This window comes from Gorilla gorilla, chromosome 22 (assembly GCF_029281585.2).
Source record: "Gorilla gorilla gorilla isolate KB3781 chromosome 22, NHGRI_mGorGor1-v2.1_pri, whole genome shotgun sequence".
Lineage (NCBI taxonomy): Eukaryota > Metazoa > Chordata > Mammalia > Primates > Hominidae > Gorilla > Gorilla gorilla.
In genome coordinates this window covers 45,254,744-45,315,691 of record NC_073246.2, presented here as the reverse complement: position 1 = coordinate 45,315,691, position 60,948 = coordinate 45,254,744, and the positions used below count along the sequence as shown (strand labels likewise).

Here is a 60,948-nt window from a genome sequence, read left to right as displayed (position 1 = left end):
CGTTCCTGTGCCCCCTTCAACAGTCTGCGCAGCCTCCCAGTGACGCAGCCTCCCGGTGACGCAGCCTCCCCGTGACTCGGCCTCCTGGTGACACGGCCTTGCTAGCCGCCATCCTGTACCGGGCCCAGGTGACACCGTGGGACGTCTGTTATTTACGTGCCCCTGGCCCCTGCCACGGGGTTTCCCACTTTGGGGGCCTTGCATCTGTGTGGCTTCTTCCTTGCTCTCAGTGGTCACCTGGTTGTCGGTGGCCCGCGTCCGTCAGCCCATCATCATTCCGACTTGCTGTTTTGATCGTCGGCCGGAAAGCCAGACAGCTGGCCTTGCTGGACCATGTCTGCAATGGGAATTTCGAGGCCGAGAGGGAGGGCTTCAGGGGCCCCTGGGCGTGCAACACGTAAATGGGGGCTTGCACACGGGGTCGGGTGGGGGGCTCTTGCTCCGATGTTCTGGGGTCTTTTTTGCCCCTTGTAGACCCACAGGTGTGTGTGCAGGAGCCCTGAGGAGGCCAGAGGAGGCCAGAGAAGGGTGAGCAGGGGGCCGAGGGCACTGCGTTGAGGCCAGGCTGCAGAGGGAGCTGGGGCTCGAGCTCAGGAGCTGGTCTTCCCTGCTGGGGCCGCGACGCCTGCCGCTTTCCTGCCGGCTCTCTGGGTCAAGGCCTGGAAAGGCTTTCTTCTCAGGCTTCTCATCAGCTTATCGGCCCATTTAGGTAATGGCACTTCCTGTCCATTAACCTCAGCCACACTGAGATCAGCTCTCCACACTCACTTGGCAGGAGGCTTGCAGGAGCCTTCCTATTTGGAGAGTAAAAAGAGCATGGCCTCTGCAGCAGCCAGGAAGTGGAAATCCCTGGCTTCCTGGTTCCAGAGAACAAACAGGGGATGCGGCTCCCAGATGCAGCCAAAAGTGCTCTGGGGACCGGGACAGTCGGCCGGGGCCTGTCGCAAGCGGCTGCCCTGTTGCACGGATGTCCTGGCCCCTGAGAACACATCAGTAGGGCCTGGCCGGACCCTGGGCCGATGCCACTCTTAGGGGTGAGATGGGGAGCCTGGCCCAGGCGGAGACCCCCACCCTCCACCCAAAACGTGTCCGGGCCTCCAGGCCGTGCAGAGCACACTGGAGGCTCAAGACGGCACCTCTTCTGTGGGACTGGGCCACAGCCTGTCTGATGCCTCACTTCTCTGACTCTTGGAGGCATGGTGCTGGCCCGTCTGTGAGCCCCAGACCCCCTCGCAGAGCTCGCTCCAGGGCCAGGCCCAGCCCCCTCAACGCCTCTCAGCCAGGCTCAGCTAGTGGCCGGCTCTGCCACGGGGAAGCCTGGTGTCTCTCTCTCTCTGCCTCTCCCAGGCTGCTGCGGCATGGCCCCAAGCCTGGGCGCCAGTAACAGCCTCTGTCCCTCCAGCCTGTACAATGGCTCAGCGCTACCTGGGGACCTCCCTCCAGCCAGGCCAGACATGCTGGGCAGTCAGGGTCCCTGGGAGCCCCTTGACAGCAACTGACGGCAGGTGGGGGATAAGTAGTCAAGTGTCTCCTGCCGGCAGGGGCAACTCTGCAGGTGTCTCTGCAGCCTCCCCAGTCCCCCATGGGTGCCTGCCCCCCCCCCCCTGCGTCCCCCAGGGGGCACCTGCCCCTTTGTCCTGACCCCTGCTCCTTCCCTCTCTTCTCCTGGGGTGGCCAGGGGTCACATGCCATGTAACCCTGAATCCTGTCCCAGCCTCTGCCCCTGGGGAACCCGCCCAGCAAGCCATCTACCCTCACTAAAGTCCAGGCCGTCTTCCATGGTCCCCTCACCACCTTGTTCTTTCTGGCCCCAGAGGCCATCATCATCCAGGGCACAAGGGGGCCTGCCCCTTGGCCAGGTGGCTGCCTGTCCTCTGACCCTGGGTTGTCGACGGGAGGGGAGAGCTGGAAACCGGGGTCAGAAGGATGCCAGCAGGTCCGTCACTCCCTGCCTGGATCCGGCCAAGTGCGGGGGACCTTGGCCAGCATCCTAGAGAGCTGGCGCACCTCCTGGGCCTGACGCGGGCTTCCTGGATTGCATAAAGGCTCCTTCTCCTTACATAGCCAGGGCAAAGGTGCATGACAACTCTGAGCAAGTCAAAACAACCATCAGCAGCGGGAAACCTCGATGAACAAACACCGGGAGAGTGGTGAGTAGCTGCCAGGAAAGCCCCAGCCTCCGGCAGGAAAGGGACTCTGGGCGGGGCGGCCCCAGAGAGAAAGTGGTTAGATGTACGGACAGAGGGATGACAGGGCCAGCCAGGCAGTGCTGCCTGCAGGCTGTGCAGTTGGCCTGGGGGTCTGGAGCCTCCGGGACCCACAGATGCGCCCGCACCCTCATCCCTGGCTTCTTTCGGCCCCACAGTGGGGCAGCAGCACTGCTGTCCTAGCCATGCCAGTCGCCAGTGTGGCCTGGTAAAGGCCTCGTGCATTCTATCCTGCTGGTGGGGGAGGCTGGCCTCTCATGCGCTTGTCCTTAGAGGGCCTCATGAAGGTGCCGCGCCCCACCGGGGAGACGAGGGAAGTGGACCCCTCATGAGATCCAGGCCGCATGAGGCAGGGGCTGCCATGACAGGATACTGCATGCGGGGGGCCTCATGCAGCAGAAATGGACTCTCTCAGAGTCCTGGGGCCAGACTTCAAAATCAAGGTGTCGGCAGGGCCACCTCCTGCTGAAGGCTCCAGGAGAAAACCCTTCCTGCCGCTCCTAGCTTCCGGTGGCCCAGGCAGTCCTTGGCTTGTGTCCGCATCGCTCCAGTTCTCTGCCTCCGTCTCACGTGACTGTGTGTCTGCACCTTTCCCCCTTCTCTTCTAAGAACGTGTCCTTGGATCTCAAGTCCACCCTCATCCAGGAGGCTTTCCTCTCAAAATCCTTAACTTAATCCCATCTATCTGCAAAGACCCCTTTTCTAAATCAGGTCCCATTCTCCAGTTCCTCGGGTTAGGACCTGGACAAATCTTTTGGGGGTGTCGTTCATCATCCAACTGCACTTGGTATGGGAAGGCCCCCCTCCTGCCCCCTGGATCTGCCTGTGAGCACAGGGGGCCCCTGGGGGTGTCCAGAGTGAGAACAAATTCCGTCTGGGACAGAGCTGGCAGAGGCCCCGGACGCTGGCCTCCCGAGCGGGGTTGTGATGTTGGACCCTGTTCTCAACACCAGGCCCACGCCACCAATTCGTGCTTCTGTCTGGGCCAGGCTTCCCAGTCTCAGGAGGGTGTCTGCAGGTTTGTCTCCCTGGGGGACGGAGCCACGTTTGGGTTCCACTTCATTCTCCAACTGCTCTGGTGCTGGACAGAAGCTGAGCCTGCCCGCCTCCATATGTGGGGTTGGAGAGCCTGGGGTACCCTGGCCTCAGAGGCAGTGATGATGGGGGAGGGAGAGAGATGGGAGAGGGGCCTGGGATGCCATTGGAATCTCTCAGGGCTTCATCTGAGCTGTCTCTGCCCCCTTCTAGCATTCCCAGGTGAGTTCCAGGAGGCCCATGGCCCTTCCTATACAGCCCTCCACTGCCCAGAGCCTTCCAGCGCCATGTCTTCCCCTTGGAGCATCTGGAGGCCCCAGACAGCACCCGCCTAACGTTCAGCAGAGGGGGAGACCGAGGCCTGCAGCAGAGTGTTTTGTCAGATGCTGCTCCCTGACCGGGAGTGAGAGGGAACCCACCTAGAGGTGCCGGATGGGGTGCCTGGGCAGCGTGGCCTGCAGGCCCCTCAGCTCCTCACAGCCCCTGCCCCCAGCCTTCCTGGGCCTAGAGATCCCCTTGTTACCCTAGTCCAGGGACAGAGGCTCAGATGTCATGCTTGACCCCACAGGTACAGGATTAGGGGTGAAGGTGGCTGTCTGTTCATGTCTTCACCATGGCTTCTCTGCCTTCCTCCTGCTCCTGGTGGCTTATGTCCTGCCGCTCCTGACTGTGGTCTGTCCTGGGATGGTTATGATGCATATGTGCTATTGTTGTGAACTGTAACATTGAGGTCTGGCCTTATGGTTGGTTTTGATTGTCCCTTCTGCTCCCTTTTCTTATTTTAATATTTTACGATTTTGCATTTTAATGTATCTGTTGTCTTTTTTTGGCTAAATCTCTTTTCAGTTTTATTTTACTGTATATCTTTTCTAAGTGATTGCTTAGAGATTACAATATACCTATAAACCTAGCCTTTCACAGTTTCTGCAGATCCTGCTTTGTGACTTCGAGTGAAGTGTGGAAGCGCTGGAAGCACTTAGACCCTGCCTGTGAGTTGTCATGTATCATGTCTGCAAACGTTAAAAATCTCACCAGATGATGGGGTGTGTGTGTGTGTGTGTCTGTGTGTGTGTGTGTATGTGTCTGTGTGTGTATTTTTTTTTAGACAGAGTCTTGCTCTGTCACCCAGGCTGGAGTGCAATGGCGCACACTCGGCTCACTGCAACCTCCGCCTCCCGGGTTCAAGCGATTCTCCTGCCTCAGCCTCCTGAGTAGCTGGGATTACAGGCACGCGTCACGACGCCCAGCTAATTTTTGTAATTTTAGTAGAGAGGGGGTCTCACCATGTTGGCCAGGCTGGTCTCGAGCTCCTGAGCTCAAGTGACCTGCCCGCCTCAGCCTCCCAAAGTGCTGGGATTACAGGCATGAGCCACCACACCTGGCCAAGATGATGGTATATTTTTGCTTTCAATAGTCATACATATTTTAAAGGACTTAAAAGAAAAAATAGTTTAAAAACTATTTACCCAGGTATCCGCTATTTCTGTTTCTCTTTCTTCATTCTAGAAGTGCTGTGTTTCCCCCTGGGGTCCTTTCCCTTGCTGGTGACAATTCTCTTCTAGTTCCTTTACTTGAGAATGTCTTTATTTTGCTTCTATTCCTGAAGGCTGTCTCCACTGGATGTAGGATTCTGTGGTGACTTCTTCTCCTTTCATTCTTCGTGCAGCACACCAGCATGGCGCATGTGTACATATGTAGCAAACCTGCACGTTCTGCACAAGTACCCTAGAACTTAAAGTATAATTAAAAAAAAAAAAAGAAAAAAAAAGGTATTGTTCCACCGTCTTCTGGCCTCCCTGTTTTGTTTAAGCAGTTTTGTTTGTTTGTTTGTTTTTAAAATTTCTATGCTAGTGGGGTGCAGTGGCTCATGCCTGTAATCCCAGAACTTCGGGAGGCTGAGGCGGGTGGATCACTTGAGGTCAGGAGTTCGAGACCAGCCTGGCCGACATGGTGAGAACCCATCTCTACTAAAAATACAACAATTAGCCAGGTGTGGTGGCTCACACCTATAATCCCAGCTACTCGGAAGGCTGAGCCAGGAGAATCGCTTGAACCTGGGATGCAGAGGTTGCGGTGAGCCGAGATGACGCCACTGCACTCCAGCCTAGGCGACAGAGCAAGACCCTATCTCAAAAAACAAAACAAAACAAAAGTTCTCTGCTTATTTTGCACCTAATTTTTGTTTAGTTAGTAGAGTTTTAAGGAGTAGATTTAGGTTTGCAGAAAAACTGAGCAGAAAGTACAGAGAATTCCCACACCCGCCTCCCCCACACTGTCCACAGCTTCCTTCCCTGTTATGAGCACAGCCATGCCATGGGACATGGGTCACAGCTGATGAGCCAGTATCCATACATTGTTACTGCCTACGTCCATCTTTTACAACAGGGATCACTCTGTGTGTTGTACATTCTGGGCTTGGGGCAAATATATAATGACATGTATAATGACATCATTATAACATCATACGGAATAGTTTCACTGCCCTAAAAATCCTCCATGCTCTGCCAATTCATCCCTCCCTCCTCCCAACCCCTGGCAGCCACTGACCTTTTTCCTGTCTCCATGGTTTTGCCTGTTCCCGAGTGTTGTATAGCTGGAGTTGTATAGTTGTGTAGCCTTTCCCAGGCTGGCTGTTTTCACTTAGCTGCATGCGTTCAAGCCTCCACTGTGTATTTTCATGGCCTCTGTGGTTTTTGATGAGAAATCCTGGGTCATTTGAATTCCTGCTCCCTCTGTGTGTGTAATCTATCATTTTTCTCTAGCTACATTCAAGATTTTTCTCTTTGTTTTTATGTTTTAGCAGTTTTTAATGTGTGTAGACATGGTTTTATTTGAGTCTAGTCTGTTTGGGATTTGCTGAGCTCATTAAAACTGTAAATTGATATGTTCCTCCAAATTTGGGAAGTTTTCTGCTTTTATTTCTTCAAATATTTTTCTGCACCATTTTCTTCTCTCCTCTGGGCCTCTAAGGATGTGAATGTTAGACCTTTTGATATCATTCCACAGGTCCCTGGACTCTGCTCATTTTTTTTCAGTCTTTTTCTTTTTTCTTTTTTGAGATGGAGTCTTGCTTTGCCACCTAGGCTGGAGTGCAGTGGCGTGATCTCGGCTCACTGCAGCCTTCGCCTCCCAGGTTCAAGTGATTCTCCCACCTCAGCCTCCCGAGTAGCTGGGATCAAGGCACCCACCATCATGCCCAGCTAATTTTTGTATTTTTAGTAGAGACAGGGTTTCACCATGTTGGCCAGGCTGGTCTCGAACTCCTGACCTCAGGTGATCCACCCACCTCGGCCTCCCAAAGTGCTGGGATTACAGGCGTGAGCCGCCGTGCCCCGCCTTCAGTCTTACTTTTCTTTCTGTTGTCTAGATTGGAAATTTTCTACTGATCCATGTATAAGTTCACAGATTCTTTCCTCTGTCATTGCCATTCTGCTATCAGGTCTGTCCATTAAAAAAACAATTTCTCAGGTATCATATCTTTGAGTTCTGAAATTTCTATTTAGTTCTTTTTTGTAGTTTCCATTTACCTACTGAGAATTTCTGTCCTTCCATCTGCTTCACTCATGGTTTCTTTTACCATGTGGAGCACAGTTGTGACAGGTGCTGCCCAGTCTTGACCTAATTCCAGCACCTAGAGCATCTGTTGACCCTCTCTCTCTTGAGAATTTTGTGGCTCTTTGTATGTCAAGTAATTTTTTTTTTTTTTTCTGAGACGGAGTCTTGCTCTGTCACCCAGGCTGAAGGGCAGTGGCAGGATCTCGGCTCACTGCAACCTCCGCCTCCCAGGTTCAAGCGATTCTCCTGCCTCAACCTCCCGAGTAGCTGGGATTACAGGCACTCGCCACCACACCTGGCTAATTTTTGTATTTTTAGTAGAGACAGGGTTTCACCATGTTGGCCAGGCTGGTCTTGAACTCCTGACCTCATCATCTGCCCACCTCGGCCTCCCAAAGTGCTGGGATTACAGGCATGAGCCACCATGCTCGGCCCGTCAAGTAATTTTGAATTGTATTGTGGACATCTTGAATACTGTGTAGTGTAGATTCTTGTTAAAATCTGCTGGAAAATGTTGATTTCTGTTCATTGTTTTGGTGGCAGTCAATTCAGTCAGAGCCAGATCTCAAGTTTTGTCTTCTCTCCTGGGGGCTGTGGTCTCCATCTCATTGTGCTCTCAAGGCTTTTCCTGGGTGGCTGTGGGTGCGTCCCGAAGCCAGTGTTGTCTCTGTAGGGTGCTCTCTGCCCCTCCCCAAGTACCATGAAGTGAGAGAGCAGTGAGCGGGCTAGGCGCCACTCCTGGAGGACAGCCACGATGCTCACCTGGACCTGGGCCCCACACACCTCTCATGGTACAAAGCTGGGGGCCTGCAGGCTTTCTGCTGCCCGCCTCTCCCTGGGGGTTCCAGCCCATACCCCAGGATGGTTGTAGGGTATGGCCAAGTCCATCATTTGCTCCTGGTATTGGGGGGAAGTGCCATGGTGGCCTCTGGCAGCCATCCTTGTGGCCTGCCTGCCCTTGCCACCCTTGATGTGTATATGTTTCAATATAGTTGCATAGTGGTTAAATATTCACTTAGCCACCTTCTGCTCCTGCCTTGACTTCCCACACAGGAAGATGGCCTGTACCCCAGGAAGATGGCCTGTACTAGTCAGGGTTCTCCAGCGAAGCAGAGCCTATAGGAGATGCAGACACAGAGATGGATATAGATACCTAACAGAAGAGGCATTATTACAGGAATCGGTGCATGCAGTTACAGAGGCTGAGAAATTCCATGAGCTGCCATCTGCAAGTGGGAGAACCAAGAAAGCCTGGGGTATAATTCCATCCATGGCGCAGGTCTGAGAGCTGAGGCCAGTACCTGAGCTCAGCAGGAGATGGTGTCTCAGCTCTGAGAGCCAGCTCTCCCTTCCTCTGCCTGGGGTGTAATTCCATCCACGGCAGCAGGCCTGAGAGCTGAGCGCCGCTGTCTGATCCCAGGAGGAGATGAAGTCTCAGCTCTCAGAGCCAGCTCTCCCTTCCTCTGCCTTTTTTGTTCTAGTCAGGCCCTCATTGGGTTAAATGATTCCACCCACACCAGGAGGGGCGTCTGGCTTCCTGAGGCCAGTTCAAACGCTGATCTCACCCGGAAGCACCCTCACAGATCCCCCAGAAGTAATATCTCCCCAGCTGTCATGCATCCCAGCCCCAGCCAGGAGGAGACAGAGCTAACCATCACAGTGGACCATGGTGAAGTGGCTCTGCTGCTGCCTCACAGGTGTCGCAGACCCCTGGGAGGCACCAACACCCCGGATCGAGAAGCCCGATGGGAAAGAATGTCTGGGAAGGACGTCATGCCGGAGGCTTGCGTGACAGTTTCCACTCACAGTGCGCTCACTCTGAACCTCCCTGCACACAATGGGCCTGCATCTCTTCCCACTATCTGCTAGGAAACACGAGAGTAAGTGATGAGTTTTTAGGGTGGAGATGGTCGGCAGTGGGGCCCCGACTCCCGGTCCAGGGCCGCTTCCGTTGCACCAGTGACCCCCAGTGACCCCTGCACTTGTTTGGGTGCTAGACCCCTTTGAGAATCTGATGCACGACAGGGACCACTTCCCCCGGAAAACACACGTCCCCACCCCTCTTGTATGCAGAATCGTGGGATTTGCCACAGTTTGCACCCAGGCCTGTGCGGATGCCCCCTGACTGCCCGAGATGCTGCACCTGCCACTGCTGGAGGTGTACCTGCCTATGCCCACTCACAGGGGCACCTCCAGGGTAGCTGCCTGGTGCAGGCATTGGCTCTAAGCAGAGCAGCACTATGGGCCCATCTGGGGCTGGCTCTTGCCTGGGCCTGTGAGCACTGTCACAGCCAGCCGATCTGGGAGTATCCAGGGTGTTCTTGTCATTGCGGACACCGAATAGCCGTTGATGGGTGGCGATGGGGGCTCGGAAGCCGAGCATCAGTGGCAATGAGAAGCAGGCCCTGTGGTTTAATTCCAAAGCACATGAACCCACAGAGCCGCCAACAGTTGTTATTCAGCAGGAGGGGGAACAGAGACAGCAGCCTGCGGAGCGTTCCAGGCAGGACAGGGCAGCAAACCTGACATGCGGAGCTGGGGGCAGGGGTAATGGGGCCAGGGGGTAATGGCAGGTGAGGCCATGACCTAGAGGGTCGCCATGCTTGGTGCAGGGGAGGAGAGGCCCAGGTGTGGCTGCAGTGGCAGCAGGAGTCAGTGTGGCTGTGCCCAGTGGGGTGTTGTCAGAGAATGGACCTGGCTGCTGGGAAAGGTGATTGTGTTTGTCTGAGCCACACTGGACTCTTCTCTGACCAGCAGGCACATTCTGGAGATGTGGGGCAGAGACGGGGCCTCCGTGAGAACCTTTGAGGTGTGAGGGCCTTGATCTGGGGTGCAGCCTCCAGCTTTCTGCTTACAGAGCAGGACCTGCAGGAGCTCGCTGACTGCCTGCACAGTGGAAGGAAGACCTGTTTCTTTTACTTTCCTTGAGGAGAAAAAATTAAAGTTCTGAGCAAACGCATGGCAAGGGAGCTCTTGCTTTCCTCTCTTGGAGTTCTAGGCGGCTGGCGCTAGTGGCACGTGGAACTGGTCACGCACACTGGGTCTCGAGGCCGTCTCCTCTTCTGTGAGTTGAAAGGTTGGTGAGAACAGAGGTGTGGTGTGCTCTGACAGTGGCTGGCTGCCTCGTTAGTGCCTGTGCTGCTGGCCTGCCACGCCTCCAGCTCTTTTAGAGGAATGGCCTACCTTTCAAAGAGGAAGTGCCACAGACCAGTCTAGTTCCCTGGAGCCACATTCCCACATGGCGAAGGTGGGAAGCCACTGCGTTATGACTCTGTGCGTTCACCACCATTTCCACCCCGCGTCATCCCTCGTGGCGTACGTCCCTGCCTGGCCTCCCCGGGCACTGGAGCTGGCACTTCTTGTCTAGGTGTCTCAGGCCTGGCGAAGCTCCTCGGCTCCGGCCTGAGCGACGACCTGCAAGCACAGACTGGGCGCTGAGCCCCTGCCTGAGCTGAGTCAGGGCCAGAGAGCCAGCCGAGTGGCATGCTCCCGAGAGCACAGCTGGCTGTGCAGTCAGGGCCTTGGTGGACACGCTGTCCACCTGGCATGGGCATGGGGACACGAGGGGATATGCGGGCACATGCAAGAGCATTCCCAGAACAAATGCATGGTCGTCCCCCAACCCCCTCCCTCGGAGTCCAGCTGCTGCCAAATGTCCCTTAAAACCCCGGGCGGGATGCCAGCAAGAGCCCCGGGAAGCTTGATGATACTCCCAGCCTCGCCTCCCGGCAATCTCCCCCGCCGTGGCAGGCCTGGGCTGGCCCTGGCATCTGTCCAGGCCCCTCGGTGACTCTAACCTTGGCCAGGTTTGGGGACCACAGGGGACTCTGGGGCCCTCTTTGCTTGGTGACTTGGAGTTCTGGCCTGGCACCCCCAAGACAGCAAAGGGCCTAGCCCTTCCGGTGTCATTGCTCTCCTGGGTCCCAAGCTTGCGTGTCCCCGCAGGCCAGGGCAGGGCTGCGTGCCACAGAAGTCACCGTTTCATAGAAGGGAAGACTAGGAAGTCAGCTGCACCCAGGTCAAGTGGGTCTGTGCGAGTGGACGTCCCTCCTCTTGCTGTCTGCGTGGGTCACATTGACCAGAGTTTGTTAAGCCCGGGCCAGAGGAGGCTCACTCCCTAGGCTGGGAATGAGTTTGGTGTGGCTTCACACACACTGCACTCACACACACACCCTCTACTCCACACGGTGATAAGTGAGCGGCTGGAGCAAGCCTCAAGGAGCTTTTGAGCGCACACCAGAGCTGCTTCCGCTACCTCCAGGCCTCTGATGGCTGCGGCTGCAGACACAGCCGGCCTCGCGGCGTGGAAGAGTGGGCAAGGATGACACACGGGCACAGAGAGACCAGGCTGGGCTTCAGGAAGCAGGTCTGCGTGGGATGGAAGTGCTTAGAAAGTCATTTCCAGAAGGCCGACACCAGTCAGCACTCCCTGAGCAAAAGGACTTGGGGACACGTGGATGCACTTCTTGTATCTCCAAGGAAATGCTCCCCGAGGATTTGCGACGTGGAAATGCAACGGGCTGTGGAGTGCTGCACGCCCCGCACCTTGAGCAGTGGTTTAGCTCAGCTCGGGGTTTGTGGCTTCAGGGGGTCATGGTCCACAGGAGTGCCAGGGGGCTGGGCGGGTGGGACAGAGGAGGCCAGAAGTGGTTGCGGACACTCTGCATGAACAGGACACGCACACACCACACATACACACATACCCCACACACATATACACACCACACACCCCATATACACACCACACACCCCATATACGCACCACACACCCCATATACACACAAGTACACACACGAACATACCATACACCACAAGTACACATGAACACACCACACACAATACGGCTCTGCAAGGAAACGTGTGAAGTGTGTGGTGTGTGTGCACTGTGTGAGCTGTGTGGTGTGTGTGTGTGTGAAATGTATGTGTGAGGTATGCAGTGTGTGTGTGAGGTAGTGTGCAATGTATGTGTAGTGTACGTGGTCGTGTGAGGTATGTGGGGTGTGTGAGGAATGTATTGTGTATGTGTGATATATACTGAGTGATTGTGTGTGTGTAAGGGATGTGGAGTTGCGTGTGTGTAAGGTAGGTGTGTATTGTGTATATGTGAGCTGTATAGTGTCTGTGTGGGGGTTGTGAGGTATGTGGTGTATGTTATGTTTGTGTGAGATCTAGCGTGTGTGTATGGTGTGTGGGGGAGGTATGTGGGGGGTGTGGTGTGTGGTGTGTATGAGGTATGTAGTGTGTGATGTCTGTGTGAGGTGTGTGATGTGTAGTGTGTGGTGTGGGGTATGCGGTGTATGTGGTGTGTGATGTGTGTGTGTGTGATATTTGGTGCCGTGTGTGTGGTATATGGTGTGTGGTACGAGGTGTGTAGTGTGATATGTGTGTGGTGTGTGATATGTGGTGTGTGTGATATATGGTGTGTGTGGTGTTATGATGTGTGTTGTGAGGTATGTGGTGTCATATGTGGTGTGTGTGTGTGATATGTGATGTGGGTGTGTGGTGTGTGTGGTGTGGCGTGTGGTGTGTGTGTGATATGTGGTGTGTGTGTGACATGGGGTGGTGTGTGGTGTGTGGTGTGTGTGGTATGTGGTGTTTGGTGTGTATGTGGTGAGTGAGGGGTGTGTGTGTGGTGTGTGTGGTGTGTGTGGTTTGTGGTGTGTGGTGTGTGGTATGTGGTGTGTTGTGTGTGTTGTGTGTGGTTTGTGGTGTGTGTGTGGTATGGTGTGTGTGTGGTGTGATTGTGTGTGGTGTGTGTGGTTTGTGGTGTGTGGTTTGTGGTGTGTGGTGTGTGTGGTGTGTGGTGTGTGGTGTGTGTGTGTGGTGTGGTGTGTGTGGCGTGTGTGGTGTGTGTGTGGTGTGTGTGGTGTTTGGTGTGTGCGTGGTGTGTGTAGTGTGTGGTGTGTGTGTGTGTGGTGTGTGTGGGTGTGGTGTGTGGTGTCTGTGTGGTGTGTGTGTGGCGTGTGTGGTGTGTGTGGTGTGCTGTGTGATGTGTGGTGTGGTGTGGTGTGGTTTGTGGTGTGGTGTGTGGTGTGTGGTTTGTGGTGTGGTGTGTGGTTTGTGGTGTGGTGTGTGTGGATTGTGGCCCCCATCCCCATCCTTGCGGAAGGGCTCAGACCCCAGCCCCTGTGCATTTACTCTCTAGCTTCTGGGTGCCAAGCTCAGGCTAAGGGGATTTCTGACGGGCTGGACGTCTGGGCTTCAGCCCTGAAATAAGAGTTTTGAGAATGAAGAGGGCGGCGCTGGAACCCTCACCCGTCTTTTAATGAAGGGATTTGGCTAAGAAGAAATGCCAAGTACTTCCGCAGGCCATCCTGAGGTCAGGATGTGGTCGGTGTGTCTGGCCCTGAGCAGTCAGACCTGCTGGTGGCTGGAGCTCCGGAAAGCTCAGGACCCCTCTAGTGTCCTAGGCCTTCTGTTTTCCTTCCTGCTCCGGGGGCAGGACTGGCAGATTCAAGGAAGCTTTCAAGAGGGGTTAGAAAGAAGGGGTGTGCTCCAATCTGCCAGCCTGATGTCCTTCACGGGACCACAGGCCAGGAAGTGAGGTTCCCTGCGAGGGGTGGATGCTGTGTTTGTGAGCCTCCCCCACCTTCTTGAAGGCAAGAGCGCCCAGAGGTGTTCGCTTTTGGTGTCGGCCTTTGAGCTGGAGCCTGGAGCTGTTTCTCTGAATTCCTTCTGCTTGTTTCCTTGTGCTCTCGCCTGGGAAGAATGAAATGAAAAGAAAATGCAAAGCCCAGAACCTGGCAGAGATGGGATGCCCCAGGCCAGAGTGGGCAGGGCGGCGCTCTCAGCCCACTCTCAGCACAAACGCTGCCCCGTTCACCTCTCCGCGCTTGCTGCCAGAGCGTGTCAAAGACCCCGAAGAATGAAATGACTTCGGAAGAGGAGGCCACACACCCGTGAAACAAGCCGGATCTGCAGCGGAACATTCTTTACGTGTTTTGGGACATTTCAAAGACTGATGGCGTGCTGCCTTTGTGATGTGTGATCTGAAGATTCCATCAAAGAAAGTGTGTCCTTTGTGTGAAAGTTGTGATTCTTGGCATCTTCGTGGTTTTGAGTCCTGAAAAAATACCACGAGGGCCCTCCCTTGTGGCCTCTGCAACCATAGGAATGCGGGTTTTGGAAGTGGCATTTCAGGCACGGCCAAGTAGGAAATTAGAAGAGGCCCTAGGACTCCGATGTGGGTGGAAGTAACAGCAGGGTGGTCGGGGGGGTGCCTCGTTGGGGACCCTCCAGCACCCCACTGTGGTTTCTCTTGGGGGTCGCTTGGACAGACTGTTGGAGGGCTTTGGTCCCCAACTTTCTATTGGCAGGTCATTTTTGAAAGACAACCCGAAATGCAGCCCTGTGGTTCTGCCTGTTGAGAACCCAGCATTGAGACCCCAGGGTCGACAGACAGTCTGAGAAGACTGTAATTTGCAGAAGAATCTCAGGGTGATGCTGGCAGGGCAGGGGTCAGAGCTAGCTGGGGACCAGGGTTGGCTGGGCACACTGTCGTGGTGGCTGGTGGTTGCAGCTCATGGAAGTCTGCCAGGGCGTGTAGCCTTGGGCCTACAAGGGCAGGGTTCTAGAAGGGTGGTCTCCCAGCTTTTGTGAAAACCCTCCTTTAACAATCAAAAGAGTTTGAGTGCACACTCCCGATACATGTACACACATTGATTTTTTTTTTTTTTTTTTTTTTTTTGAGACGGAGTTTCACTCTGTCACGCAGGCTGGAGTGCAGTGGCGCGATCTTGGCTCACTGCAACCTCTGCCTCCTGGGTTCAAGTGATTCTCCTGTCTCCCTCCTGAGTAGCTGGAGTTACAGGCACACACCACCTTGCCCAGCTAATTGGTGTATTTTTAGTAAAGACGGGTTTCACCATGTTGACCAGGCTGGTCTCAAACTCCTGACCTCAGGTGATCCGCCCGCCTCAGCCTCCCAAAGTGCTGGGATTATAGGTGTGAGCCACCACGCCCAGCCTGATACATTGATTTTTTAACACTTGTCAAATGGACTAGCTAATAGTAAAATATGACATAGATTATAGGCATTTTAAATACTTTTAAAAGATGAGATTTTGAAAGGACAGTATTAATATTTTCCTCCTGCGCCTCCCGGGGGCCTGTGGTCCTCCCTTTGTTTTTGACCCCTGGGCTAGAGTTAGAAGACAGGAAAGAGTTTGGCCTCACTGTAAGGACAGGCTTGTTTTTGTGATTATTGTTAATTTTTGGCCATATACCTTTAACTTTTTATCATACATTTTTTCTAAACATCAAGAAGTTGAGAGGGAGCAGTATCATGGCAGCCCCATCTGACCTATAACCCTTCTTCCCTCCCCCGGCCCACTGTCCCTTACCCCTCCTCTCCCTGGATTCTTTTAAAGCAACCCCTGACCTTATTTCATCAGAGAAATACCTCAGTGCGTCGCTGTACAGAATAGGGACTCTTCCAAAAAAATAACTGTACTACTGTTATCACACCTAAAACACGACCCATGAATTCCTTGTGATAATCTGCTAGCAGTGTTGAAATTTCCCTGGTTGTCTCCTGTCTTTTCAGAGTTGGTTTGTTTGAGTACGAAGTCCAAGGCTCTCTGTGACTCTGAAGTCCCTCTGGAATGCCGAGAGCTTCCGTCCCCCACCCCCCACACATCACTCCTCATTTATCTGTTGAAGAAACCTGGTCCTTTGTCCTGTAGAATTTCCGACACTCTGGGTTCTGCTGGCTGTCTCTGTAGTGTCGTCTACCATGTTCCTCTGTCCCCCAAATCCTGTGGCTCTGACGATGATGGTGAGGTGGTGGAGACGCCCTCGCAGCTGGGCCACCCTCCCATCGGGAGACACATTGTGTCAGTTGCTTCCTCTGGAGTCCTTGTGAGTCAGACTCCTGAGTCAGGACCACCACCGTCAAGGTTGCCACCGCCGCCTCCTGACACGCGCCACCAGGCTCCGCGCTCATGGCCTGGCCTGGCATCTCACCAGGCTTTTCAATGGACTAGAGTATGGGGCTGCTCTGCCTGTGGCAAGGGTTGTCCTGCTGCTGGGCACAGGCCCAGAGAGGAAGTGGCAGAAGCTGGGCATGGGATGCTGGTCCTTCAAGGAGTGTGTGGGGGCCACCGGGTTGAACGCAGCCCGCTGCAGCCCTGTGACCTTGAGTGAGTCCCTTTGTGGCTGGGTGGGAGGACACCAAGGCACAGACTGAGGACAGGCCCTTTCCCGGGCTCTCGGCTGGCCTGGTTATCACCAATAGGACCTCGCAGGCCCTTCCCCTCCATGGGCCCCAAGCCCCATCTGGAAGAAGGGGCAGCCCAACTTGCTTCAATGAATCCAAGAGAAACACTAGTTTTTGTCCTAGAGGAGAGGCCTGGCATGTCCCTTCGCACTAGTGATCTGGGAGGGAGTGGAGCTGACGCCAACACCCCACGAAACTACCTTCTTTCCCTCTGTACCTAGAAAGGGCTTGGCTCCCACCACCCTTGGTGGGAACAGCCATTCAGAGCAGCCATTCAGAGCATTTTGCAAGGCCTCATTCTTTCCTGGAATCCCAGTTGAGAACCAGCTGGCTGAAGGAATGATCTGGAGAAAAGAGTTGTAGGAATGTGTGTGTCTGCCTAGAAAATGAATTGACTCTGAAAAATGGGCCGTAGGCCAGAAATAGCAGCTCTCCTGCCCTGGTCACTGCTGTTAGGAGGACAGTGTGGCATGTCCTTTCACTCTTCGAGCACCTTTGGCTGCTAGGACTGGTGGGGGCCCCCTCTACAGGTCGTCGTCCCTCTGGGCCCACCGCTGGGCACGGAGCTCCCGTGGGCAGATGGAGTGGACATGGTGGCTCTTAGGACTTGGGGTCCTGATCAGCTAGCCGGCAATCCCCTGCGGCAAAGTCCACCCCTCAGTGAAAGCCAAAAGCACTGCTTGATGGGCAGGCCTGGCTACGGGAGCCGTAGTCATCACACACCCAGTAAATCACGCTCCTGGCACCTCCACACAGAGTGGCGATTTGTCAAAGCAAATGCAAGCAAATACCCACCCACTGCCGGCCTGGCAGGCTCCCCAGGAGTCGGATAGCTGGGGAGAGCCTGGACACACTGGCAGCTCTGGGAGCCTGGGGCACAGACTGCTCAGGGCAGGTCGCCCCTACCCCAGGAGGGGGCTGTGTCTGCAGGGGCCCAGAAGGAGACTCAGAGAGGCAGCTGGAAACCCACAAAACTAGACTTGTTCAGAAAATGGCCAAGCCCTTGGCCTAATTATTCTCCTTTTTTCTTTTAAGTTAAAAGACTACTTTTTAGAGCAGTTTTCATTTTACCGATACATCGATCAGAGAGTACGGAGCTTCCCATATTGCCTCCCGCACCCCATAGCAGGCAGAGGCACCAGCCAGGCGCCATCCTTTACAAGCTGTTTCAGCAAAATGTCCCTGGTGAGCGAAGTTCTTCCTGTATAGAAAACATGCGGTCCCTGCAGAGGGGATTGCTGGGGGTTCACACACTGAAGGGGGCGCCCCATCCTTCCCCGTCCATGCAGGCCAGGAGCTGCGTCCCTCCCCGAGACAGGGAGGGTGACGCTCGCCCCCTGACCCCACCGTGGAGTAGCCCCCTGGTGCATGCAGGGCCCACAGGGGCTCTGTTCAGTCGGCCGCCGGGCAAGGCAGGACCGAAGATCTAGCAGGGTCAGCAGGTCCTGAAGGGCAGACAGGGTCTCAGGCCTGGCTGATGCCCCACCCTGCTGCGCACAGCCCTGCCTCCAGAGCAAAGGGAACACCCCGGGAGCAGTGTGAGGCCGAGCCGGAGGTGGAGGTGCCGCAGCCCTGCAGGGCTGAGAATACAAGCATCACTAACCCAGTGTTTTCACAGGCTTCAGCCATCTTTTTTTTTTAGTTTTTTAGTTTTTTTTTTTTTTTTTTTGAGACAGAGTCTTGCTCTGTTGGCTGGGCTGGAGTTCAGTGGTGCGATCTTGGCTCACTGTAACCTCTGCCTCCGGGGTTCAAGTGATTCTCCTGCCTCAGCCTCCCAAGTAGCTGGGATTACAGGCGTCCACAACCATGCCAGGCTAATTTTTATATTTTTAGTAGAGACGGGGTTTCACCATGTTGGCCAGGCTGGTCTCGAACTCCTGACCTTGTGATCTGCCCACCTTTGCCTCCCAAAGTTCTGGGATTACAGGCGCGAGCCACTGCACCCGGCCTTCAGTCATCTTTAAAATGCTTTTTTTCCTCTTTTGATTCAGGGTCTTAATGATTAAGTCCAGGCACTCCAAGGACGATTAAATATTTAAACAGCAGCTTCCCTCTGAAGGTCAGCCCAGAGTGTGGGGTGTGTGAGACGGCCAGGCGCACAGTGTGGGATGCTGTTGCTGGCGGGGGCGCGGGCCCATGGGGGACGGGACAGGTTCGGACGGGGGGAGGGCAAGGGGGCCCAGGAGGGTTCCCACTCTGCAGATGGCTGGCCTGCCTCTCTCTAAGAGCTGGCTCTACACTTGCTTCCACCCCAGGGAAGGAAATGACCGCAGAAGGGAGTGCAGCGTGGGGGCAGGAGGTGCTGCGGCCAGTGGGCAGTGCTGGGAGATGAAACCAACAGCGGCGATTGCCCCAGAAAGAACTTGGCGCTGCTAAGGCAATGGCGGCCCGAAGGAGGCCCCTGACGCCTGAGGAGCGGCCGCCGTCTCCAGCCCCAGGCCTCCCTCCCCTGTGTTTCCCGTAGCCCCCTCTGGAGTCTCTCCCCCGCCCCGCACCTGTAGGGAGATCCTGGGAAAGTGGGCCGGTTATAACTGCAAAAAATAAACCGTCAGTAGCCACAAGATCTTATAAACGTAAAAGTAATCTGAAAACCTACTTCAGTTAGAGAAAGGGCGTTTGAATATTTCCTGTTTAAGACACAGACCCCCTGAGAAGATGTATAAAGGACTTGGGCTGGGTGTGGTGGCTCACACTGCCCACACCATGACCTTGGACCCCCGGCCTCCGGAACTGAGAGGCGCCGAACGCCTGCTGTTCAAGCTGCACCGTGATGGGCACTTGGTTCTGTCTGCCCCAGGAAAATGAGCCCAGCGCTCTCCCCAAACTCCTTTGTCCTGAACTTCTTTCCAGAGCCCTCAGCCCTAATGGGTGGTCCCCTAGGGTCCTCAGCCTTCAGACTCTAAATTCCTGTTGGAAACCCACAGGCAATAGGGCCACGCCCAGGCACTCAGCCGCTGTGCTGCCCCCACGGGGGGCCCAGCAAACAGCCAGAGGCAGGCCCGGGGAGAGTTCCAGGGGGCTGGGAGACGGGTGGGAAACTTGCCGCTGGCGGAGCGGTTGGTGGAGAGGTTGGAGGAGGGGCCGACAGGGAAACGCGGTCCACGCCTCTGTCGGGGGGCTGTCACCTCCAGGGCTTTGAGCCTCACCAGCGTTCCGCCGCATGGCTTGAAAGGTGTTGCTTTTCCTCCAGGGAGCTCAGGCCTCCGCAACATGAGGACCCCGCGACCCGGAAGCACTCTGTGCCGTCTGAGCTGCCCGCGATCCAGTCCCTAAGAGGGACCATCGGCAGGCGGCTTCCTGGCTCTTGGGGTCCGCACAGGCCTGTGGTAGCCCTGTGAGTGTCGGCTTCTGCATAGAACCCTGCCTGACTTCCCAGTAAGAGGGTGCTGCCTCCTGGGGACTCTCAGCCAGGTGGGGACCACTGACTGGGTGGGGTGGCCACGCTGGCCCCATTGCTCCAGCAGGGATGTGGAACGGTGCCAGCACTGCCTGGCCACTTCCTCCAGGAGGCTGGGTGGCTCCCCCACCGCCGTGCTGCTGACCCAGCCCCTCGCTCACCCTCATTCTTCCACAGGGGCGGCCAGGACCAGAGGCCCCGTCTCCAGAGTGGTGGGTGGGAAGGAGGGAGAGGGCCGAGGGTCTGCAGGGTGGGCCTGGGGAGTCGAGCTAGGTGTGCGTGCAGGTGCCTCACCTGCCGGCCCTGCCCTGTCCACAGGAGGAGGCCATGAGAACCGTCAAGAAGTTCATGGACTCAGGAGGACGTCGTCAGCAGTGCTGAGGTCATGGAACGTGGGCTGGGACCTTGTGTTTGGTGACGTCCTGTAAGTACTCGGCTCGCTCAAGCTGACTGCCCGGCTGGGATCACCACTCTAGGAGGACTCGAGTTCAAATGAGTGGCCCAGGGGCCCGTCAGTGCTGTGCACCTCGCCCCCCGTGGGCGGGGGAGGAGCCTGGGGACTTGGCCAGTCCTGGAGGAGCCCTGAGACCAGGCCCTGTGGCAGGCACCACGGCACGGGGAGGTGCCTGGAGGGCTGGAGCCCACTTGGGGGGCCTTGGTCAGTCGGGGCTGCAGAAGCAAAGAAATGTGGGGTGCCCATGCTGGCTGGGACTCGCCCACTGCCCTGCACATGGCGAGTGAGGGAGAGAGGCAAGGCACCTTTCCAGGGGTGCATGGGAGGCTGCGGTCAAAGGTCCTGCACACCCACATGCGTGCTCACATCTGTAGCTGCAGACACTGACCCCCAGAGACCCCTGAGCTCATGTGGGGCTGGTGTAGGAGTGGGGTGGACGCTGGGGCAGTGTGGGCTCCTCCTCCTCCTCCATGCGCGTGACAGGGTGGGGGTGGCCCCTCCCCTTGCCCTGGGAGCTCCGACCCACTCCCTACCCTCCCTGTGGCCCCAGTAGACAGAGCCCTGGCCCCTGCCTCGGGCCAGGTTTGGCAGAGGGGGCCCTGGCTGGAAACTGGAGGCAGATGGAGGGGAGCTGGGGTTGCGGGCTGGCCGTGTCCCCTAACCCCTACACAGCCCAGCTCTGCTCCTGCTCCGCCTGGGTGTTCTGCAGGCTGGGGTGGAGGTGCTCCAGGACTGCCCCACAGACCGGGGCCACACACCCCTGGAGCGATCCCTATCTCTGTCTGCGCCCTGGCCTCCTTCCTGCCAAGACCCTGACTGAGTCAATAGGCTTGACTTTCATAAACTGGCCAACAAGATTGAGACCACACTTGGAGTGGAAGATGGGGCCGTCTTAAGCCCTTGCCCCCTGCACGGGTCAGCCTGTGGCCAACGTCCTGGGCGGAGCCTCCTCCTCTTGCTCCACGCTCTTCCCACCCTGAGAGGGGCCTGGTCTGGGTGGGTCTCCTGGGACCCCCAGTATTCGAACATGACCTGAAAAGCAGAAATGGAGGCTGAAGCCTTGGCGAGGAGGCCAGCACTTCCCAATCTCACCTTCCACAGCTGATGTGCAGGGCCGGGGGAGTGTTGGTAGTCCTCCCAGGACACACGTGTCTGCATTTAAGGGTGTGCCTGACATGAAAGGAAATTTATTCAATGATCTTTGCTAAAGACCGGAAGGGGACTACTCAGGACCAGTGCGGTGGGTGCTGGGACCAGGGCAGTGGGATTTTGCAGTGGTGGAGAGAGATTTAGGCTCCACTCTGAATATGGCTCCAGCGAGTGGGATTTGATAGCCCAGGAGCAGAGTGGGGTCCTCGGATGGAACATCACTAAGAACAAACAGCAGGGGTGGGGGGGTTCTGGCTGAAGGGAGGCGGGGTCATCAATCATAACCTGGGTGCCGGAGGACGAGCAGGCTGCCCTGACGAGGATGATCAGATACGGGGCGGGGCAGTTCTGGCTGAAGTCACTTAGCAGTGTTCTTGCTAAAACCGGATTTTGCAAGGAAGTGTGCAGGTGGCCTAGAAGGTTCAAGGGCCTGATAAAGTTTGGCCAAGCAAAGAATCTTGTCACTGAGAATTAGAATCAAGGGCAGGTGGCTAAACAGTGTCTTGTGGATTCTCTCCAGCTTTTGCGGCCCCTCCCTCCACATCCTGCTCTGGGTAGCCCCTATCCTGCAGCCATGACCCAGATTCCTGAAGAGGGGATGACTATACAGGGGCCTGGATGCTGGGTGCCGGCCTCAGGGGCGGGAGGCACCGGGAGAGGCCTGGCCGGAGAACTGCCGGGACCCAGGTCAGGTCAGGACCCAGTGTGTAGCGGAGCTTGGGCTCATGAGGTCAGAGCTGGAGCCACTGCACATCGTCTCCCAGGGCCGGGGCTCCCAGAGGACATGCAGTGTCTGCAGTTTTCTGGGGTGCCCCCGTCCTCCGCATGGCACTCTGCGTGTTGGGGGGCCTATTGCGAGTTGCTCATCCTGGCTTCTTGGGAGCAGCGTGGCCTAAGCAAGGGAGGCTGCCCAGGACCGGCGCCTGTGGGGCGGGGCTGGTCGCAGGGTCTCGGTCCCCCAAGGGCTGATTCCTGCTGAATGCTTCAATGGCCAAGGGTGGATCCCTCTCCTTCCAGCCTGAGGCTGTTTCAGGAAGAAACAGTCAGGCCCCGGCAGGTTTCCCTGCCCAGGGGGAGAGTCTGAGGAGGGGCTGACTCGGCAGGTGGAGCAGGGGGCCACTTTCATCGAGTTTGTGTTCAGAACTCACTCCAGGGTCCTTTTCTTTTGGGGCCAGGCAGGCAGCACCATGTGGGACATTATTAGCAAGGAGAGGAGGGGCCCAGGAGAGCTCACAGGGCGTTTTGGGAGCTCCGTAGACAGGCAGGTCCTGAGGACTTTTGGAAAGGGTAGAACAAGGTCCCGGGCAGCTTTGTGGTGGTCGAGAGCGAGGGAGGAGGTGGCCTCCCTGAGCGTGGGTGGCTGGATGCACGCCCCAGACCCAGGGGCAGAGGCCGAGAAGGGAAGGCGGGGGCCCAGGGACCACACTTGGCAGGGTGGAGGGGGCAGGGGGAGCCACTTGCTGGGGAAACTTCACTGGATGATCTGGGCTGAGGACGCGTGAGTGTGGAAGAAACGGCACCTCCCCCGTGCCAGATGCTGCCCACCACCGGCACAGGGCCAGAGTTGGGGTCAGCGGGGCAGCCGTGTGCCCCCAGTGGGAGCTTGGAGGTCACGGAGGAAATGCAAGACCAGATGCAGGCAGGGGAGTCCTCCGGAGCCTGCAGGAGGGGGCCGCTGGCTCAGGGGCACCGGGGGACCCCCACATGGACAGGGTGGAAAGGGCTTTCTTCAAAGCCAGGATCTTGTCTCCATCACAGCGTCCCAGCAACGCATTGGGAGTGCTTGCTGCCAGGAGGCTCCCCGGTCCCGCAGCAGCCCCTCAGCGGCTGCCCTCCAAGGAAGGGGCGCACAGACACTCCAAGGCTGCACAGCGCGTGGGCCAGGGGCCGGATCTACCCCCGGGGCAGCGGGACTGAGCGTGAGCCCAGCGCAGCCCCTCCGACTGCGTCATCGTTAGGGGCCTTCTCGGAGCTGGCAGACCTAGAACCAGGCCTAGGGGGTGGGGGCGTGCCTGGATGTGCGTTGGGGGGGGTCTGAACCCTTAGTTAGGACTGCGGGCCCTCCTTTCCACTTCCTTCAGTCCCTGGGGTCTGGGGCATCCTAGCCATGCGTGGGGCCTCCCTGCTGGGATTGGAGACCCCCTGACAGCTGGGGCTGGTCCCAGCATCTTCGCTCTTCCCGCAGGAGGACCTGGACGCAGGGTCTTCTCTGCTCCCCGTCACACAGAGGGTGGCACACCCGATGGGAACTCTGATTTATCACCAAACCAAAAGATGGAGAAACTGACAGAGAAGGGGCTGCAAGCAGCTATGGTAGGGCGGTGTGTGGAAGCAGATGGGATGGGCAGATGGAGGCGGGGGCCAGCATCGCTGCCTTCTTGCCCCTCCCAGAGGACCCCAGGTCCCCAGCTCGGGCGCCCCACCCAGACTGGTAACACCTGCGTCTGCTGTTTGGCACCGGGAGATGAATCACTTGCTTTTCAAATTAGAATCTTCCTTGATGTCAGAAATGTTTCTTCTCTACAAGGAAATGGAGGTGAAATTTTTATATGGGAAGGGTAGCTCCCTTGGCGAATTGCAGGGCAGCGGAGGGTGGGTTCGGGGAGCCGAGTGCAGCCCGAGGTGCAGCTTTCAGGCTGGGAGGAAGCAGCTGCTTCCGGCTCCTCGGGACACGAGACGGGGACAGCGTGTGCTGGACGGGTGGGAGTGACGCTGCCCACCTGCGGGCGTCTCCTGGGGAACGGGGTATGTGGGCTGTGTGGCAGTATGGAGCCCAGAGCTGATAGGAGGCTGCGCTGTCAGGCTGCATTTGACCATTTATGGAGCCAGGCCGTGAGGAGGCCCTGAATTAGAAAGGCATCCAGACCCAGGCTGCAGCCTCAGGCCGGGCACTGTCCCCTGCATGGCTCCAGCGTCCCAGCTTGGTGTTATCAGCACACAGAGGTTGAGGCTATGGCTCTGTCTGGGCTGTTAGCACAGAGAAAAAATGCCCAAATGACTTGGTAAAGGGCGGGCTTCCTGGCCCCATGGCTGCACGGGTGGGCTGGCTTCCTGTGTTTGCTGAGGTTTCTTTGAGGCAGCCCCACGGTAGAGTCCACTCTGGGTCCCGGCCCTGCGCTGGGCGCTGTGCTGAGCGCCTCTGTGGCTGCCATCATCTGATTTTCAGTGCACTCACAGGCAGGCGCCAGGCTTCACTTTAAAGATGGGGAAGCTGAGTCTCAGGGAAGTGGGGCCTGTGCCGGGGTCTTAGCAGGATTTCTGGGGTTGCTAGGACCCCCACGGGGCTGGGCTGGGGGTCTTCATGCCAGGCCCAATCCCTTTCCCATAGTTCCCCCCCCGGCACTACCCAACATGTGGTCTCCAGTCATCTCGTGCTGTCTCCACCCCTCCCTCCACTTCTCTGCTGGAGTTGTCCCTGTCAACTTGCCCCAGAGCCTTCTTTGTTCTTACAGTCCCAGGCGGAGGGTACCTCAGAGCACACTGCAGCCTCCAGCTCTCCCTCCTAAGTCCACCTGCCCGGCCGATTGGGCTGTGTGGTCACTGTCCTCAAGACCTTGTGTGCCGTGAGGGCTCAGAGCCCTGAGCCTCAGCACAGGAAGTGCCACCCAGGCAGCCAACACCTGCTCAGTGGGCGGACGGCCTTGCCGACTCGGCTTTGCTCCCGGGAGCCTCCTGGAGAAGAAGCCACAGGGAGACGGACAGCCCTGGGCAGCTCCAGCTTGCCAGCTCCACATCCAAGGTCCTCCTTCTCGGGTGGGGTTACAATCTGTTCAAAGCATATGCCCAGAATAACATTTTTGAAAGTCTTTAAAAAGGGGTAAAGCTGATGTACCATGAAAGACACAAATCTTATCTCGTGCTCAGGTCTTCTTTGCGTGTCTGCGCCCGTGTAACCGCCGTGCGTGTCAGTGAGTCCCTCCAAGAGCACGCCAGAACCACAGAGAACCCCTGGTCCCCCCCAGGGACTCCCCCGAGTCATGACCCCCAGAGGTGACCTCTCCTGTGATCTCTGACTTCCCAGCCTGTGGGGGTCTTGGGGACTGTGTTCTCCCTGCTGTTAGAGTACACAGGCCCTTTCTTTTCATGGCTGTGCAGGGAGGGAGCGGGAGACACCACGGGTTGTTCCTTCTGCCGAGGGACACTGGTGACTTCAGGTTGTCTTTCTGTGGCTTTCACGCTGGCTCTGGTGGGACCTGCGCTCAGCAGCAGACACTGGCCCTGGGGGTTGTGTGAAGCTTTGCTGCTATTCCCCACAGGGTGGGGGGTGCCAGTTACCCTCCCCCACAGCTGTGGGGACTCCCGGGACCCTTGTCGTCAGCCTTTGCCATCTCAGCTCACCTGGCGGGGGTAGAATAACGTTTTGCAGGAAAGTTACAGACTTCCTGTCAGCTCAACTCTGCAGAAGAGGAGTTTGGTGGGAAGTTTTTCCAGAGTTTTCCCTCGGCCTGGGGCACAACGTCACTGAAATGCTGGAGCAATCAGGGGCCAGCCCTCAAATGGAGGCCTCGCCTCCCCACCGAAAGGCCAGGCCTGTTCAGAGAAGACCCCGTGGACATGTGGGGCGTGCAGGCTAGGCGGGGTGGGGCTGAGTGGCCGGGTGTCAGGCAGGGCCTTTGGGAACAGAAGGTGGGTCCCTAGGGAAGGTGGCGGTCACCGTCAGCCTGGCGAGCCGTGGCCCTTGTGGAAAGGGGGCTTCGGACGTGCTCGGGAGATGCAGAACCCCGTCTGTGGGAGAGCTCCTGAGAGTTAGGGGCCAGGCTCAGCTCCCAAGGCTGCCCTGACAGAGGCCACACGCTGGGGAGCTAAGACGCTGAGCCTCTCACAGCTCTAGAGGCTGGAATTGGGGATCAGGGCATCGTCAGGCCCCTGCCCACTCTGGAGGCCCGAGGAGAGGGTCCTCCCTGCTTCTTCCAGCTCCTGGTGACCCCAGGCGTCCCTCTGCGTGCGGCTGTGTGGCTCCAGTCTCTGTCTCCATTGAAACGTGGCTGTCCTCCCTGCATCTGTGGGGCTGACTTCCGTCTTCTTACAAGGATGCCGTCATTGGTTGAGGGCCCACCATACTCCAGTGTGAGCTCACCCTAACTTGATTACATCAGCAAAGACCCTATTTCCAAATAAGGTCACATTCTGAGGTTCTGAGTTGACATGAATTTTTAGGGGGGCCTGCTCAGCCCAGGACAGTATGTGGTTTAAGAAAGGGATTTCCCCAGAATGATCTGCCTGCCGTCTGCATCCAGCTGCAGACCCTGGTTCCTGCTGTCTGGTCAGGGCTGGCCCTGGGTGAGCTGGAACCCTCTGTCCCTGCACCCCCAGCACTCCCACCCAAAATGAACTTTGGGGACAGACATCACAGCTTAGGGCACCCGTGGGGTCTTCAGAGGCTGAGCTGATACCCAGCTTGTTTCCTCCCTCACAGATGCAGCCAGGCAGTGAGCAGCCGACGGGTGCCTCAGTGTCCCATGCAGCATAGCCACGCAGAGTGGGCAAGGGCCAGCCCCCCAGGAAAGCCGCTTGTGCCTGCCCGCAGTGGGACAAACCTCGGCACTGAGTGTGTCCACAGATGCCAACGCCCCTCAGACGGAGTGAGTTGATGACTGTTAAATGTAACAATATAAATGGCCTTGTATTTTGTATGTCTTTCCTTTTTTGTTTTATTTTTCTAGCTGATCTTTTTTACTCTATTTTGCAAAAGTTAGCAGTCTGCAGGGTGCTTCCCCCTGGCTGGCTGGAGAAGCCCCATGTGCCGAGCCTTGTCCGAGGTCCTCTGAGCCCCCACGCCGCCTCGCTACGTTGCTGTGCCCTGACCCCAGTGTGGGAGGGGCCATCAGAGCACATGTGCCTTCTACTTGGTGAGGGGGGCATTATCTTGGGGATGCAACTGCAATAATCAAGAAACTTAGAAATATTTAGGATGAATTAACTGAGAACACAGTGCACTCACTGGCATGGCCACCTGCCCTCACCCGGGGCGTGCCTCCAGCCCTGGCACCGCTCTGCCCCACCCAGTTGGTGGAATCATGGAAGCAGAAGAGGGGGTGGTCCCTGGCTCGTGTTTGTGCTGTGGAGACGCCCGCACAGGCCAGGACACTTGCATAGAATGCTCCCGGCACTCTCCCGTCTCCAGGGCTGTGTGTAAGAGTCAGTGACAGAACTGTACGCAGCGTGCAAGAGACAACTGCCATCACTGCCACCTCGAAGGGCAGCCTGGGCACATACTGTCGAGGGACAAGGAACTCGCTGATAGCAGAAGGCTTCATGCCACATGCTTCGGTCTGTATACAGCCCAAATCCGGCAAAGTGGCACGCAACACTGTCCACCGGTTCACTGCACACGGCAAAGATGTCCTAGAGGGTAAGGGTGACAAACGCCTGTGCAGGAGGGAGGTCGCCTCTGGGGGCCCTGGGGGAAGCAGGAGGGATGTATTCCAGCTTTCCTGGGTGCCTGTCTGGCCTCTCTCTGCCCAGAGCCCGCCCCCACAGCAGCAGACACTGGACGGGGTCCCAGGCCAAGGAGCACTCCACTCAGTAGGGTGTGGGGGCTTCCCTCCTTTCAGGAGCTCACAGAGTGAGGGGGCCCAGGGATCAGCATGCAGCTTTCACCCCCAGCCGCCATCTGGGACCAGCGTGCACTTTCATCCCCAGCCGCCGTCTCTGCTTCTGGCCCTGCCGGGACTTGGGGCTGCCTGCACATTAAATGGCCCAGGTCTGTGTCCTGGTAACTCAAGCCTGAGAGAGCTGCCACCCTTGTAGGTCATGGCTGCAGGAAATCAGGCTGTCCCCCAGGTCTAGGTGGGTCTGCCAAAATGCCCCGAGACGTGAGCAGGGCCGTGAGGTCAGCCCTGGGTGGCGCCGCTCCTCCTGCTCGTGTGCCCAGATCAATCGGCTGCCCCCGCTGGAAGGGGACGCTGTCCCCGCTGGGGTCCGGAGCCCACTTCGGGCTCCCTCTCCAACCAACAGTGGCTCCCTGGAGACTCTACATGCCCCACCCTTGCCCTCTGCTCCACTGCCGGGACCACCTTTGCTCTCAAGGACTGTGGACACCGGTGAAGAGGGGCACCTGGTCGATGCCAGCTGGACTCTGTCCACCCCTCGAGAGCCAGGGCGTTGGGCTCACTGTCTTCCCCAGAGGAAGCCTCGCTGGGGCCACGCGAGGCTCGGGCCTCTGTTCCTCCGGCACATTCTGGCACGGTGGCAGGGGAGGCTCCTTAGGAGGATGAGGGGACGGAGAAGGCCCCAGGGGTCTCCTGCAGGCAGCAGTGTTTGCTCTGCAGGGCCTGGAGGTTCAGGCAGGGAGGTGGAGGCGACTACATGTGGACGCAGGTTAAAGGACAAGGATTCTGAACATGCCGGGGCTGGGTCCTGGCACCATCAGAGCCAAGTCACCGGCTCCCTCGGGGAGGAGAGAGCTGTGAGGGCTGAGTCACCGGTGGGCTGGAGTGGAGGGGAGGATAGGGCGACAGGTGAGGACACTTCAGGCCGGGCAGGCTTCCAGCGTGCGGAAGGGGCCGGTGGGTCAGGTGGGGGTAGGGTGGAGGCACTGGCTGCGTGGCTCCAGCAGGCATCACCCTGGAATGTGCTGGAATAACAAGCAGAGGCGGCGTGGAGCAGGATGGAGGGCAGAAGTGCAGAGATAGGAGTGTGTGATCCTGGGTGGAGGCGCTGACGCCTGGCCGGCGGAGACAACACTTCTGGAGCCTCACTGAGGCTGGATCCCAGGCGCAAGGGGCGGGCCCACCACGGGGGACCCCAGGTCACAACAAGGGGCAGCTCAGAGCGGGGTGGGGGCCCCCAGGCCACCCAGGAGTGGAAGTGGCTCGTGATGCTGTGGGTGCTGCACTGTGAGGGGCTCCTGGTCCTGCCGGCCTCCCAGCTACGCGTGGCCCACTCGCCTCCACAGCCGCCAAGCCTCCCTTGGGGCTCCCGCTCTTGGGGCTGGGCTGGAGGGGCCTGGGAGTCCCAGCGGGCGAGGAAGCCGGGCCCAAGGGAGAGCAGCATGCTGGGTCAGGAGACCGGTCGGGGGTTCGGCCGGGCCTGGAGTCCAGCGGACAGGGGCTGGCAGGGAGTGGGCAGGGTTCCCGCCACCCCGAGGGCCACCAGGGAAGACCATCTGGGTTGGGTTTGCGGCGGAGGCTCGCCAGCAGTGTTTTGACTCCAGGCAGGTTTCAGAGTGTGAACGGCCCCCGTGTCATCTGCTGGGTCCCTCTGCCAGAGGGTTTCTGAAAGACAGATGGCCACACGCGGAAGCTGTCGGCGGCGTGTGGGCCCAGCGATGACGGGGGTGCGAATCCTGCTCTTCCTCCCTCGGCAGCCGGCGGTCTCTCAGTCCTCTCCCGTGTTCTCACTGTACCCTAGAAAGCAAAGCCCGAGCTCCTCAGCATGCTGCGGGGGCGAGTGGGCAGAGCCAGGCGTCCTGCGGGCACACACGGCTGTCCCTGTGCCTCCATGAGCGGGGAGGGGCGCTGGCGGGAGCCCCCACACAGGCGGCCTCCCCACCTGGGACCCCACCCAGGCCTCCTGACCTCATGGGGCTGGGCTTGGCCACAGGAGGGCGCTTTGCGTGGAACCTGAACCTGGCCTGGCTTTGCCTCCGTGGTTTTCGGCACAGGGGGAGGGGCCGGCTGAATTCCTCCGCAGGATCCAAGGGGCTGTGCAGACACGGGCCGTGACTGCTGGGTCCTCCGTGGAGAAAATCAATACCAAGTTGGAGCGAGTCCCCAGGGTTCACGTATCACTCTGCACCCGGAAGGAACTTTCTGGAAATGCAATACATCCCTGCAAAGTGGAACTCAGGGCTCTTTCCTGTCACTGTGCAGAAGGCAAGGTCTCAAAGGTAGAAGATCGGAAGGCTGGGAGCCCGGGAGCCCGCCTGGGAGCCTGCCTGGGCCTGGGTCCCCCCTCAGGGCTGAGGAGCCCCGGGCCCAGCGCCTACGGTCGCTGTAGCCAAGCTCACAGGCCCCACCTCCTGCCTGGCCATGCTTTTGCCCACGTGGGCTGCAGCCAGGGCCTGGTCGCCACCCTCCCCAATGTGGCCCTGAGGCCAGTCCTGTGCTGGCCTGTATTGACACGCCGGCTCACTCAAATCGATTCTTGTCAAAGCCATCGTGGAAAGAACAGCTTTCAAAATAGAGCCCAAGAAGACGTGGGCTTCCGCTGTGAGAGCCCGGGTGCTGGCGGGCTGCCCAGGGCGCCTCCTCTCTCTCCAGCCGGGCGTGGAGCTCCACGAGCAGCTCCTGGCTGTTGCAGGGCTGTGAGATGTTTTCGTTTGTTCAGCCGGAAGGTCTAGAGAAAGGGGCTGAAGGGGACGCCTGAGCACCCAGCCTTGGGGAGGAGGCCAGGACTGAGGCCTGGATTCATTCCTTATGTGTCCCGAGGACAAGCACATGGAACGGGCTGTGTTCTGGCTGCAGACGGGCCTGGGAGCGCCCTCGCTGGCCTGGGAACGGGCAGGCTGCGGGGCAGAGGGTAATGGACCTTCTGCCTAGGTGGGAGGGGCTGGTGTGCAGCTCCGCGCCCCGGGGACCCCATCCCAGCCCCTCAGCCAGCCCCTCTGCAGTGGCAGTTTTCTCTTCCTGCCAAGACCTTGGACGGGGTCTGCACCCATCCCTGCACGTGGCAGAGACAAAACCCACAATCAGATCCACAGGAAGGGCCGGGATCCTGCCACCTGCACGTTAGACCCTGAGGGTGACGTTTGCTCTTTGATCCTCTGGTCCTGTGCGCTCCGGGGGCCTCTGCCTGGCATGGAAATGTTGATTCTTCCCTATCTGCCTAAGACAGTGTGATTTTCAGACTAGCAGAGGATGAAATGTCCGGCGGCTGTCCTGTGGGGGTCCACCCACCCTCAAGACTGTCATGGGCCGCGTGTCTCCCCCGGTGGCTGTCCTATCCTATCGGGCTCTACCTACCCTCAATACCGTTATGAGCCACGTGTCTCCCCCCTGGGCGGCTGTCCTATCCTATGGGGGTCCACCCACCCTCGATACTGTTAGGGGCCAAGTGTCTCCCCCCTGGGCGGCTGTCCTATCCTATCGGGCTCTACCCACCCTCAATACTGTTATGAGCCACGTGTCTCCCCCCTGGGTGGCTGTCCTATCCTATGGGGGTCCACCCACCCTCGATACTGTTAGGGGCCATGTGTCTCCCCACTGGGCGGCTGTCCTATCCTATGAGGGTCCACCCACCCTTGATACTGTTACGGGCCGCGTGTCTCCCCCAGATCTGTATGCTGCAGCCCTAAGCCCCGATGCCTCCGCAAGGGACCTTACTTGGAGATGGGGTCCTCACAGAGGTGGTTAAGGTAACATGAGGCTGGTGGGGTGGCCCTGGCCCAATTTTCCTGGTGTCCTTATACGGAGAGGAGATGAGGACACAGACCCACACAGAGGGATGGCCTTGTGAGGACAGTAGCAGGAGACAGAGCCAAGGAGAGAGGCCTCAGGAGCCAGCGGAGCCGCACCCTGACCCTGGATTCCACCTCCTGAATGGTGAGAGAGCCATTCAGGCTCTCTCTGTTGAAGCCCCCAGGCTGTGGGACTTGTTACAGTGACCCGGGAACTCACACGATAGTCACAGCACATTACAGCTGACAAAGTGAGCTGATAGTCACAGCACATTACAGCTGACAAAGTGAGCTCCTTCCGTGGAGACGCTCCTCCCAGCATTCCGGTGAGGTGGGGGCTGGCACGTTACGCCCACTCGGGATGAAGAGGCCGCATCAGGCGGGATGGGCGTGGCTACGCTGCAGTCACAAACAGCCCCACAGCTCACCATGGGCTACTGCACAAGTTCATTGCCTGCACTTTGGGGTGGGCACCCACTTGACCCTGTTCCAGCCGCTGTGCTTGGCGTGGCTCCCTCCTCACCAGGACCTGTGACTGTGACGCATCAGAGGAGGAGGTGCTGGGTGGAGACAACGCAGAGACTGAGGGTGAGACTGGAGGAGGGGAAGCCCCCGTTTCTTATTGAGAGCCCTACGGGGTCAGGCCAAGGAGCGCAGGTGGCTGTGCGGGAAGGAGCTGCACTCTGCTAGGTGTGGGGGCTTCCCACCTGCACTCCCAGGTGAGCCGTGGCCGTGCCACCAGGCCCCTCAACCCTGTGCCTGCCATGCGGCCCTCTCGAAGGACCTCTGGGTATGTCTGGGGAGTCCTGCTCAGCCTGGCCCCAGTGGAGTCTCTGCAGCAAATAAGCACACAGCAGCAGCAGTCACTGCACCTGTGGCCCTGAGAGGCTGTGAACACACAACATCCTGGCTGGAAAGAGGGGAGGCCTGGGGTCCGGGCAGCTTGTGGGGCCAGCTGTGCACCCAGTGACATCCTCATCACCACCCACGCCGAGCACAGCAGAGACCCTGAGCTGAGGGCAGAAGGAGCACATGGTCACAGGAAACCTTTCCTTCCAGTTCTCTGTGCCTGCACCCAGCACTTCGTGTCTAGGGATGAATTTAATCTGCACGGTGACCTCTGAGATGGGCACTGCCACTGTCCCAGCTCTATAGACACAGAGTGTGGCGGGCAACATAGGAAACAGCAAGCCTTTGAGTGGAGGGGGGTCTGGCTGTGGCTTCCCCTCTGTTGAATGGTGTCCCCACAGAAAGATCTGTCTGTGTCCCAGAACCTGTAAAGATGACCTTATTTGAAAAAAGGGTCTTTGCAGATATAATCAGGTCAAGACCTGGCAGCGTGATCGTCCTGGGCTGTCAGGCTGGACCACAGCGCCTGGTGTGAAGGACAAGCGCCTTCATGAAGAAAAGAGAAAACCCAGGGAGAGCCACATGGAGAGGGGCTGAGGCCGTGGGAGGGCCAGGCAGGGACTGGAGGGAGGCAGCCACAAGCCGAGGAACGCCTGGGCCACCAGAAGCTGCCAGAGACAAGGAAGATCCCCCTCTATCGCCTCTGGAGGGAGTGCAGCCCTGCCCACAGCTTAATTTGGGACTTCTGGTCCCCAGAGCTATAAGGGAATCAGTATCTGTTGTTGAGGCCACCTGGCTTGTTGCAAGAGCCCCAGGACACGCGCCCACTTGGCCACGTTGCCCAGGCGGTTGTGGTCGAGTGCCCAGGGTTCCGGCCCCAGCGCCTGCACTCCTGACCACACAGGAGGTTGACGCCTGCCGGGAAGTCTGCTCACGGCACCCTCGCTCTTTCCGGATTCCAGTGCTTCCTGCAGTGCTCTTTGCAAAGGAGTGCTGCCGGCTCCCATCCCCAGCCTCTCAGGGCTGGGAGGTGGCATCCAGCAGCAAGCAGGGGCCCCGCTGTCTGCGACAGCGTGGTTGAGAGTTGGTGCCGGCCAGGTGTGTTGGCTCATGCCTGTAATCCCAGCGCTTTGGGAGGCTAAGGTGGGAGGATGGCTTGAACCCAGGAGTTCAAGGCTACAATGAGCTATGCTTGCACCACTGCACTCCAGCCTGGGCGAATGTGAGACTGTTTCTATAAAATACAATAGAGAGACAGCGAGTCGGTGCCACACGATTGGCCCTTGGTGTGTTTTCCCTGCCCATCAGAGCTACCCCAAGGAACTGAGTGAGCAAATGTGTGCCTGTCTGCTCACCTGCTTAAGATGCAAAGTGTCGAAAGCAGGGCCCCACCCAGCATCTTCCCCTCCCGCAGGTGCCTGGCACGCTGGGCTCCTGCCGCCCCAAACCGACGTGACTTGGTGAACGTAAGTGAGCACTGGCTGACCGGATCATGTTTAAAGGAATCCTTTAGGGGAACCACTCTGCAAAGAAAGTAACCCTCAGTAACTCGCTTTTAGTTATATGTAGACTTCACCTTATCAGGCTTCCCTAAGGTGGATTTGCAGAAAGCCGGGGCGGTGGCGCGGCGGGAGGCGTGGGTGCTGGTGGGATTCTCCGCAGGTGCTGCTGGGCTGGGCAGTGGCTCCGGTGGGGGGCGCTGTGTCTCCAGGCCCTGACCTGGCTCCCGCTGGGCCGGCTGTGGCAGGGAAGAGCCATTTTTCATGGCAGGGGGGTGGCTTCACACCGGCCCAAGTGCCAGTGTGTTCCACAGTTCTTTTTGCTGACGGAATCAGCCATCAGCTCAGCCCAGGTGACTTCCGACCTAATCTAAACGAGGTGGGGTCGGTGGACTCAGCTCTCACAAAGAAAGACATGGTGACGTCAGGCGTGGCCAGGTGAGGCAGGGGTGGGGAGAGGCTGACAGCCTCTGCCTCTCCCTCCACCGGCACCACCCGCCCCAAGCTCACGCGGCTCTTCCGGGCGTCATTTCTTCACTGGGTTGTGCCAAGCAGCAGGGGCGCGGCTGTCCCAGTCCTCACGCCCTGCCCTCCTCGGGCAGCCTGGGCGTCCGCTCCTGCACTCAGAGCACCCTCTGCCAGGCACCCCCCGCCAGGCACCCCCCATCCACACCCAAAGGCAGGCCCAGGCGCATGGCTTGGGTGACGGAGTCTGTTTGGGGCGATGCCTGCAAGCCCTGTGGGAAATCGGGGTGGAGGGAGCGGGCGGGGCTGAGCGGCCGCGGGAACGAGCAGTGCCCTGCCTCCAAGGGAGCCCCGGGTCCTCTCCCCACTGGCTGGCCCTGTCATGGACATGAGCTCTCAGGTTTCCGACGGGCTGAGCGTAGTGGCTGAGGGCGCCCTCAGGCAGGGGCAGGTGGGCTTGGGCCAAAGAGAAACCTCTTCCCCCATAGGGGACACAGCAGACAGCCACCAGGAGCCGGAGTGGAGGGGCCAGGCTGTGCTCAGCCTCACGACACACTGGTGTTCGCTCAAGCTCATGGCTGGCGTTTAGGAGGGCACCGCGAGCACCTACTGAGCTGGGATGAGGTCAGAGGCTGCCCCTGCCCAGTGAGATGAATGCCCCGGGGCCATGTGGGCTCTTGGCCGGGTGGTGCCAGGATGTGCCTGGATTTCAGAGTAGGTGGTCAGGGGTGGCCACCTGCTGGGAGTCTGGACCCGGACCGTGGAGCAGGGGCGACTGGGCTTCAGCTTCAGTGGCTGCACAACATCCAAAAGCAGGGGGCCCTTGAGGACCCAGCCCTGCTCTCCAGGCAGTGGGCACTTGGCCCCAGCACCCCCCCTTTCTCGGTGTGAGGCCGAGCATCTCCCGAGTCTGGTGCCCACCCGGCTGCCTTGGCCTCTGCCCACTCCATGCCAGCTCTTACTCTGCCACAGGCCCAGCCCCTCTCACTTCCAGCCTGGGCCCCACTGTCACTTCCCATCATCTCCCTCCTGGGTGACAGCCTTGGGGAGGGTCTCTGGCCTGGACTCTGATCCCAGGACACGGCCCTTCCTGCTCCTTGGTGGCCTTCCTGGGCCTCCAAGTCCGTGACCATGCCCATGACCTGCTGCCCGCTGCTGGTGGGCCTCAGATTTCCCGGAAAGAGGGAAGAGGCTGAGACCAGCCCATAGCAGCTTTCCAGGTGAGGCCGTGATCATGAGCAGTCCAGGGTCCGCTGCCCGGTGGGGGCGGGACCGCAGGCTGGGCAGGGACAGCAGGCAGGGGTCCCTCCCCCCACACAGCTCCCCCTGCTGCGCGGGGCTCTGGGGTCCTGCCTTACGGGGGTCCTGTGTCACCTCAGTGGGGAGCAGGAGATGGGCCCGCGGCTCGGGGCTGCCATCTCCACTGCATGGTCTGGGGCTGAGCTGTCGTGGAGCAACTCGGGCCACATGCTTGCAATTTGGGGACAATTCTGTCTTTCTGTAATTTTATTGTATTTAGTAAATGCAGTTTAATTTTCTTCCTGTATAGACTTCTCAAATAACTACAAATCAAAAAAGAGCTTGCAGGCCCTTCAGGGGCAACCGTGGCCTCCAAGGACCCAACAGCAGGCCCATGGCACACACTCATGCCCGCTCCCACTCCCAGACACTTCACGCCTGCACTCACGCCACACACAGCCACACACACAGTGGGCATGCTCACACCCCAGTCACGCACACACACACATCCACACACCTCCCTCTGCTGCTTCCTCCCTCAAGTCCCCGCACCCCCATGCGTCCCCGTACAGTCCCCGTCATTTCCCACTTCCGTTCCCAGCACCGGCATTCGGCATTTGCTGCGGGCCGAGGGCTGGTGCGACAGAAGCCCTGCCAGCGCCACAAGCCGACGCCCCTGTAAACGCAGCTGTTCCGCGCACACAGGAGCCGCCTCTGGCCTGCCAGACATGTCCTGCCCGGAGGACCACAGACCCGAGGCCGGCTAGGACCAGAGGACCGCGGCTCACTGGCCATCAGCAGGCTCACAGGGTCCCCTCACAGCACCCAGGGGGCTGGGGCCCGGCCGACCACTGAGAGAACTCGCCGTGCATCCCCTGCCAGCCTCCCTGCTCAGGGGCAGCCGGGATGTGGGCAGCCGCCTTCCAGACTCTAGCCAGGGTCCCGGATGTGGGGAAGGCCACCCATCAGGCGAGTGTATGTGAGACATGGGGACAATGGGGGCACCCCACGGAGACACCAGCTTGTCCTGCCGCCTTCTCCATGTGCTGGAGTGGGGGTGGCTGCAGGCGCAGCTGCTTCCCCTGGCTCATCTGGCTTTCAGGTGGTCACGGCTGTGCGGGTCTGTTCCCCAGCTCCCAGGGGTGCAAGGCAGTGGCAACGCAGCGGCCCTGGTGGCTTTATGCTCCCGGCACGGCTCCAGGGGGGCTGCCGTGGTGACAGTGCCTGGTGGGGCGGCACTCTGTGCCTGAGTCTCCCAAGAGGCCCGTCTGGAGTCTGCAGCCCATCCTGGGTCCTGTGATACCCCTTCCCTGTGTTCAATCCCTTCCTGCTCAGAGTCCTTGGGGCCACTTTGCCCTGCTCGGACCCATCTGTCATGAACCCTTGAGTGGGTGGTGCTGCTGAGGGCTGGTGCCTGCAGGCACCGGTCCAACTGGAGCTGGGAGGGTGGGCAGAGGAAACGCCACATGAAGTAGCTGCAGGGTTCTCCATTCTGGCCACACAAAGTGCCCGCAGTGGATAATGCTTCCAGGGGAGTGGGGGTGACTGGAGGGTTGGAGGGGTATCTGGACAGCTCCCTGGGGGCAGTTCCCTTGTGAGCGTCTGTGGGAGTGAAAATCCCTGTCATGTCTCCTTCCAGAATGTCCATCCTACTTCAATGCCAAGTTTAAGTACACGGCACCTAACCCACACCCTGTGTGTGCAACTGGGTGAGGTCATCTACCCGCTCCTCCAGGCCACAACAAATCCATCCCTCCCCAGCCTGTTTCCAACTTGACTGAAACACCCCTAAATGCTCCACAAAGTTCCTGGGCAGCCCTGGGCTCCAAGAGGCTTGGCCAGGGGTGAGCTTAAAGGAGAGCACACGTGTGCACACACCCAGACCCACCCACAGAGACACGTGCATACGCATGGATCCACACACACAAACACATGTACACACAAACTCGCATACACAAACACAAGCACTCACCAAATCACACACATGCACACACACTTGTGCACACAGTAACTCATACACACATGAGTACATGCCTGCATTCACCTGACAACACAGACACACATGCATACAGCAAACCCACATGCACACACCTATGCGTGCCCATGTGCACAAAGCAAATATCTGCACATAACCAAATCCATAGGCGTGCACAAGAAAACATATACACAGATACACACACTTGCGTGTAGTGCACACAAGCATACACAAACATGCACACACGCAAGCACAGATGCAGGCACACACGGAGAGATTTTGGTTCTTTGCTTGTGAATCATTTGTTCACTAATTAAATCACCCATCAGCTTCTTTGACAAGGGCGTCATGTGAGCCTCCTGCATGCCAGGGTGAGTTCTGAGTGTTGAAGCTCCCACAGGAAATGGCACCGTCCCGGGAGCAACAGTCTTGAAGACTATGGGTGGCTTCCTTGTCTTGCCCTGGCCAGAGGCGGGGCTCTGGGTTAGCACAAGGCTTTCTCAGATGAAGTTCCAAAGTTTCCCCATAAAAGGAGTCACTCCAAGCTAGCGTCGCCCACGACATCCTTCCAGGCCTGGCTCCTCTGGGCCACGCAGAGTGGAGGGGGCAGGCAGGTCTGTGCAGAGGATGGGGCACCCTCCCCGTGCAGGGAAGGTGCTCTGCTCTTCCCACCCCCGAATCCAGCCCCCACCCCACTCCAAGGCACCCAGCTATGCCCCTGCCACCCTCCTGTTCATCCTTTCGCACTTTTGGGGGCTTGGTGGCTTTAGCATGGCCTGTCCCCTCCAGGGACCCACCCACCTGTATGCCAGGGTTTACTTCAGCCTCATCTGGGAAGGGAGCAGCCCTCGGGAGGCCCCTCAAGTACACAGGAGATGAAGAAGAGAGAAACTGAGGCTGAGCTGCTCTGATTGGCCCAAGGGTCCTGAGTTGGAAGATGACAAAGAAACCCCTCCTTAGAGTCTGGACTCTGCTTCCCCAGACCATGCACCCAGGAGGATGGGGACCCTCACCTTCTGGGGACTGAGGGCCGGGAAGCCCACTGAGTACTCAGGGTGTCCCGCCCTGCCCTGGAGAGAGGGCGGCTGGAGCCTGCACCCTGGGTTAGGGGGTGAGGCCGGGGAGCCAGGCAGGTACCAGGCCAGCTTCTGCCAGACCACCCTGTGGGCTATACCTGTCTCTGACGTCACTCAGGCCTGTGAGCCTCTCCCTGTGCTTCCTCTGCTAGCACATGTGTGAGCATGTACATCACACACAGATGCACACGTGTGCTCAGAGATGTATGCACATAGAGGGATGTGCACACACACACACACACCATTGTGTGTTACAACGCCCTCTTAAACCTTGAAACATTTGGGAAGATGCTTGACTTGTTTGGTTGCCCCTTTCTAATTCACCCATCTCCCAGCTGTTCACACCCTTGTCAACCCCCCAACCCCAGACCCTCCAAGTCACCTCCCAGGTGCTGCTGTCAGCCCCAACACCTCCTTCCTGGGCAGGGGTTGTGAGGGGATGCCTCCTTCCAGGACAGGGGGCACCGTCTGGGCAGTAATGTGGGCCACAGTTGCCCCGTGACCCTCCCTACACTTTGTTGCTCTCCCAGCCGCAGGCCTGGCCCTGACGCACAGCAGCTTCTCCGGCCAGCTGTGCAAAAAGGAACGCGTCCTCCCTGGGCCCACGGCTGGGTGGCCACGTAGCAAAGGCTCTTCCACTGCTCAGTGCTGTTACCCTGGGATCTAAACAGGGCTTGGGGCCTAATCGTGAAAAGGGAGAAGCAGTGTTACCAGGGACATCCTCCTGGGGGTTTTAGAATCTCCCCCATGGAGGGGGAGGAGAAGAGGAAGGAGGGAGAACTGCCGGCCCGGCCCTATGAGTGGAGGGTGCACCAAGCCACTGACCTCTGGTCCCTGCCCACCTGGGAGCTCCTCCCTCGCAGGCAGTGCCAGTCTCTGGCAGGGGTCAGGCCACCTGTTCTATTTGCCTTTAGTTCATAGCCTGATCAAAAGGTTAATGAGTTCAAAGTCACATTCCTTATCTCATTTTTGAGTGAGGACTCAAAACCTGCACCTGGACCAGTGACCCTGGACATTTTGTCCCATCATTGCACAACCACGGTAGCTTTTATCTCCCTGCCGGCCTTTTATTAGGTGCAGCCACGGGTTCTTTGCTTTCTCATTCACCGCTGACGTCTGTACTAATGACGACACGCTTTCGAATGCCAATTCACTGACTGAAGTACTAGCCACAGGTTTGTTTTTTTTTGTTCACACCCAGAGAATGTGTCCTGGCAATATGCTCCTGTTGGACGTTATTATGCAGTGATGCTATATGGCAAATGTGCCCCAGGAATGACACACTCACAAGGCAGTGTTTGGCCTCCTGTAAAAAAAACCCACAGAGACAAATAACTAAGAAAAAAACATGGAAGAAAGAGGTAAAGGATTCATGCCTTTAATATAAAAAGAGTTCTCAGAATAAATAGGCATTTCCTTACTAGGGGTCCATCTTTTGATTTTGCCCATGCAAAGGAATCTGTGGCTCCTTCCTTTATAATAGCCCCCAGTGAACCACCCCCTCCTGCCCTTAGTCCAGATTATTTGGGTGTGCTGACCTAAATTCTTCACCTCCAGAGATTAAACATGACATAAACCTGGCCAATGAAGGGCGTGGCTGGGACTATCAGGGAAAAGATATGCTTTCTCTGTAGACGGTGAACTAGTAGGATGTTAGCTACCTGTCTTAGTCTGCTTTGTGCAGCTATAACAAAATATCACAGTCTGGGTAATCTATAATGAACAGAGATGTCCTGGGGAGGCTGGGAAGTCCAAGAGCATGGCACTGGCATCTAGTTAGGGCCTTCTTGCTGCGGCATGCCAAGGTGGAAGGCAGAAGGGCAAGAGTGAGAAAGTGAGAGCACACACACACACACACACACACAAAGAGAGGGGGAGAGAGACAAAGAGAGAGCGCAAGATGGGGCCAAACTTGTCCTTTTATAAGGAACACACTCTTGAGATAATGGCATTAATCCACTTGTGAGGGTCATACCCCTATGACCCAAGCACCTCCCATTAGGCCCCACCTCCCACCATTGCCATGATGGGGATCAAGCTTCTGACACATGAACTTTGGGGGACACTTTCAAAGCATAGCACCATCTTTGCTACAAACTGGAATGAGCCTGCCTGAGAACAAAGCCAAGGCAGGGAAGTAGAACTGAGGGATGCTGCTGAAAAAAGGGAAGAGAACAGATAAATATTGTGTGAGCCTGGGTCGAGCTCAGCCTGAAGCCTGTAGTATCCTAGGCCCTTTAGTTATGTTAACCACCAACTCTCCTTTTAGCTTGAACCAGTTTCAGTTGCATTTCTGCCTCTCACAATAAAGGGAGCCTTGACTGAGACCCACTAATAGAAAATGGAGCAGAAAATAAGAACTGACACTCAAAAGAAACACAAATGGCCAATGAACATGAAGAGAAGAATCACTTTCCATAAGGAAATCCAAGAATTGCCCATTACAATAAATGCATGCTATTACGGATTGAACTGTGTCCCCCTACTGAAAGGTATGTTAAGTCCTCACCTCCTGTACCTAAGAACATGGCCTTATTTGGAAATAGGGTCGTTGCAGATTAACTAGTTAGAGTGAGACCATACTGGAGTAGGCTGGGTCCTAAATACAGAATGCCTGGTGTCCTTATAAGAAGAGAGGGAGGCCCCGGGAAAAGCCGGCCCATCTGAAGATGGCGGCGGAGACTGGATGAGGGAGCTGTAAGCCAAAGACTGACAGGTGTCCCTGAGAACCTCCAGAAGCTGGAAGAGACATGAAAGGAATCTCGCCAGGAGGCTGAAGAGGGAACATGGCCTTGCCCACACAGATTTCAGACATCTGGCTCCAGAACTGTGGGAGGACACATTTCTGTTGTTTGGAACTGCCTGTTTTTTATACTTTGTTATGGCTGCCCTAGGAACTAATACAGATATTATTTTCCACTTCTGAACTTAGCAAAATATTTTTAAAATGAAAATTCTTAAATGTTGGCACAGTTTAAGGTCAGGGGTGCCCCAGCAGTTTGGAAACATATATCAAAGGCTTTAAGACACTTTATCCTCTTTCACTTGGTAATTCCATTTTTAAGGCTTTATCCTAGGGAAAAATTTCACATAGGAATTAAGAGTTTTGGGAAGGATGCTCACAATAACACTGTTTATAGTAACGTGTAGAAACAATAATGTCTACAAATAGAAATGTTAAATAAATGGGAATGTTACATGTTAAACATGAGATATTAGATATTAAGAATAATGTATTTAAATTATATATGATACATGGAATTCTCTTTCTACAAACAGAAAGAGAGGATATAAGAGTGTTCATATGGGGTACAATCCAAATTTATTTTTTTAAAATTTACATCTATTCAACTAGAAAAAAATGCACCAAAATACTGAGTGATGATATCTGAGTTGTAGAATTATGAATTATTTCTTATATGTTAGTATTATTTTCATATATATTTTTTATAATAATCATATATTCCATTTTATCATCAAGAAAAAAGTTTTAAAATTCCAAATCCTTTCATGTGCACTGTTTTAAACTCAGGTAGAAGAAAAAAAGTCACTGAAAATCCAAGATGTAATAAACAGGCCCAACAAAGGCCAACAAACAGTGCATATTTGCTGTAATAAAATATTAATCCACTTGTGAGGGTCGTGCCCCTGTGGTCCAAACACCTCCCATGAGACCGCATCTCCCAACACGGCCATGTTGGGGATCAAGCTTCCGACACATGAACTTTGGGGGACACTTTCAAACCATAGTACCATCTTTGCTACAAACTGGAATTTTTAAAAACATATATTTATAAAATATAAATTTGGTAGCACAGATTCAATTATGGGACATGGCCGGGAGCAGTTGCTCATGCCTGTATCCCAGCACTTTAGGAGGCCGAGACGAGTGGATCACCTGAGGTCAGGAGTTTGAGACCAGCCTGGCCACAATGGGGAAACCCCGTCTCTACTAAAAATACAAAAATTTGCCAGGCATGGTGGCGCGCCTGTAATCCCAGCACTTTGGGAGGCCAAGGCAGGAGAATCGCTTGAACTCGGGAGGCAGAGGTTGCAGTGAGCCAAGATCGTGCCACTGCATTCCAGCCTGGGCAACAAGGGCGAAACTCCATCTCAAAAAAAAAAAAAAAAAAGCCAAAAAAAGCCCCAGAAAACAATTATGGGACACACTGTTTCTAAGTGACATCTAGGGGCAAAGCAAACACAGCCGCTTTCTAAAGCCCTCCAGGGTGTGATGCAGCCACGGAGCTTGCCCCCACTGGGGGTGGCTGGGCATGGCTCAGGAGCACCTGTGCTCCTGGTTCTGGGCCCTTCCAGTGGCTGCCTGAAGTGCCAGAGTGTCAGGGCAGCAGCAGGACCCGTCCACCGGGGTGGGGCGGGGGAGAGCATAGTTCCCACTGAGGATGCATGTCGGGTTCAAGGGAGACGCTCCGAATGGAGAGAAGGAGGTTTTGGGGATGAGAAAGCTGAGGTGTCTCTTGAGAACTCGGAGCTCCTGGGAGCACCCGGTGCAGCCCTCGCAGATGTGGAGCCCAGGCCAGGCTGCAGGTGGGCTGCCAAGGCCCACCCCACTGCCAGCCTGTTGTGCTAGGCCTCCCTCCGTGCCAGAGGGGGCTCGGGTTTCTAAGGACGGGGCAGGGAGCTACTGGGAGGTCCTGTGGCCCTTTTGGTTCTTGCTGAACTATGGGACCTGGCTTAACATTTTTTTATTGCAGTAAAATACACGTAACATAAAATTTACTATTTTAACCATCTGAAAGCACACAGTTTGGTGACGTTAAGTGCATTGACACTGCTGTGTAACCATCACCACCATCCACCTCCGAACTTTTCCCTCTTCCCAAACTGAAACTCTGAACCCATTAAACACTCACTCCCCCAGCCCCAGCACCTCCCACTCTACTTTCTGCCTCTGTGGATTTGAGTACTCCAGGGACCTTGTGCACGTGGAACCATACGGCATTTGTCCTCTTGGGACCGGCTTCGTTCACGCAGCATGATGTCCTCCTGGTTCCTTTGTGTTGTAGCATGTCTCAGAACTTCCTTCCTTTTTAAGGCTGAGTAATATTCCATTTTGTGGAACATTCTGTGTCTCCACTCATCTGTGGATGGATGCTTGAGTGTCCCACCTCCTGCTCCTGTGAACTGCCTGTGGGATCACCTTGCCATCTGAGGACTCACCGGCCATTTCCTACAGCGACTGCACCATTCATTCCCGTCAGCAGTGCACAAGGGCTCCGGCTTCTCCACTTCCTTGCAGACACTTGTAATTTTCTGTTGTGTTTTGATGGTAGCCATCCCAGTGGGTGTGCGGTGGCATCTCACTGTGGTTTTGTGGACCTGGCATTTTAGAAGGGATGGAAATGAGGCAGTCATGGGGTTCCCAGGGACAGGGTGGCGCCCCACTATCCGGTCTGGCTCACCTGTCCCTACTTCCCCGTCTGTTTGGTGGGCTTCTGACCCCCACCTCCCCAGCATGGGGAGAATGTGGCCAGAGGGGAAGAATCTCCTGCAATGCCCGGCCATCCTGCCCTGTCCCTGGCCCCTTCCGGGAGAGGGACTGACTCAGTGAAGGGTGGACGCTTTCACTGTTCCAGTGGCTCACCCTCCGTATGCACACCCAGGTAAACCGGTCAGTGAAGAAACACTCCGAACAAGTCGAGGAGGAGGCTCAGCCCTCTGGTTACTCCAGGAAGCTGCCGGTCTTCACCCACACAGAGCCCCGGCCCTTCAGGTAGGAGCGGCCAGAGGCTCTGGGGTTGTTGCCTTTGACCCACTTTCTCAGCCTTACCTAAGAAGAGGACTGGAGGAGGCAGTGGGACAGCTGGCCGGGGCTGGGGCAGGACAGAGCTCCACAGGGACCCTCAGACCTGCTGGCCTCGGCCTGGTATTGGGTGGGGGGTGGGGCACAGCCCATTCCCTCCACAGTGACCAGGTTGGGTCTGAATGACCCAGTTTGGCTGTCCACACTCCAAAAATGTGGGACAAGGGGCCTCTGGTGGCCGCTTTTTGGGAGGGCATGGCCCCTGGGTGAGGACAGCTGTGGCCCCCCCTGTGCAGCCTGCAGGAGGCCCACAGACCGAGGCCTCCAGGGGAGCTTCTGCTCCTGGGCCAGGGCGTCTCCTGACCCTCTCTCTCCCCTTCTCTTACCTGGTTTTAGAGGCAGCGGGTGGATGAGCAGCCGGTCTAGAGAAGGGCTCAGACAAGTCCTGGGCATCCCAACAGCAGCCTTGAGGGACACGTGCTTGTCCTATTCCTAACTCCTCGGCATTCTTTATGAGTGGGGGAACCCAGAGGGGGTCCCTGGAGGCAGTAGATGGGGAGCAGGCATCGTCAGGGTGAGTCTGGTCTGGGGCTCAAGGCGAAGGCAGGACGAGGATCCTGGGCTGGCCGTGTGCTCTCCCATGTCGTCCCTGCCCCACCCCCTGCTGTGTGCTCTCCCGTGTCGTCCCCTGCCCTGCTCCCCCGCTGTGTGCTCTCCCATGTCGTCCCCCGCCCAGCTACTCGTTATCCTGGAGCCCTCTCCCAGCCCCACTGCTTTGCTGGTGTCTCCCGTTCTGGGAGTCTCCTCCCCACCCTCCCTCACCCCTTGGCCCCTGCGATTAAGATGCACCCGTACCAACCTTGCCGTTATTTCAAGGGTGCCCATCAGTGTGTGCGCCCTGGGCCTTAGCTTCATCTCTGTGCCCTGCCCTCTTCGATGCTGGTGTTGGTGGAATCGAGTCTCCCCAAAACTCGCATCCCCTGGATGCTCAGAATGTGACCTTATTTGGAAACAGGATCTTTAAAGATATCATCAGTTAAATGAAGACGAAGTCAGACTGGATTTTGGTGGACCCCAATTCCAATGGCTGCTGTCGTTATAAGGAGGCGGCAGGAAGACGCGGAGATGGAGGCAGAGACAGTGCTTGGAGAGATGTGTCTACAAGCCACAGGACACCAAGGCTTGCCAGCGGCCACCAGGAGCCAGGAGAGGCATGGGACAGGTCCTTCCCCACAGCCTGCAGAGGAGCTCAGCCCTGCCAACAGGCATTCGAGCTTCTACTTCCCAGAACTGTGGGGGAATACGCCTCCGTGGTTTTAAGCCCCCAGTTTGCATCTCAGCAGCTCTAGGAAGCCAGTACAGTACTGAATTCAGTATTCATTTAATCCGAGTTTCATTTTTAACTACATGGTATGTGGTGTCTCCTGTTTCTCCCTAAGCCAGTCAAGCCTGGTTTAAAAAGAAGAAAAAGAACTCCCAAAGAGTAGCATGGTGGCCCGCTCAGGAACGCAGGGGCAGAGGCAGCAGCAGGGGCAGGGGCAGCAGCAGGGCCGTCTGCACTGGGGCCTGCCCCAAAGCCGTCCCACCTGCACCTCACACCAACTTCAGGATGCTGGGACCACACACTGTCCATAAAGAAATGGAGGGCAGGTGCAGTGGCTCACGCCTGTCATCCCAGCACTTTGGGAGGCCAAGGTGGGCGGATCACCTGAAGTTAGGAGTTCAAGACCAGCCTGGCCAACATGGTGAAACTCCGTCTCTACTAAAAATACAAAAATTAGCTGGGCGTGGTGGTGCATGCCTGTAGTCCCAGCTACTCGGGAAGCTGAGACAGGAGAATCACTTGAACCTGGGAGGTGGAGGTTGCAGTGAGCCAAGATTGTGCCACTGCACTCCAGCCTGGGAGACAGAGCAAGACTCCGTCTCAGGAAAAAGAAAAAAAAGAAAAAGGAAACGGAGGCCCAGGCTGATGATATCACCGCCAGGGGTGCCCAGCAGGGATAGTCGGAGCAGGGCTGTGAGCCGGGTTGAGGAACCCAGAGCCCACCTCTTCCCACTGTCCTGCAGCTGAGCAGCCCCAGGCCTGTGAGCCAGCTCCGGCCACCAGCAGTGATGAAAGAAGGAATCTTCCAGCCCTTGTGCCAGAATCACCCGGGCACCTCCATGGGATCTTCCAGGCATGGACTGAATGAGAACCTTCCCTGAGGACACCAACTGCTCCAGGTGAGGGAATGATGAAGGCTGGGACACCCAGGCCCTCCACTGCTTCCTGTCTTTTTAGTGCTGGAGCGTCTGCTGGATTCCATGTTACAGATCATATCACATCCTCCATTCTGTGACATCTCACCTCCACTGTCGGGACATCACCCTGGGAAACCCAGGGTGGCCCGTCCCACCTGAGAAAACTGAAGCAAACCCAGCTAGTTTGAGGATCTGAGACTCCCGTGCTTCCAATCCTGGGGGCCCAGGTCCTGAACCTTCTTGCTGATTTCAGATCTGCAGTTCATTTGTGCAAAAAAAGGTTCTGGAAACTTTCTTCTAGGCCTCGGAGTGACCGAGAGATTCCTGGCCCTGAGGAAGAGCTGACTGGACCTTCTTCCTGGTCCAGCTGGTCCCAAGGGGCTCTGCCCAATTTCAAACTGTCCCCTTGTTCTCAGTAGTTTTGAAATGAGCTGTGTTTTACAAGAAACACATACTTATTTTTCCCCATCACACTTTCGTTCTTTCTGGTTTAACAGGGACCACGGTGGAAATGCCAGCGAGACGGTGGTGCGCTGGTGCCACTGGGCCTGGTGCCACATCACCGCGTCCCTGTAAGGTGTCACTTTAGAGTACTCTGTCATTTTCATTAGCCGATCCCAATGACGTCTGTACTTGCTCATGCCATACGCAGCCCATGTGTTTTCTTTTCAAACAAATAACAATACCACCCAAAACCACAACAGCCAGGTCAAAATGAATGACACCCATTGCAGGCCACACTGCAGGGGCTGGGGCTGTCCTTAGGGCCCTGTGTCCTGCTCGAAGTCAGGGGCTTCCATGGATTGCCTTGGCAACCCAGGGACTTGGCTCCCTACTCTCTTGTTTTTACTTTTTTTCTTTCTTTCTTTCTTTCTTTTTTTTTTTTTTTTTGAGACGGAGTCTCGCTCTGTTGCCCAGGCTGGAGTGCAGTGGGCGATCTTGGCTCACTGCAACCTCCGCCTCCCGGGTTCACGCCATTCTCCTGCCTCAGTCTCCGGAGTAGCTGGGACTACAGGCGCCTGCCACCACGCCCGGCTAATTTTTTGTATTTTTAGTGGAGATGGGGTTTCACCATATCAGCCAGGATGGTCTCGATCTCCTGACCTCGTGATCCTTGGCCTCCCAAAGTGCTGGGATTACAGGTGTGAGCCACCACGCCCAGCCCTTGGCTCCCGACTCTCTGTAGCTCCCAGACCCTGCATGGCAGCCAAACCCGTGGGTCCCAGGAGGCGTCTGGGGCCCTCTGCTTAAAGATCCCTCTCAGTGGCTCTGCCTGTGGCCTCCGGAGACCCCTCCTCCTCAGGCGGTGCTGGCCCACGGGCACCAGACCGGGCATCCAGTCTCGACTCTGGTGGCTCTCAGACAGCCAGGCTGTCTCAAAACAAGGCTCCTGAAATGTGGATAAATGGCTCATCGAGTGCCAAATGTCGGCATAGGGCCGGGGACCATGAGAGGCTGGGGATGGATGAGCCGGGTCAGGTGGGGCCACAGTCTCATGCTGAGCTGTGGTGTCTGTTTCCACGGGGCCTTGAATGGCATGAAAAGGGCCCCCGATGCCGCCACGCCCCCGATGCCGCCGCGCCCCTGATGCCGCCGCACGGAGCTGTTCAGTCGGGATGCTGAACATTGCCACAGTGGAATTCTAGGCAGACAACTTCAGCTTACGGTTCTCCTTGCCATTTGGTGACCTGGCAAGACACTTCCTAGATAAGGCTGGAAAAGGCAGGACGCCTCATCCTGTTTTAATAAAAAGTGAGTAAGAAAACGTCAGCTATGAAGAGCATTTCCGGTGCTTTTTGTTTTCATCTTTACATACATACTTTCTTGATTTTCTATGGAACCTTTTCTATTAATTTTTATACTTCGAAAAAACCTGCTTTATAAGAGAAGGCCCGGCAGCGGAGGGAGCATTTCATCGTTTTCCCATAGATGTAGCTGAGATGGAGGGAGACCCATCCGGAAGCCGTGGAGAGAGCGTCTCCTCCACCCGCCTCGAGACGGGGGTGCTCCTCTCTCCCCCATGGTCCGGGCTTGGCCTCTCTGGGCTGTGAGATGCACAAGTGAAATGCTTCAATCTCCAAGGCCAGGGACCTTCCATCCACAGGCCTCACGCTCCTTCCTGCCACCCGCTTCCCATCCCAGCTCCTTGCTCCTCAGCTTGGCTCCAACAGCCCCAAGTCCCTGCCTCCCTTTCCCTGTCATCCTTGCCTGGCCGTGCCAGGCCGTGAAGCCGGGACAGACCACACTGCTCTGTGCACACCCCGGGCAGGCAGGCGCTGGGCAGCAGGTTGCAGATGGATGTGGACGGCGCCGAGGACCCCCACTGGGTCTGTCTTCCCAATCGTGGCCTCTGCTCTTCTTTCCCCTCTGCTGAGAGCCTCTGCTCAGCATTCAGAGAGGGAAGGTGTGGGTGGCTGCCTCCTGCCCCATGCCCCCCGCCGGGGCTCCACCTCTTCCCTCTCCTGGAGCAGCTGGTGTTCTCAGGGAAGGTCCTCGCTCAGTCCACGCCTGGCACATCCCACGGAGAGGCCCGGAAGCAGTTCCCTCCGTGGCCACTTTCCTGCCAGCATTCTTTTCTCACTCATCATCTTATGCTGTTACTGTCTCCGCAACTGGAACCAACGGTCCTTGAGAGAAGGTGTCTTGTGTCCCTCCTACTGTGCCCACAACCTTCACGCAGTGCCTGACACACAGCAGGGCCTCTCGAGCCTTTGTGGACATCTGGAGGACGACTCCGAACTCACCCTCACGTTGCACCGTCTCACCTCTCTCTGGGGACCTGTCCCTTCCCACAGTGAACTTCGAAGCATGTCTGTCTGTCACCGTGTCCTGGCACAGTCTGGCCATGCTCACCTATGTCCACCCGCTGACTCATTGCAGCTGGCACACTTGTTGGAAATGGCAGAACTCACATTATTTTGCATAAGTAAATAGTAACCAAAAAAAAAAAAAAAAAAGATGGTTTACCATGCTCTACACTAGCAGCCAGCATGTCACCTGCAAACACCGAGACCTGAGCTGCCACTCAGACGTCTCCATCTCCCGGGAGCCACGCTCTGTGTGGCCCTGGCAGAGTGCCCAGGATAAAGAGCACGGCCAGCACCTGCAGCCTGCTCGGGGCCCCAGTCCTGGTCCCCAGTGTCTGCACAAAGCTGCAGCATCCCAGAGGCTTCTGCTCTGCCTCTGGGGAACTTTGCTCCGTTTGCGGATGCGGTTTCCTTCTTCCTACAGAGAAGCAGGTGGTTTACTCCAGAGCTGCCTGCTCAGCACAGGGTGACCTCCTGCCAGGCTGTCCATGGTGCTCTTCCTAAGTAAGCACTCCCCCCCCGGGGAACCCCTGGCTCTGTTTGGGGCCTGGCTGACTCTCACTGGGGCTGGCCCCTTCCTGCACCCCCCTCCCCCGCCCTCTGACCTCAGCATATGGCTCAGGGACACAGACACCCAAAGGCCTCTTGGGTCCTCAGCCTTGATCTCGGCCACAGCCCTGCTTAAATATCAAGAAAACGCATTGGCCACATGAATAATTCCTCACTAACGGCAGCGACAGAAACCGGAACCAGAAACCCTAGAGGGCTGGAGCGGGGAGGGCCGGCTGGAGCGGGGAGGGCCGACTGTCCCGTGAACAGGCCCGTTTCTGCTGCTTTGCCGGCCTTCGTGGTCCATTTAAGCAGCCCGTGGAAGGCCTAGCCTGAAAGTGGGTGCTGTCTGAGATGGGGAGGGGCCCTGGGCCCGGTAGGATCCACACAACTGTGGCAGCCACGGAACCACAGGGAGCCAAGTGTAGGAGGTGAAGGAAGCAATGCCCTGGGGGCGGACGCTGGGACTGGGCAGTCTCTGGTTTGACCTGTTCACGGGGGATTCTTGACTTAACCTGTGGACAACTGGGCCATTCCCTGAGGGTGGAGGGGGCTGGGGGCTTTTCTCCTACCTGCCCTCTTCCCAGGCCAGGGCCGTGGCTTCCTGACCTAGTACACACATGTCTGTCTGTCAAGCTCTCCAGATACAATGGGGCAAAATGACCAACGTGGCCCCCGGGTCCCTGAGAAGGATGCCGCTGCAGTGGTTAATCTGATTTTCTGGCACCTAAAGCCACCAGGCTGAAGCCTAAACAAACCAAAACAAAATTTAAAAAGTACAAAACCACCTGAAGCAAAGCCAGGAAGACAGGGAAGGGCCTTAGGCGTCGAAGATGGGAGGGTAGGGTCGGGAAGAGGAACTCGTCTGACTCCTGGCTGCACTGGGAGATTCCTTCCTCACAGAGGGAGGCACTGGGGCCAGCTGGGCACCCATCCCTTTGTAAAAATGCTGCCCCATGCTCCATTCTCTGTGTTTATCAATTGATTTTGAGAGTTTTGTGACATGCCAGTGGCCAGCGCTACAACTATGAATATTAAACGGACCCATTTCCTGTTGGGGTTTCCAGTCTTAAGGCCTAAAAAACAAGATGAACTCCAGAAACACGGCAATCATAAGACAAGCTGAAGAAAGTCCATGTGGAAAGGAAAACTGACTTGCCGTTTTCCACAAATCTGTAATAATATGCAAACCATAATAATAAAGTACCATTCCTGCAGACTTTGGGAGCATTCCTTCCATTATGTTCAGTGAGGAGTTTCTCCAATCATTTGCTTGTACAATCCTTAGACTCACACCATGTGTTTTCTTTTTCCTCATGTGTTAAAAGCATGGAAGACCAGAAAACAGAAAAGAAATCAAAGCTTCTGAAAGGAAATACAGCCTCTGGGGGTCAAGGACACAAACAACAACAAAAGACATTGGGTAACAGAGGCCAGGTTGAAGCACAGACTTACTTATGAGGGTGCCAGGGGTTCCCCCAGTGGGGAGACGGGACAGCCGTTCCAAGCTTGGCCTTTTCCTCTGTGCTTCCTGCCTTTCTCTGCAGAGCGAGCTCCTTGCCCACGGGCCCAGGGAAGGGAAAACAGGATGGCCATGGTTGGCACAGGGCTGTTCTGGGTTTTGGAAGCTCAGGGCTGGGTCAGGTGAAAGGTCAAGTGCACCTGAGTTTGGGGACCTATTCTGCGGAGGCAGTTTTGGCTGCAGTTTTTATTTGGTGCTGATGCAATGTTTCCAAACAGCCAGCCAGGTGTTTGCAAATACCTAAGACCTTTTGGAAGGCTCTGGCTAGGGTGGGAGGGGTGGGGAAGCCTGGTTCCTGGATGCGGGGGGCAGTATTTTAAGTCACAGGCTGAGGGACTGAATGGTGAGTGTGATCAGGGGCCTGGTTTCTCCCCCACCCCGCCTTTTATCTTTGTTCTTTTTTGAGACAGGGCCTTGTTCTCTTGCTCAGGCTGGAGTGCAGTGGTGCAATGACAGCTCACTACAGCCTCAACCTCCCAGGCTCACGCCATCCTCCCACCTCGGGCTCCCAAGTAGCCGGCCCCACAGGCGTGTGCCACCACACCTGGCTATTTTAAAAGTATTTTATAGAGGTGAGGTCTTGCTATGTTAACCAAGCCGGTCTCAAACTCCTGAGCTCAACTGATCCTCCTGCCTCAGCCTCCCAAAGCACTGGGATTACAGGCGGGAGACACGACGTCCAGCCTTGTTTTTGTTTAGTTCTCCTAGGAGCAGATTAACAGGGTGTTGGGACCTCCAAAAGGAAAAAAGGCAGTTCTAAACTGTTCACCTGAAAGGAACTAAAAATATTCCCCCTTATTCTTGGTATATAAACCTGGGACAAAGAAAAACACTTTGAACGATTAAGGAAAACTTTGGGACTCTTCATTTCCTTGAAAGCCTTTGAAAACCAACTGACTCCCAAACAACCCGTGTGTGTGTGTGTGTGTGTGTGTGTGTGTGTGTGGCGACTGGGAAATCTGTGGTCAGACCCTCGGGCAAATGAGGAGAAGCTCATCCTAGTTTCTCCGGGCCCTCCTCCCAGGCGTCCGTCCAGGCAGGAAAGCCTCCCGAGAAGGGTTCCAAGTTTTGTGCCAACTTCCCTGAATTCTCGTTCCCCCTTCTGTGAAGTAGTGTTATTTAACACAAGGAAAACTGACCCTAGGCTCGATCCAGAATCTAACTCCCAAATGGGTCCTCAGGCTTAAAAAATACCTTCGCCCATAGCCTCTGTCTCCCCCGAAGAAAACGTTTTCCTTCGGATGAGGCATCGGCCACGGGCAAGCAAGTGGTCCCGCGCCCCCGTCCCCTCCCCAGGCGGCCGGCCTGGCTCCGTCACCGCCCGCAGCGTCCGCCCGGGGCCCGCGCGGGAAGAGGGTCCCAGCCCCACATGCTGCGGGGGCAGCCCCGGGACGCGCAGACGCCAGCGCCGCTGAGGGCCGGGGCCGGGACCGGCCGCGCGGCGGGGGCTTCCAGAGCGGCCGGTCACGCTTCCTTAGGTTTCAAGTTTCTAACTTGCTGAACATTTCAGATTTTAACAGCAAAAGCGGCTGACGTCCCCGCGGGCAAGCGGCCTCTCGGGGTCTGCAGCGCCCCAGGGCATCTGCGCCGCCAGCCCCACGCGCGAGCCCGCGAGGCCCCCGGGCCCCCGCACGTCCCGAGGCTCTGAGTCTGGACGAACGCAGGCCGCGTGGAGGGGCCGGCGACCCCTGCCCGAGAGCCGTCCCCTCCTGGAGGGAGCGAGCACAAGGCGCCCGCGGGACCCGGCCCGAGTCCCCGCGCGTGGAGGGGCGGGCGCGCCCTCGGCGGTGGGGCCGCCCGCAGTGCCCCCAGCGCCCGGGAGGGGGCGCCCGGCGGAGCGCAGGCGGGCGGGCCTCGGGCGGCGGGCGCCCCTGACGTCACCGGCCCGCGGTCGCCAGGGCAACGGCCTCATCCCGCGCGCGTCAGAGCCGCCAGTCTCTTGGCAACCGCCCGATCTCCCGCTCTCCCTCCGCCCGGCGCTCGGCCGCGCGTCGCTCTGGCGTCAAAGCGACGTCAATGGGCGGCCCCCGCCCGGGCGGCGGGGGCGGGGCAGGGGCGGGGACTACGGGGGGCGGGCCGGGGCGGGCCGGGGCGGGGCCGGGCGCCGCGTGCGGCGGAGCGCGGAGGCTCCGGGCTGACATGCGGCGCGGCCCCGGAGGCAGCAGCAGCAGCGGCGGCGGCAGCCGGAGCAGTAGGCACTCGAGCAGCGCCAGCGGCCGAGCGGGCGGCTTCCTGGCCTGGGCGCTCCGGGGGCGGCGGAGGTGAGGCGGCGGCAGCGGCGGGCTCCGGGCGGGCGGAGGTGGCCGCCGTGGGGGCTCCGCGCGGGCGCCGGGCCGGGGCTCGGGGTTGCAGCCACCGCGCAGGGTCCCTGGCCTTGCGCGCGCGGGGTTCGCGGGCGGGGTTGGCGGCCTGGCCGCCCTCGGGCTCCCCTTTGTTGGGGGGCCGGGGTAGGAGTGAGTCCGCGGGGCTCAGGGGCTGGGGAGCCGGGGGTCAGGTTGGAGCCGACCGCGGGCGGAGAGACCGGGTGTGGGGGGCGGGCCCGCGATCCCCGAGGTGCCTGGGATGTCGGGGGTGGGGACCGGACGGATCGCGGGCGGCGGGGGCAGGGTGTGGGAGCGGGGCAGGGGGCGGTCCTGGGATCCGGATCGAGCCGACCTCGGGTGGCAGGGCCAGGTGTGGGAGCGGGTCCGCGCCCAGAGGTGCTAAGGGGGTCGAGGGTGGGGACGGAACCGACAGCGGGCGGCGGGAGGCGAGTGTGGAAGCCCGGCTCAGGGGGTCCCGGGATCGGGACGGAACCGGACTCGGGCGGCAGGGGCCTCTATGAGAGCGGGTCCGCGCGCCCCGCGGGGCTCAAGAGGGTCGGGGGTCCGGGTGGAGCGGACCGCGGGCGGCGGGGGCGGGTCCACACCTCCCAAGGGGCTGGAGGGGCCCGTGGATAGAGTGGGGGCGACAGGCGTGGGAGCAGGTCCCTGCGTCCCGTGGGGACTGGGGGCTCCGCGGGCACGGATGGAGCCGACCGCGGGCGGCGGGGGCGCTGGTGGGCTCTGAGCTCTGTGCGGCCCCGCAGGTGCGCGCGGAGCCATGGTTATCATGTCGGAGTTCAGCGCGGACCCCGCGGGCCAGGGTCAGGGCCAGCAGAAGCCCCTCCGGGTGGGTTTTTACGACATCGAGCGGACCCTGGGCAAAGGCAATTTCGCGGTGGTGAAGCTGGCGCGGCATCGAGTCACCAAAACGCAGGTGCGTGGGGGCGACGGGACCCAGCCGGCGGGGCCTCCCCACTGGACCCGGGGCGACCCGACCGTTGGCGGGTGGACCCCATGCAGATTCACTGCTCCAGGCTTGATTGTCGTGGTGCGTAAATAGTAACCGTTTTTAGTTCGGTAAAGAAAAAAAATGCTTTATATTATGTTGCTGCATAATTTGGACATATATTGGGAGAAAGCAGAGAGGATAATGGCAAAAAAAGGACCAACCTAAGATTGCAGTGGTTCATGGACTCAGAGCTAAGCCCTGTAAAGTGAGCCTGCAAATACTTAAGTCACTTACTTAACTCTGATTATTTTAAATAACATTAGTGGTTACTTTGGTTATGTTTTCCCAACTTCTTGTGACCTTTTGGAGACAGAGTGTTGAGAAATTAACTTGCAAAAAATGAAATGTGTAAATTAGGTTGAGGGTTTTTTTTCTTTTTTTAAAAAACCCACAGAATATCCTTTTTCTTTTTAAATCTGTAGGTTGCAATAAAAATAATTGATAAAACACGATTAGATGCAAGCAATTTGGAGAAAATCTATCGTGAGGTTCAGCTGATGAAGCTTCTGAACCATCCACACATCATAAAGCTTTACCAGGTAAGGGGTCAGCTTGCCTTTCTCTGCTAATCCTGGCAAATGTGTTATATTTTATTTCCAACAGCGTAAGTCTGCAATTTCTGAAGGTGGCTTCCCTTTTGGGGAGTGTGTGGAAGTTGGGCATTTGGTTGTATAAGATAAATAGATTGATTTTTATAGGCTGTGCAGATATATTTACAATTATTTTATTGCTTTTGGATCATAATTGAGATTTGCTTCATCAGAATTTTATTTAGTATCCTAACCTGATCCAGTTTTAAATGTGTAGAAGTCTGTTGTAAATTTGCTTTACTATGAAAACAGACAAACTCATCTGTAGATATTGCCACAGGTCATGCATTTAGTATAAAAGGACAAATTTGAGTGAAACTGGAAACTTCCGCCTTTGCAGATAATTATTAAACTTTAAAGCCAGCTGCTCTTACTGGTTTTCATTAGTTTATTTTTGCAAGGACAGTAGTGAGCATTTGTTTTCCCTATTTAAACTCTTCCATGAAAAACGGAGAGATGAAAATACTTTTCCATAGTAAGAGCAAGGAGCTTGTCATTTAATCCACGCTAGGAACATGGCTTGCCCTGTCCGTCTGTTGGTTTATTTTGTGACTTAATTTTTGTTCTCATGTTGAAATTAATAAATTATATCATCAGGAAATAAGTACTAATTTAATTAGAACAGCAAAGCAATCATTTACACCTCCCTAATGACAAATGACCACTTTTGCAAGGTGAAATCAAGTCTTCTTGCAGAAGAAGTTCTTTGCAGGTGCTATTTCATCCATTTGTGTTGGGTTGAAGTTCCTCGTAATGATTCTTATGAAATGGAATGTGAGATGACTCTGGGATGTTGTTGTGTGTGTTTGTGCAATTAGGACAGCTCGGTGTACAGTGTGGTAGGAGAGAGAATTATGATTTGAAATTATCCCCCAAAAGCCTCTGCACTAGATTGAAAATAAAAGTAGCAGTATTGGTGGAGCATGTGTTCACCGTGACGACAGTTTGCTCAGTGTCTTTAAGCACAGAATTCATGCCGTGTGCGCCTGGTTTGTGTTTTGTTTCTGTTGTCATTTTTAAGTTGTGTGCTCCATGGCCTCTGGTGTACTGCCTGTGCAGCGTGCCCGTCCCATTTCCTCAGGAGTGGGCTGAGCTGGTTTTGTTTTTGACTTTGCTCAAGGGCTGAACCCTAATGGTAGTACCTTCCTTTTCTTCCTGTTCTTCTCCTTTGCCCATTGTGTGGAATTAGCTCCGTTAAAGAAACAAATTGCCCATGTGTTTGGTGCTGAGGTCTTTTCTGGAGGTGCATTTTCTTACTGCTGCTGTATGTGATTCTTAACTGTTTGGAGATGATAGAATTCAGTGGTGTAGCAATGACTTTTACTCCTCTGGTTTTGATGCTAATGTCTAATTTTCTTTCTTTTCTTTCTTTCTTCCTGTCTTTTTTTTTTTTTTTTTTTTTTTGAGACGGAGTCTCTGTCCGTCACCCAGGCTGGAGTGCAGTGGCACGATTTCGGCTCACTGCAACTGCCGCCTCCTGGGTTCAAGCAATTCTTCTGCCTCAGCCTCCCGAGTAGCTGGGGCTACAGGCGCCCGCCACAACACCCAGCTAATTTTTTGTATTTTTAGTAGAGACAGGGTTTCACCGTGTTAGCCAGGATAGTCTGGATCTCCTGACCTTGTGATCCGCCCACCTCGGCCTCCCAAAGTGCTGGGATTACAGGCATGAGCCACCGTGCCCGGCCACTAGTGTCTAATTTTCATTCCGCTGGCCGGGGCCCCAGAACCCTGCTGAGACACTTCCCTCTTTTTTTCAAGTTTTCAAAAAGTTCAAACACTTTGACTTTTAATTCTTTTCCTCCTCCTCCCTTTCTTCAGTTGGGGACGGGTCAGAAGTGGTCTTAGAGTTATTGTACCACCCACAGGGGCGGGGCCGTTAAAATTCTTGCCAAACTGCTAGAATTTATAGAACACTTTTCTTATTAGATTTATAACTCAAAGCAGCAATCTTTGAAGCATCTTTTTTTTTTTTTTTTTTTTTTTTGAGATGGAGTCTCACTGTCGCCCAGGCTGGAGTGCAGTGGCGCTATCGATCGTGACTCACTGCAGCCTCCACCTCCTGGGTTCAAGCTATTCTCCTACCTCAGCCTCCCAAGTAGCTGGGACTACAGGCACGCGCCACCACACCTGGCTAATTTTTGTATTTTTAGTACAGATGCGGTTTCACCATGTTGGCCAGGCTGGTCTCGAACTCCTAACCTCAAGTGATCAGCCTGGGTGATCCCAAAGTACTGGGATTACAAGCATGAGCCACCACCTCCAGCACAAAGCATCTTTTTAAAGGAATAACTGTATATTTTGAACCCAAAGAAATCTTTTTTCATAAGTATATATTGTCTCATCCTCTCCAAAATTTTTCAGTACAGATATGTTATATTTTTAAATCTCTTTTTAAGTAAAATAAAGTTATTGATTAGTGAATGAACTTCAAAGGGCTATGTTGGCATGGCTGTTGTGTGGCTACATGCTGAGTGAATGGCTACATGCTGAGTGAATGAGGCTGGATTCTCACAGCCTCATTCATCCTGTCAATAAAGCTGGGGTCCCACAGCCTCATTCATCCTGTCAATCAAGCGAGTGGGAATGGGGTGTGCATTCTCTATTACCCAGGTGGCTCTGACCGTTGGCTGGAATCATCTGTTGCCTACTAGGCTTCTATAAAGCCCAGCAGACTTCCAGCAATCTCCTCCTCTGTAGCCTTCAGAATACTGTCTCTCCTTTTTTGAGATGGAGTCTCGCTCTGTCGCCCAAGTTGGAGTGCAGTGGTACGATCTCGGCTCACTGCAACCTCCGCCTCGCGGGTTCGAATGATCCTCTTGCCTCAGCCTCCTGAGTAGCTGGGATTACAGGTGCCCACCACCTCACCTAGCTAGTTTTTGTATTTTTTGTAGAGATGGGGTCTTGCCGTGTTGACCAGGCTGGTCTCACAACTCAAGCGATTCTCCTGCCTTGGCCTCCCGAAGTGCTGGGATTACAGGCGTGAGCCACCATGCCCCGGCCTAAGCATTCTCAAATTGTATGTGAGGTGCCTTGAATTAAATATGACCACAGAGGGGAATTCTAATATATTTAGACCTTTTGTGAGAGCAAAGGTGTATCAGGATAGGCAAGTCAGTGAGGAGTTCACCTCTGATTTTTCAAAGCTGTCTTTGTGAGTAGGAATCTCCTGTTTTTTTTTTTATTATTTGTGAAATTTTTCTTTTTCTTTGCATTTTTAAATGATGAATGCCTTTGTCCTAGAGAAGTTAGAAATTTCCTGGGGTTCTGGTGGATGGTTTGTAGCACTGCCTTGTGCCTTTTTTGTGCGGTTAAATGTCAGGTCTTTCTTCTTTAGGTTATGGAAACAAAGGATATGCTTTACATCGTCACTGAATTTGCTAAAAATGGAGAAATGTTTGGTAAGCCACACTCATTTTCAGTATCTGTTGAAAACCAATGGCATGAACGTGTCTGGATTTGCACGGCCAGTGTTTGGGCCACACATCCCAGGACCCCGTGGTGTTCCCCAGGGCTCCATGGGTGGTGGGCAGGCTTTGCCCTGGGGGCTGTAGCTTTGTTTTGTGGCTCCTCAGATTATTTGACTTCCAACGGGCACCTGAGTGAGAACGAGGCGCGGAAGAAGTTCTGGCAAATCCTGTCGGCCGTGGAGTACTGTCACGACCATCACATCGTCCACCGGGACCTCAAGACCGAGAACCTCCTGCTGGATGGCAACATGGACATCAAGCTGGCAGGCACGGAGGGTCCGGGGTGGGAGCAGGGACATCAAGCTGGCAGGCACGGAGGCCCCGGGGTGGGAGTGTGCCCGCAAGCAGCCCCAGCTTCCCGGCGCGTGCCGAAACCGCAGCCCCTTGCCATTTGCCATTTAACCTCATCCATCTGTTTCTTTGCCGCTCAGATTTTGGATTTGGGAATTTCTACAAGTCAGGAGAGCCTCTGTCCACGTGGTGTGGGAGCCCCCCGTATGCCGCCCCGGAAGTCTTTGAGGGGAAGGAGTATGAAGGCCCCCAGCTGGACATCTGGGTAGGAGCCGTGTGCGCGCAGACTCCCTTCCCGAGGCCGCGTTCCCCGAGGGCGCCGTGTTCCCGGGGGCGCCGCCCTGGCGCTGACGTGGCTCTGTGGTCCTCAACAGAGCCTGGGTGTGGTGTTGTACGTCCTGGTCTGCGGTTCTCTCCCCTTCGATGGGCCTAACCTGCCGACGCTGAGACAGCGGGTGCTGGAGGGCCGCTTCCGCATCCCCTTCTTCATGTCTCAAGGTGAGTCGCGTGGTCTCGCCTGGGCAGGGGCCTGTGTCTCCTGCAGCCCATTCGCGGCTGGCTTCCGAGTCCTTGTTGAGTCTGGGAATCAGGCCCAGGTTACTGTGGGCTGCGGGAGAAACCCAGCCCATGGATGCCTTCTCAGTGCCCTATTTCTAGGGTGGACGGGTGCCCTTGCTGCACAGGCTTGTGCCTTGCGCCTGCCATCCCCGCCCAGTACCCGCACCCAGGGTGCTGGCATCATCCCTGAGTCCAACCCACTGGCTGTGGCTCACCCGGCTTTTCTGTGTCATAAAGATGCCTGTCCACCTGGTGCTCAGGTGTGGGGCACGGCAGAAGGGTGAGCCTAAGTGGTTCTCTGTGTGGTGGACACAAAGTGTGGCGGCCCCCAGGGTCTGGATCCCTGGCTGATGGCTCCCCTTGGGTGGCAGGACTGAGCCGATGGCCCGGCCCCTGCTCCTGGGCCCTGGCGTGTCAAACCACGTGGGGCGGTGGGTGGGAGCGCAGGCGAGGTCCCGGCCGCCCTGGCTCAGCCTCCTGGCCCCTCCACAGACTGTGAGAGCCTGATCCGCCGCATGCTGGTGGTGGACCCCGCCAGGCGCATCACCATCGCCCAGATCCGGCAGCACCGGTGGATGCGGGCTGAGCCCTGCTTGCCGGGACCCGCCTGCCCCGCCTTCTCCGCACACAGCTACACCTCCAACCTGGGCGACTACGATGAGCAGGCACTGGGTATCATGCAGACCCTGGGCGTTGACCGGCAGAGGACGGTGGAGGTGAGCCTGGCCACACTTGCCCTGGCCTCACCCGCAGGGGCTAGGCAGCTGTCTCAGGGGAAGCAGGCACTCACCAGCTGAGTTAAAACGGGAGCACAGGCTAATTTAGGGGCCGGCTTGTCCACCCCACTAAAGGATATTCTCAGTCACCCAAGAATAACCTGGGATCGGGTGGGCCCTGGGGCTCCCCGCCGTCCCCACGCTGATCTCTGCTCCTCTTGTTCCCAGTCACTGCAAAACAGCAGCTATAACCACTTTGCTGCCATTTATTACCTCCTCCTGGAGCGGCTCAAGGAGTATCGGAATGCCCAGTGCGCCCGCCCTGGGCCTGCCAGGCAGCCGCGGCCTCGGAGCTCGGACCTCAGTGGTTTGGAGGTGAGGGGGAGGAGTCTCCTCCCGGGCCCCAGGCTCCCTCCCCTGTCAGGCACCGGCTTGGAGGGCGGTTCCTTGCATGGGCAGCGGGTCCCAGGCCTCGTGGGGAAGGGGGTGCCAGCTGCTGGGGGCTGGACTCTGCCCAGAGGCCACTTGTCCCTGACTCATCCCTGGGGCCGGCCTGTCACGCCGCCTTCTGGCAGTGCAGCACCAGCACCTGGTCCTGAGCCCAGCCTGGCCAGCCAGTGTCCCTCCGTCAGCTGTCATGCCCACCAGCGAGGCAGCTTGCACTCCAGACAGAAG

General features: G+C 56.7%; 2 protein-coding genes and 1 long non-coding RNA gene across 7 annotated transcripts in view; 2 read left to right on the top strand and 1 right to left on the bottom strand.

Annotated features, from left to right (window-relative positions):
* Nucleotides 1-1,779: 1,779 nt before the first annotated feature.
* Nucleotides 1,780-8,670, top strand: LOC129529245 (putative uncharacterized protein encoded by LINC00313). Its single transcript, XM_055373686.2, has 3 exons — nt 1,780-2,150; nt 4,164-4,231; nt 8,495-8,670. Exons 1-3 carry the CDS (start codon nt 2,080-2,082, stop codon nt 8,587-8,589), a joined length of 234 nt encoding a protein of 77 aa, XP_055229661.1. The 5' UTR covers nt 1,780-2,079; the 3' UTR covers nt 8,590-8,670.
* A 20,914-nt stretch (nt 8,671-29,584) lies between these two features.
* Nucleotides 29,585-30,396, bottom strand: LOC101152902 (uncharacterized). Its single transcript, XR_008674709.2, has one exon. It is a non-coding gene; the product is annotated as an uncharacterized lncRNA (long non-coding RNA).
* Nucleotides 30,397-53,432: 23,036 nt separating this feature from the next.
* The window catches only part of SIK1 (salt inducible kinase 1), a 12,549-nt gene continuing 5,033 nt past the window's right edge, over nt 53,433-60,948 (top strand). Inside the window, exons 1-9 of one of the 5 annotated variants that reach the window (XM_004062878.5) lie at nt 53,433-53,600; nt 54,407-54,576; nt 55,074-55,190; nt 58,576-58,639; nt 58,814-58,975; nt 59,140-59,264; nt 59,374-59,497; nt 60,050-60,273; nt 60,502-60,648. In XM_004062878.5, the coding sequence (XP_004062926.1) occupies nt 54,421-54,576; nt 55,074-55,190; nt 58,576-58,639; nt 58,814-58,975; nt 59,140-59,264; nt 59,374-59,497; nt 60,050-60,273; nt 60,502-60,648 (1,119 nt within the window). In that variant the 5' untranslated portion in view covers nt 53,433-53,600; nt 54,407-54,420. Of the gene's footprint in view, nt 53,601-53,630; nt 53,793-54,406; nt 54,691-55,073; nt 55,191-58,575; nt 58,640-58,813; nt 58,976-59,139; nt 59,265-59,373; nt 59,498-60,049; nt 60,274-60,501; nt 60,649-60,948 lie in introns of those variants that run through there. The other 4 variants (XM_055373675.2, XM_055373674.2, XM_055373677.2 and 1 more) reach the window with 4 other exon arrangements.

Bases quoted from the DNA above. Each gene is read 5' to 3' on its own strand.
- LOC129529245 (XM_055373686.2), top strand. From the start codon at position 2,080: ATGACAACTCTGAGCAAGTCAAAACAACCATCAGCAGCGGGAAACCTC. The intron at 2,151-4,163 runs GTGAGTAGCTGC...AGCCTTTCACAG, and splicing joins GAACAAACACCGGGAGAGTG to TTTCTGCAGATCCTGCTTTG. The intron at 4,232-8,494 runs GTGAGTTGTCAT...GCTGCCTCACAG, and splicing joins GAAGCACTTAGACCCTGCCT to GTGTCGCAGACCCCTGGGAG.